This window comes from Mixophyes fleayi, chromosome 1 (genome assembly GCF_038048845.1).
Source record: "Mixophyes fleayi isolate aMixFle1 chromosome 1, aMixFle1.hap1, whole genome shotgun sequence".
Lineage (NCBI taxonomy): Eukaryota > Metazoa > Chordata > Amphibia > Anura > Limnodynastidae > Mixophyes > Mixophyes fleayi.
The window spans coordinates 120846531-120918619 of record NC_134402.1 but is presented as its reverse complement, the minus strand read 5'-3'; the positions used below and the strand labels follow the sequence as shown (position 1 = coordinate 120918619).

At 39.1% G+C, this 72089-nt stretch overlaps 1 protein-coding gene and 1 long non-coding RNA gene across 4 annotated transcripts; one reads left to right on the top strand and one right to left on the bottom strand.

Moving 5' to 3' along the window:
• Positions 1–18143: 18143 nt before the first annotated feature.
• C1H2orf78 (chromosome 1 C2orf78 homolog) lies at positions 18144–26364 on the bottom strand. The gene is made up of 2 exons (XM_075189518.1): positions 26273–26364; positions 18144–18833 (listed from the first exon to the last, which is right to left on the bottom strand). Exon 2 carries the CDS (start codon positions 18823–18825, stop codon positions 18280–18282), a length of 546 nt encoding a protein of 181 aa, XP_075045619.1. The 5' UTR covers positions 18826–18833; positions 26273–26364; the 3' UTR covers positions 18144–18279.
• Positions 26365–42188: 15824 nt separating this feature from the next.
• Positions 42189–67908, top strand: LOC142105666 (uncharacterized). Of its 3 annotated transcripts, XR_012679713.1 has the most exons (4): positions 56353–56491; positions 59563–59602; positions 67348–67586; positions 67738–67908. It is a non-coding gene; the product is annotated as an uncharacterized LOC142105666 (long non-coding RNA). The 3 variants fall into 3 exon arrangements; XR_012679714.1 differs by lacking the exons at positions 56353–56491; positions 59563–59602 and adding an exon at positions 42189–42308; XR_012679715.1 differs by lacking the exon at positions 59563–59602.
• Positions 67909–72089: the final 4181 nt, after the last annotated feature.

Here is a 72089-nt window from a genome sequence, read left to right as displayed (position 1 = left end):
TGTATTTCATCATCATCATCATCACCATTTATTTATATAGCGTCACTAATTCTGCGGCGCTATACAGAGAACTCACTTACATCAGTCCCTGCCCCATTGGGGCTTACAGTCTAAATTCCCTAACACACACACAGACTAGGATCAATTTGTTAGCAGCCAATTAACCTACCAGTATGTTTTTGAAGTGTGGGAGGAAACCAGAGCACCTGGAGGAAACCCACGCAAACACAGGGAGAACATACAAACTCCTCACAGATAAGGCCATGGTTGGGAATTGAACTCATGACCCCAGTGCTGTAAGGCAGAAGTGCTAACCACTATGCCACCGTGCTGCCCATACTATATTTGTTTTTTACCTGCAATTATATATTGTTATAAGTCAGTTTACCATGAATTGCCAGTATAATGACATACTCCACTTTGAATAGAATTATGCCTTAAAACTTTAAAATAAGTAATTGTTTTTTTTACACGGAGACTAGTATTTTGATCACCCCCATCCCAATGCACCATGGCAGGTGTTTAGGTGTAATCCTGGCTTCCCACTGCATGATGGAGACCTGAGTGTAGAGCTTGAGTTTGAAAATGAAGAGTAGAAATACTGCAAAAAAACTGCATGTTGGTTGTTATCAGGCTAACCTTATTTTTTGATTAAAGGGAACATTTACTTTTTCATTATTGATCCATTATATCACAGCTTAGTAACACTATACTTAAACTGGCTCATTTCCTTTTACACCTAATCCTACATCTAGAAGTTGTAATGTTTATTAATATTTATAGTGTCAGCATGATTCATTTTGCAATTTTTTTTGATTAACTTGTGTAAAAGGATGTTAATATGTCCTTCGTTACTGCATATTTGCATTTATTATTATATGCAGTGGTCGAAGTGGAAATTTAGAAGTGGGGTTATGGAAAATGTAAGTGAATATGTGGTGGTCGAGTACTGATGGGAAATCCTTCCCTTACCTTGTCCTCCAGACACGAGTCAGGTTCTTTTCTGTTCGGATATCCGGTGGTCAGGAGATAAATACTTCAATGAAAGGGACAAGGATTGATAAAACAACTTGGGTTTATTGAGAATGCGGTAAGGATAGTTTTGGTAAGCCACCGCTCCACTGACCCCTTCAGCTCAATAGTAATGACAAAATAATGCGTCTGGTCAGCATAGAGCACAATAGCATTTAACTTATAACATACACCTGGTGAGTATAAGGCACAATAGCGATAACATCTTCAATGCACATTGTCTAATAAGGCACACTGGTAATCACAGTTACTACTTTCAAGTTAACAATATCTGACTGGTGATGATGCAAGAACCATCAATAATAACCCATCAAGACTCTTACGGTCACTAACGCGCCCACTAGAGGGCTCCTTCTTATTCAGGTGTTTGGGGTACCGTGCTATTCCACCTGGGTTAACTTGAATCGCAGCGGTACCGCTAACGCTGAATGTCACACCTTCACTATCAATAAATCAACTCTTAGGTAAATCACATAACATTAACATCATCTAAAACATTTGCTGCACCAATATTATCCCCGGAAACGTTACCATATTTTCCACTCAGTCCTGGGCTGACCTGTGCACAGGAATTTGGTAGTGTTCCAATGTCCTGCAGAGGTTTCCAGAAGGGTTAAGTATTATAGTAGAAAGCAGGGCTGTTGCTCAGTTCAGCCACAAGATGGCGCTGTTCTCTTAACAGTCAATGAATCTCTATTAGCACATGTGCTCTGCAACAGGGGATAGTGTCCAGATATCAGCAACACATAGGATATAGCTGAAACGACAGTCTTAATTGTTCCCTGCAGCCCGTGTAAAGGTATGCTCTGGGGGAAAAGCTCTCACAAAGGGAATAGTATCCTCCTTGTACAAGAATGCAATGGCAGTTTTGGGTAGATTCTCTCAACACTCTTCCCTCTGACACTGGGGGGTGTGCAGTACACTGCAGGCTAGGGTTTTACGTTGAGAGGGTTCTGCAGTTAGTGGAGACTGTCTTTGGCACCCCACTGCGTGTTCCCAGCCGTTCTCCGTCCGCGTTTGCTGGCAATGTCACTTGTTCCGGCAGCAGCTCAGTCTCCTCTTTCTCCTACCATGCCACTCTCTCTTCCTCCTCCTTGCACATCCTCTTCCTGTTACTCCCCATCCAATCAGGGCCTTTATCCTCCTCCTGTCAATCACTCCTGGGCACAAGTCTCCAGGAGCACAATTAACCCCTTGTAGCCCTGCATTTTAAAAGCGCTTATGCACTCCTCTGTGCGGTGCAACGGGGTTTCGGGGCACCACAAATGGAGTATGATAACTTGATCCACCACCTTTTGCAGGATATCAGATCTTAATTTCCTTTCTTCTGACTGTATTAATAATTAAAAATTAGGCCCACCAAACACTAGAGACAGCACACATCATTTAAACTTATATGTTCTCAAGCTTTGAGTTCCCAACCCTGAAGCAACGGACATCTTGAAGAGTTTAACAATGGGCATGACTCCTTCAAAATGGCTTCTGAAATGTGGACACTTATATAAAGAATAGTTTCTCCATAGTGTTTTTGTTAGGGCTGAGTCCCACTGAAGATACTGATCACAGTGATTAGTGTGCTCTTTGGCAATGCACAAATAGTTGTTGGTTTACAAAATTACAGGGCAAAAAGTTAAAGCGTTCAAAGTCCTGGGTGGCCATAATTGAATCAGATAATGGGTAAATTGAGGATTCCTAGAGGGGGAAGGGGGGTTTCCAGATTTTGCAACAAAGAAAACAAAATCTTCTGACAGCAACAGGCACTTTGTTGTACTGAAATAGTTTTACTATAAAAAACAAGGTAGTGCAACATGTTATATAATAACAAAACTGAGACTAACAATGTAAACAATTCTTTCTGACCTTTCTGTCTTCTTCCCCCCTATGCAGATTGGGTCTGAATACAGGCTAATGTTAGGGCTTAGTTGTATACAGAAGGTAAAGTCTGGCTGCAGTGAGAGGTTAGGGTCGGGCTGCAGGGGGCAGGTTAGAATCTGGCTGCAGGGGGAGGTTAGGGTCTGGCTGCAGAGGAAGGTTAGGGTCTGGCTGCAGGGGAAGGTTACAGTCTTGCTGTAGTGAGAGGTTAGGGTCTGGCTGCAGTGGGAGGTTAGGACATACTTGCCAACTCTCCCTGAATGTCAGGGAGACTCCCTGAAATAGGGGTGATCTCCCTCACTCCCTGAAGAGTCTGGCATTCTCTCTGATGCTGAGCCAGTACAAGACGTGGTACAAGTTACATGATGACACAGTTCAGAAATTGTGTAATATGTCCATGTATTGATGCCTATGGAGGTGGCAATTTTCATGGAGACCAAGATTCAATAAAAGACTGACAGGTAAAACAACATGACTTCAGTAATGGAAACAGAAATGTAAAAGACACTTCAGTCTCTAGAGATTCCTTAGCTGCTTTTCTTTAACCCATAGTTGCCTACTCTCCTGGAATGTCCGGGAGACTCCCGCATTTTCTTGGAGACCTCCTGGGAGAGAAGGGTAACCTCCCAGTTCTCTCCCCCGCAAAAGATAAGAGAAGGGGCTTAATGATAAAAATATTGTGTCATTTAAGCCCTGCCCCCTGCTGTAATTGGCCAAAATTGTGACAATCATTTAGGGGGCAGGGCCAAAATGATGAGATTCGTCAAGCCCTGCCCACCTCCCCCTGGATCTTACTGAAGCCAACAAGGAAAAGTTGGCAAGTATGCGCTAACCTCTCCCCTGTAGCCAGACCCAAACCTGCCCCTTCATCCAGATCGGGAGGCTCCCACATTTCTGGGAGACCTCCCGGGCTCCCGGGAGAGCAGGGCAACCTACCGGTTCTCGCCCGTGCAATAGATAAGTGGCAAGGGGTGGGGCTTAATGATGCAAATATCTTAGTGATGCGATTCGCACGCCCTCCTCCCCCCGGGATCTCCCTGAAGCCAACGAGGAAAAGTAGGCAAGTAAGGGTTAGGATCTGGCTGCAGCGAGAGGTTAGGTTCTGGCTGCAGGGGGGAGGTTAGGGTCTGGCTGCAGTGAGAGGTTAGGGTCTGGCTGCAGAGAGAGGTTAGGATCTGGCTGCAGTGGGAGGTTAGGATCTGGCTGCAGTGGGAGGTTAGGGTCTGTCTGCAGTGGGAGGTTAGGGTCTGGCTACAGGGGGGAGGTTAGAGGGTTAGGGCCTGGCTGTAGTAAGAGGGTAGGGGCTGGCTGCAGTGAGAGGTTAGAGTTTGGCAGCAGGAGGAGGTTAGGGTCTGACTGCAGTGAGAGGTTAGGGTCTGGCTGCAGTGGGAGGTTAGGGTCTGGCTGCAGTGGGAGGTTAGGATCTGGCTGCAGTGGGAGGTTAGGGTCTGGCTACAGGGGGAAGTTTAGGGGGTTAGGGCCTGGCTGCAGTAAGAGGTTAGGGGCTAGCTGCAGTGAGAGGTTAGAGTTTGGCAGCAGGGGGAGGTTAGAGTCTGGCTACAGGGGAAGGTTAGAGTGTGGCTGCAGGGGGGAGGGTAGGGTCTGGCTTCAGGGGAAGGCTAGGGTCTGGTTGCTGCAGGCGGAGGTTAGGGTCTGGCTGTATTGATAGGTTAAAACCTGGCTGCAGGGGGGAGATTAGGGTCTGGCTGCAGGGTTAGGTTAGGGTCTGGCTGCTGCAGGCGGAGGTAAGGGTCTGGCTTCAGGGTGTGGTTAGGGTCTGGATGCAGGCGCAAGTTAGGGTTTGGCTGTAGTGATAGGTTAGTGCCCTGCTGCTGGGGGAGGTTAGTGTCTGGCTGCAATTGAGGTTAGGGTCTGGTTGCAGAGGATAGTTAGATTCTGGCTGCAGTGAGAGGTTAGGGTCTGGCTGCAGGGGGGAGGGTAGGGTCTGGCTTCAGGGAGAGGTTAGGGTCTGGCAGCTGCAGATGGAGGTTAGGGTCTGGATGCAGGGGCAGTTGAGGGTCTGGCTGTAGTGATAGGTTAGAGCCTGGCTTCAGGGGGAGGGTAGGGTCTGGCTGCAGAGGGGAAGTTAGGGTCTGTCTGCAGAGGGGAGGTTAGGGTCTGGCTGCAGGGGGAAGTTTACGGTCTGGCTGTAGGGGAAGGTTAGCGTCTGGGTTCAAGGGGAGTTTAGGATCTGGCTGCAGGATTGAGGTTAGGGTCTGGCTGCAATGAGAGGTTAGGATTTGGCTGCAGGGGTCAAGGTAGGGTCTGGCTTTAGGTGGAGGTCAGGGTCTGGATGAAGGGGCAGGTTAGGGTCTGGCTGCAGGGGACAGGTTAGCGCATACTTGCCAACTTTTCCTTGTTGGCTTCAGGGAGATCCAGGGGGAGGTGGGCGTGTGGGGGTGGTGTCTAAACTGTCAGTCTTTGATTAAATCTTGGTCTCCCTGAAAATGGCCACCTCCATAGGCATCAATATGTAGACATAGGACACAGTTTCTGAACTGTGTCATCATGCCACAGATGGCGACGCCAACTACGTCTTGTACTTGCTCAGTATCAGGGAGAATGCCAAACTCTTCAGGGAGTGAGGGAGATCACCCCTATTTCAGGGAGAGATAGCAACTATTGGTTAGAGTCTGTCTGCAGGGGGAGGTTAGATTCTGGCTGGAGCGGGGGTTAGGGTCTGGCTGCAGGGGGGAGTTTAGGGTCTTGCTGCAGTGAGAAGTTAGGGTCTGGCTGCAGGGAGGAAGATAGGGTCTAGCTTCAGGGTGTGGGTAGGGTCTGGCTGCAGGCGGAGGTTAGGGTCTGGATGCAGGGGAAAGTTACTGTCTGGCTGTAGTGATAGATTAGTGCCTGGCTGCAGGGGGAGGTTAGTGTCTGGCTGCAGTGAGAGGTTAGGGTCTGGCTGCAGGGAGAGGTTAGGATCTGGCTGCAGGAGGAGGTTATGGTCCAGTGAACTAATGTTCCACAATGAATAGCAGGAGAACAATTAACCTGCAATGGGAATTTCTATGACCGTTAACTTGGAAAGGCTGCAGATGAGTTTCAGCAATTGTTTAATCTTCTCTATTAGAAGGAGAGATTCACTTGAGAAAGGACAATTTTTAGTTCACATGGAAAAAAAAATTTGAAAGTCTTAACTCACTTTGAGAAATATCCTCTACAGCTCTGATAGCTGATGTCAGGCCTCAAGGACCCGTGTGTCCTGTGTGCTGCCTGGATACTTGTATCAGACCTCTCCTCACAGATGTGGGGAGGGGAGGAGTCACCAGACAGTGTGGAAATGCCATTCAACTGACTGCAGCCCGTTCTCTGTGCAGATCATGTGACAAAAGCGGCTCATCCACTTCTTTCTGGGCCCAGCACTTCCAACACCACCGGCTATTCCACAGCCCCCTTAACAGACAGTACTGCAACACCCTGGCACTCACACACAAAACAAATATTGGCAAATTCAGGAGAAAATTTGCGCTTGCAAATTGCTAATTTAGAAGTGCTGTTATGCCATACCGTCGTATATCTGCACATTTCGAGCACTGATCATAAGTGTGAGCTGTCATATTATTTCCACTGCCGGGGTAAAATGAAACAGCTATTAAAAAGTATGCTTTTATACTAACATATAATGGTCTCCCAATTCCTTTAGATTTTTATATATGGTGTTTCACTGAATACTTTATCCAGAACTTACATCTATATCTCTGTAACACCCCCTATTGTGTTGCTGTCAGGGTTGCCAACTCTGAAATGAAAAACAAGCAACGGCTAAGTGAAAAACAAGCCCAAACAATACTAAAAAGAGCCCAAAAAAAGCCAAAAATTAATTATTTTTTATTTATGATACAAATATCAAGATAATATTAATAGTAATGGGATCTGCAGCAGTTTCTGCAGTTATAGTAACTAAAGATGAAGACTCAGGAGTTATAGCTGCACTTTAGGGGGTTTGTTTTCTCTGTACACTACAATATATCCCTAGCTTTATACTATAATTATACACATCATGTTCTGTCTGGTCACATATATACTCTCCATATATACTGCATACAACACAGACAGGTTCCCCCAAGAGGAGCCAACGCTGAAGTTTACCTACCAACACCTGAGATCACGCCCACATAAGAGACCAGCAGCGTCCTTACACTGACTAAAGCGTTATTATATACAAGGCAATAAAGGTTTTTTTTTAAAAAATAAAATGTTGTGAAGTCCAAAAACCGCAACCCGCGGCCACCAGAAAAACCCTGCAACTCTGAAAAAATACAAGCCCAATTCTGCTTGTTATAAGCGGAATTGGCAACTATGGTTGTTGTTCACACCTCCCAGTGACTGAATGTGTGGCCGAGCACTAGGACCCTGAGTAGACCCAGCAGCAATGTTGCTTAGCAACATCAGGCTAGTATAAGGGGGTGAGAACCTGTGTGTACAGGGACAGCCAGGGACCCAGGACAGAGGGGCGGAGGTCCAGAGACCCCCTTGTAATCTGGGGAACTGGTCCATTGCCTGCTGCCACTGGGGGCCATAGTACAGCATCACTGACATAATACTACTGATATGGGACAAATTTCAGAGATAAATTACTTCAGAAAGTGACAGGATGATAGAAAAGAGATGCAGCAAACATTGAAGGGGTTGAGAGATGATACCCCCAGACAGGAGGGATGAGAGATAATACTGTGGGCAGAGGAGGGGAGAGAAATAATACCCCCGCAGAGGAGGGCTGATAGATAATACCCTCGCAGAGGAGGTGTGAGATGTAATACCCTGCAGGGATGAGGGTGAGCTAAAAAGCCACCATTTTAAATGTGATAGCCCTATTAATATTCTGTGCATGTAGTCATTAAGAACTGTGCAGGAGAAGACAGGAGATGTATATACTGTACATATTTATTTAATCACCACAACTGATTAGTAATGTGCTGGAGTGAAGAGGGAATGTAGTTTATTTTGCAATATAGAAATGATCTGGTGCCCAAATTATTGAGACATCTAATTGCATCACCTGTGTCCCAACATCTTCACAGAGACTCTGTAAACATAACCTGCATGTGCAGGGACTCTCTATTCATCTACATCCACGCCAGGAGCTAGCCAGAGCTGAGAAGGAGGTGCACTGACTAACCTGTGCACCTCAACATTACACACTGTGATGGGGTCACAAAATTGTACATCTATACCTCTAATCAAAGAAGCCTGGTACATCCCAATGTACGTACGCTGGAGGTTAAGAACATAGTATATAATAATATTGCACTGTTTTGTGCTTACCCTTTTGTTTTCTATGTATATATAAATGTATATCACACCCTAAGAGAGCCCCATCATCACCATCATCATTTATTTATTTATATAGCACCACTGATTTCGCAGCGCTGTACTCATTCACATCAGTCCCTGCCCCATTGGAGCTTACAGTCTAAATTCTCTAATATACACACACACACACACACACACACACACACACACACACAAGGGGCAATTTTGATAGCAGCCAAATAACCTACTAGTATGTTTTTGGAGTGTGGGAGGAAACTGGAGCACCCGGAGGTAACCCACGCAAACACGGGGAGAACATACAAACTCCACACAGATAAGGGCATGGTCGGGAATTGAACTCATGACCCCAGTGCTGTGAGGCAGAAGTGCTAACCACTAAGCCACCGTGCTGCCCCATAAAAATTATTATTTTGCTGTCCATATTCATTATTACATATAAGAAAAACAAGCCCATTTTATTTATGCTCATATTTTTTGTTTAAAGAATGGTTTGTTTAAGATACTGAACAATTTTACATCAGTCTTAATGATGGATTGGTTATATTATTTCATTTAATATTTAAGTTCATGATTTGAAGATATTCATTCCATTATAACGCACACTTTTAGTAAAGCATCTTTTTGAGCAAATTTTGTAACAAACAAAAAGAAAATATTCTGCTAGTTTATGTCACAGTCTAACCTTAGGATTTGCGTTTGCGGAAGAGCCCACTGACTAAAGGTGACTCTGGCTATTCACAGTCATGGTAACAATCACCAAATAGTCTCTCTTTACAGATCAGATCTAAAATACTTTTAACTTGTTTCAGAATTGTTTTAAACTGTAATTGAGAATCATCATTTTTAAATTCCTTATTAGATGTATACAAGTAAATTAATCAGAATACCCACACAGCAGTGATGAACCCTCACTGCTAATGACATCCTAATGATCTAAGTTTCAAAGTCAGAAACCATTTTATATTGATCCTGGCCCCCACATCTCTGTGTACATGGCTGCCTCTCTAAGGCAACAGGCAGCAGCGGACATCTCAGCCTACAGAGGCCAAAGCATTGAATATGGGTCTGGATTGGCCTTGATTGGGCACTGGGCAGACTATAAAACAACACAACAAATTAAATGACTTATTAACGGCAGCACAATATATTGGATGTGTGCATGCATCCATGGAGCTGATCCCTATCATAGTTATTATATGTATTTTGGACTTAAAGTTCTGGAGAAGTCCATTTCCTACAAAAGTAGCATAGCTGCATGAATTTAGTAATAATTTAGGGATGCATCCTTCTCTTAGAGGGAATATTGGATCTATAACGTTATGTGAGATTACGTACAGTGTTTTAGTTCATATCACCTAGTCTACAAAATGTTTAGCAATTTAATATTAATAATATTTCTACAGCCTTTTAGCTCTAAAAAGCAAAGTTATCAGTTTCTTTGTGCAGTGATATGGGTTCATCATTTCTAAACTATAGGTGACCATTTTTAAAAAGTATAAAAGGTGTCAAAGCTCTGCTGGATGTCTGTCAAGGTCTGATATTTTTACTGGCACTTCTAATTACATATCTCTTTCTCGCTGCTTCCAACCTCTGCTCCCATCTATCTTGTCCATTGTTTCTATCTACACTGCTCCCAGGTCTTAATTTAAAACCTCCATTGAGTTGTATCTTGCCTTACTGTAGAAAGTATAACCGACAACAATCTGTTGATCAATAATCCTCTGATTTAGGATTTGTGGCCCTCTCTTGCTGGGCTATTTAGCGGGTTCCTCCCGCTCCTTCTGCGCTTTCCTTTTTAAGGCCTCTTGTTCCTTTCTCTTCTCTGGGGAAATTGGTATAGAAACCTCCAGTTCCCGAAAAAAAGATGATTTTGAAATGCCATTGATATTTTTTAGAGCATTGGTGTTTTTCAGCCCTGCTTGGAAAGATGTTCTGGACAGCTGCATATTAGGAGTAGGCTTCTGCTGGAGGATGGGATCTGAAGTCAAGTTGGCAATTTTTTTGCTATATTCCATGTTGTTTTGAGAAGATTTAGTGTGGCTTTGGATTTGATTACTTGTAGATGTTCTTTTACTCAGTGCATGGATGTAATTAACAGACTCCTGTAGCTGAAGATGTAAGTGGCTTTTTGGAGCTATTATATCTGTGGTATTTACATCCGAACTATTCATTAAAGAGTCTGCAAAGAAAAATAATAACTTAACAATCTAATATGATAATACATACAATTGTGTTTATTATCATTTAGTAATAATCATTAATTATCATTTAGCAATAATAGTCCACATTTCACTGTTATTAACAATAATATTCATTTAAAATAGTTTTTAATTCCACAGGGTATACATCAAGATGAAAGTGGACAGAATAATCAGCAAAGAAGGGGTGACATTTTCCACACTTTTACACCAGGGAGCAGGGAACTGATGGGGTTTAGGGGATTTTGGTGTTGTCTGTTTATTTATTTTCTTTAATTTGGTTACTTTAAAAAAATTAAAATGTCTTTTTCTACTCCCTGGTCCCACATGCCGAAGTGAATTCCAGCATCAGTACTGGTTTGGATAACTACTGAGGATCTATGGTATTTATCTTGATATTACTACTTATGGACATCTTGCTGCACATCATTACCAAAGGGCATTTTATTGGATATTACTATTAATGGACATCTCACTGGGCATTACCACCACTGGGCAATTTTTCAGGGCATTACAACTATTGGACATCTTACTGAACATTGCTAGTAATTGCCTTTACAGGAAAAAAAATAGCCTCTAATGAGCATCATACTGGTGCTAACAAAAAAGTAATTATTTTTTTACACAGAAAACTAGTATTGTGATTACCCCCATCCTAATGCATCATGGCGGTGGTGTCTAGGTGTAATCCTAACTTCCCACTGCACGATGGGGACCTGAATTTAGAGCTTGAGTTTGTAAATGAAGAGTGGAAAGACTCTGCAATAAAGTGCAATGTCGGTTTTTATCAGACTAACCTCACTTTTTTAGTAAGTGGACATTTACGTTTACGTATCACAGCTTATTAACAGTATACTTATTAATTGGGTCTTTTTCTTTCATACATAATCCACATTTACAGCTAGAAGTTGTAATGTTTATTAATATTTTTCTCAGTCTGTTGGATACAGCCTTGTAGCAGGAACTCTTGGTGCGTTAGGCCGACCTGCCTAATTGGGGTAAAACCAGAAAAAAAACAAATATAGCTTTCATTTTTCCATATCTCTATGAAAGCCATCCATAAGTGAGGTTACATTTTGGATTGAGGTTTCATATTAGTAAAAATATCTCAATGTATTTATTTATTTCACACTTTAATGGATAAATGTCTCATAGTCTTTTAAAAGTAACTGATGATGTTAAGTCACAGCCTAAATCTCATCAATGAATTTGACATGCAAGACTGAGAAAATATTATAGTATATTTTATATATTGACTAACCTCACCACATGTGTTACATTTTATTAATTCAATATGTACCATGAAAAGTTTGAAAGTAGAATAGAAAATAATATACAAATCTGAATATTTGGTTGTCACTTACCGTCATAAGCTAAGTTTATGTATTGCATTTGTTTTTGACTTGACATAATTTATTTTACACTATCATGAGTCATCATGTATTAGATGACAGAAAATCTTACCTACCATGATACAGACGTAAGGTAATATGGTAACATAGTCAGGCTCTTTCAGAGGTTCATAGAGGCCAGGGAAACCCAAATTAAGAGCCCCCCCCCCACCCCTCTATTTAGAAAAAAACAAACAAGAGATTAAAAATACATTTAAAATGTAGTTTGATTTTAATGCTTAACTTTATTAAAATTTACAAATAAAATAATGAATACATATACTGATGCATTGGGTTATTAGAGATTTCAAATTAGAAGAGCTTTGCTACTTTTTTTTGGTAAATACAGCAATCAATTTGGAAAAATCCAACTTGCAGTATAATTTTGAGCATGGCCATCCCACTCAATTGCTCTTGCCCCATAGTTGAGCGATGATAATTTTTAATGTTCTTCAACCCACTGAATGTTCGTTCAATAGAAGCAATAGAGGCTGGCAAACTGAGGAAGTGCGCAAAGCAATTGTGATGCTGGGAAACACCCCAGAAAGTCCTAATTCTAGGACATCTGGAAGAAGTTCCTTTGGCTTGCTTTCTACAAATTCGCTTCAGGAAAATTAGTTTGTCATTGAAATCTTGGGAAGCATCTTTTTTGTATTGTTGCTGAATGTTTTCAGCTGTGGAGCCCAGGTCTTCATTACTCATTTTGTTGAACTCCCAAAAAAACTTAAGCAAGTTACAAATTACTTCCACTGAAGTAAAGCGATGATGAAGACCAGGCAGAAAGGAGTGAGCGACTACATAGAAAACGTTGATCCTATAGTGCTTTTTGGCATTGGATAGAGTAGGCAAGTTTTGCTACAATTTTGCACCGTATGACAATCTCATCCCGTTTATTGCGTATCTGTTCAATGTCTTTGGTAAGACATTTCATGTTGTCAAGCTCAACGTCTAATGTAGCATTGCATGCTTCAATAAGGAGGGCAGTTTGGTTGATCATTGTAAGTAGATTTATCCACAAAAATGACAAATTCAAATTTCAACGATTACTTCTTATTGAACTGAATTTCGGATCGAGTTTGTGCAGTGAGCTTGAGAATTTCAATATTTGATAAAGCTGTTCCAAAAGATCTAGTTGTGTATATATTATGAAGTGAAGCACAGAGATGCTCTTTCAGAATTTCCCATCTTTGTGGAGAGGAACATTTGTTACACAGTTTCAAAGTAATTGCCTCCTTAAAAGATTCAGCACAGTCAGCAACCACAAGTTTAGTGTGTGGCTTCCACTGCTGGAGAAAATACAGCATTGTCTATAGTATAGTTTTGCGCAAGCAGAAATGCTTGTACTCTGTGGAATTTCCCAGCCATGCTAGATTCATTGTCACAGGCATGGCCAATGTATGCTTGAAAAAACAAGTTTAATTCTACCAAATTACTCGATTAGCAATTTCTTTTCCATTTTTTGTGTGAAATTATCAAACATGACAAACTGTTCTTCAATTGAAAATTGAAAATTTTGAGCATTCTACAATCTTTATATAAAGAATCACCAGAGAGGTCTGTTCCTTGTGAGAACTTTCTGGTGTGGCAATATAAAAAGTGTGCTTTATACTATAATGGTCTCCCAATTCCTATAGGTTTTTATATATGGTATTTCATTGTATACTTTATCCAAAACGTACATCTATACCTCTAATCAGAGAAGTACATCACAATAAATGTACGCACGCTGGAGGTTAAGAGCATTTTCTAGTATATGATAATATTACACTGTTTTGTGCTCACCCTTCTGTTTTCTAGGTATATATAAATGTATGTCACACCCTCATTTTAAAAAATATTTTGGGGCGGAGAGCCCCATGAAAATTATTATCATCAACAGTGTTATTGATAGATTGGTTATATTATTAAATTTATTATTTATTTACATTGAAGACTTGAAGATATTCATTCCAGTCTATTGCACACTTTTAGTAAAGCACATTTTAAAGCAAATTTTGTAAAAAGAAAGAAGTCTACTTGTGTCACAGGCTAACCTTAACATCTCACTGGATCTATAAACGTTATGTGATATTACGTACAGTATTTTAGTTAGCAATTTAATATTATTAATGGCTCTACTGCCTTTTGGCGGTTATCAGTTTCGTTTTGCAGTAAAAAGTGTTCATCTTTTCTAAACTATATGTGACCATTTTTAAAAAGTATTAAAGGTCTCAAAGCTCTGCTGGGTATCTGTCAAGGTCTGATTTTTTTTACTGCGACTTCTAATTACATAACTCCTCACTGCTTCTTGTAACCACTGCTTCCATCTATTTTGTCCATTGTTTCTATCTACACTGCTCCCAGGTCTTCATTTAAAACCTCCATTGAGTTGTATCTTGTCTTACTGTAGAAAGTATAACCGACAACAATCTGTTGATCAATAATCCTCTGATTTAGGATTTGTGGCCCTCTCTTGCTTGGATATATAGCGGGTTCCTCCCGCTCCTTCTGTGCTTTCCTTTTCAAGGCCTCTTGTTGCTTTCTCTTCTCTGGGGGAATTTGTATAGAAACCTCCAGTTCCCGAAAAATAGATGATTTTGAAATGCCGTGGATATTAGGAGCTTTGCTGTTTTTCAGCCCTGCTTGGAAAGATGTTCTGGACAGCTGCATATTAGGAGTAGGCTTCTGCTGGACGATGGGATCTGAAGTCAAGTTGGCTATTTTTTTGCTATATTCCATGTCTTTTTGGGAAGATTTAGTCTGGGTTTGGATATGATTACTTGTAGATGTTCTTTTACTCAGTGCATGGATGCAATTAACAGACTCCTGTAGCTGAAGATGTAAGTGGCTTTTTGGAGCTATTATATCTGTGGTATTTACATCTGAACTATTCATTGAAGAGTCTGCAAAGAAAAATAATAATTTAACAATCTAATATGATAATACATACAATTGTGTTTATTATCATTTAGTAATAATCATTTATTATCATTTAGCAATAATAGTCCACATTTCACTGTTATTAACAATAATATTCACTTAAAATAGTTTTTAATTCCACAGGGTATACATCAAGCTGAAAGTGGACCGAATAATCGGCAAAGAAGGGGTGGAAATTTCCACCCTTTTACACCAGGGAGCAGGGAACTGATGGGGTTTAGGGGATTTTGGTGTTGTCTGTTTATTTATTTTCTTTAATTTGGTTACTTGCTGCACATCATTACCAAAGGGCATTTTATTGGATATTACTACTAATGTCATCCCACTGGACATTATACCCACTGGGCAATTTTTCAGGGCATTACAACTATTGGACATCTTACTGAACATTGCTAGTAATTGCCTTTACAGGAAAAAAATAGCCTCTAATGAGCATCATACTGGTGCTAACAAAAAAGTAATTATTTTTTTACACAGAAAACTAGTATTTTGATTACCCCCATCCTAATGCATCATGGCGGTGGTGTCTAGGTGTAATCCTAACTTCCCACTGCACGATGGGGACCTGAATTTAGAGCTTGAGTTTGTAAATGAAGAGTGGAAAGACTCTGCAATAATGTGCAATGTCGGTTTTTATCAGACTTACCTCACTTTTTTAGTAAGTGGACATTTACGTTTACGTATCACAGCTTATTAACAGTATACTTATTAATTGGGTCATTTTCTTTCATACATAATCCACATTTACAGCTAGAAGTTGTAATGTTTATTAATATTTTTCTCAGTCTGTTGGATACAGCCTTGTAGCAGGAACTCTTGGTGCGTTAGGCCGACCTGCCTAATCGGGGTAAAACCAGAAAAAAAACAAATATAGCTTTCATTTTTCCATATCTCTATGAAAGCCATCCATAAGTGAGGTTACATTTTGGATTGAGGTTTCATATTAGTAAAAATATCTCAATGTATTTATTTATTTCACACTTTAATGGATAAATGTCTCATAGTCTTTTAAAAGTAACTGATGATGTTAAGTCACAGCCTAAATCTCATCAATGAATTTGACATGCAAGACTGAGAAAATATTATAGTATATTTTATATATTGACTAACCTCACCACATGTGTTACATTTTATTAATTCAATATGTACCATGAAAAGTTTGAAAGTAGAATAGAAAATAATATACAAATCTGAATATTTGGTTGTCACTTACCGTCATAAGTTAAGTTTATGTATTGCATTAATTTTTGACTTGACATAATTTATTTTACATTTTTATGAGTTATTATGTATAAGATGACAGAAAATCTTACCTGCCATGATACAGAAGTAAGGTAATATGGTAACATAGTCAGGCTCTTTCAGAGGTTCATAGAGGCCAGGGAAACCCAAATTAAGAGGCCCCCCACCCCCTCTATTTAGAAAAAACAAACAAGAGATTAAAAATGCATTTAAAATGTAGTTTGATTTTAATGCTTAACTTTATTAAAATTTACAAATAAAATAATGAATACATATACTGATGCATTGGATTATTAGAGATTTCAAATTAGAAGTGCTTTGCTACTTTTTTTGGCAAATACAGCAATTAATTTGGAAAAATCCAACTTTCAGTTAATTTTGAGCATGGCCACCCTACTCAATTGCTCTTGCCCCATAGTTGAGTGATGATAATTTTTCTTCAACCCACTGAATGTTCGTTCAATAGAAGCAATAGATGCTGGCAAACTGAGGAAGTGCGCAAAGCAATTGTGATGCTGGAAAACACCCCAGAAAGTCCTAGTTCTAGGACATCTGGAAGAAGTTCCTTTGGTTTGCTTTCTACAAAATCGCTTCAGGAAAATTAGTTTGTCATTGAAATCTTGGGAAGCATCTTTTTTGTATTGTTGCTGAATGTTTTCAGCTGTGGAGCCCAGGTCTTCATTACTCATTTTGTTGAACTCCCAAAAAAACTTAAGCAAGTTACAAATTACTTCCACTGAAGTAAAGCGATGATGAAGACCAGACAGAAAGGAGTGAGCGACTACATAGAAAACGTTGATCCTATAGTGCTTTTTGGCATTGGATTGAGTAGGCAAGTGACTGCTGGAGAACCCGGTTAAAATCTCACTGTTTTTTGCTACAATTTTGCACCGTATGACAATCTCATCCCGTTTATTGCGTATCTGTTCAATGTCTTTGATAAGACATTTGATGTTTTCCAGCTCAACGTCTAATGTAGCATTGCATGCTTCAATAAGGAGGGTAGTTTGGTTGATCATTGTAAGTAGCTTTATCCACAAAAATGACAAATTCAAATTTTCAACGATTACTTCTTATTGAACTGAATTTCGGATCGAGTTTGTGCAGTGAGCTTGAGAACTTCAATATTTGATAAAGCTGTTCCAAAAGATCTAGTTGTGTATATATTATGAAGTGAAGCACAGAGATGCTCTTTCAGAATTTCCCATCTTTGTGGAGAGGAACATTTGTTACACAGTTCCAAAGTAATTGCCTCCTTACAAGATTCAGCACAGTCAGCAACCACAAATTTAGTGTGTGGCTTCCACTGCTGGAGAAAATACAGCATTGTCTATAGTATAGTTTTGCGCAAGCAGAAATGCTTGTACTCTGTGGAATTTCCCATCCATGCTAGATTCATTGACATAGGTATGGCCAATGTATGCTTGAAAAAACAAGTTTAATTCTACCAAAATACTCGATCAGCAATTTCTTTTCCATTTTTTGTGTGAAATTATCAAACATGACAAACTGTTCTTCAATTGAAAATTGAAAATTTTGAGCATTCTACAATCTTTATATAAAGAATCACCAGAGAGGTCTGTTCCTTGTGAGAACTTTCTGGTGTGGCAATATAAAAAGTGTGCTTTATACTATAATGGTCTCCCTATTCCTATAGGTTTTTATATATGGTATTTCATTGTATACTTTATCCAAAACGTACATCTATACCTCTAATCAGAGAAGTACATCACAATAAATGTACGCACGCTGGAGGTTAAGAGCATTTTCTAGTATATGATAATATTACACTGTTTTGTGCTCACCCTTCTGTTTTCTAGGTATATATAAATGTATGTCACACCCTCATTTTAAAAAATATTTTGGGGCGGAGAGCCCCATGAAAATTATTATCATCAACAGTGTTATTGATAGATTGGTTATATTATTAAATTTATTGTTTATTTACATTGAAGACTTGAAGATATTCATTCCAGTCTATTGCACACTTTTAGTAAAGCACATTTTAAAGCAAATTTTGTAAAAAGAAAGAAGTCTACTTGTGTCACAGGCTAACCTTAACATCTCACTGGATCTATAAACGTTATGTGATATTACGTACAGTATTTTAGTTAGCAATTTAATATTATTAATGGCTCTACTGCCTTTTGGCGGTTATCAGTTTAGTTTTGCAGTAAAAAGTGTTCATCTTTTCTAAACTATATGTGACCATTTTTAAAAAGTATTAAAGGTCTCAAAGCTCTGCTGGGTATCTGTCAAGGTCTGATTTTTTTTACTGCGACTTCTAATTACATAACTCCTCACTGCTTCTTGTAACCACTGCTTCCATCTATTTTGTCCATTGTTTCTATCTACACTGCTCCCAGGTCTTCATTTAAAACCTCCATTGAGTTGTATCTTGTCTTACTGTAGAAAGTATAACCGACAACAATCTGTTGATCAATAATCCTCTGATTTAGGATTTGTGGCCCTCTCTTGCTTGGATATATAGCGGGTTCCTCCCGCTCCTTCTGTGCTTTCCTTTTCAAGGCCTCTTGTTCCTTTCTCTTCTCTGGGGGAATTTGTATAGAAACCTCCAGTTCCCGAAAAATAGATGATTTTGAAATGCCGTGGATATTAGGAGCTTTGCTGTTTTTCAGCCCTGCTTGGAAAGATGTTCTGGACAGCTGCATATTAGGAGTAGGCTTCTGCTGGACGATGGGATCTGAAGTCAAGTTGGCTATTTTTTTGCTATATTCCATGTCTTTTTGGGAAGATTTAGTCTGGGTTTGGATATGATTACTTGTAGATGTTCTTTTACTCAGTGCATGGATGCAATTAACAGACTCCTGTAGCTGAAGATGTAAGTGGCTTTTTGGAGCTATTATATCTGTGGTATTTACATCTGAACTATTCATTAAAGAGTCTGCAAAGAAAAATAATAATTTAACAATCTAATACGATAATACATACAATTGTGTTTATTATCATTTAGTAATAATCATTTATTATCATTTAGCAATAATAGTCCACATTTCACTGTTATTAACAATAATATTCACTTAAAATAGTTTTTAATTCCAGAGGGTATACATCAAGCTGAAAGTGGACCGAATAATCGGCAAAGAAGGGGTGGAAATTTCCACCCTTTTACACCAGGGAGCAGGGAACTGATGGGGTTTAGGGGATTTTGGTGTTGTCTGTTTATTTATTTTCTTTAATTTGGTTACTTGCTGCACATCATTACCAAAGGGCATTTTATTGGATATTACTACTAATGTCATCCCACTGGACATTATACCCACTGGGCAATTTTTCAGGGCATTACAACTATTGGACATCTTACTGAACATTGCTAGTAATTGCCTTTACAGGAAAAAAATAGCCTCTAATGAGCATCATACTGGTGCTAACAAAAAAGTAATTTTTTTTTACACAGAAAACTAGTATTGTGATTACCCCCATCCTAATGCATCATGGCGGTGGTGTCTAGGTGTAATCCTAACTTCCCACTGCACGATGGGGACCTGAATTTAGAGCTTGAGTTTGTAAATGAAGAGTGGAAAGACTCTGCAATAAAGTGCAATGTCGGTTTTTATCAGACTAACCTCACTTTTTTAGTAAGTGGACATTTACGTTTACGTATCACAGCTTATTAACAGTATACTTATTAATTGGGTCTTTTTCTTTCATACATAATCCACATTTACAGCTAGAAGTTGTAATGTTTATTAATATTTTTCTCAGTCTGTTGGATACAGCCTTGTAGCAGGAACTCTTGGTGCGTTAGGCCGACCTGCCTAATCGGGGTAAAACCAGAAAAAAAACAAATATAGCTTTCATTTTTCCATATCTCTATGAAAGCCATCCATAAGTGAGGTTACATTTTGGATTGAGGTTTCATATTAGTAAAAATATCTCAATGTATTTATTTATTTCACACTTTAATGGATAAATGTCTCATAGTCTTTTAAAAGTAACTGATGATGTTAAGTCACAGCCTAAATCTCATCAATGAATTTGACATGCAAGACTGAGAAAATATTATAGTATATTTTATATATTGACTAACCTCACCACATGTGTTACATTTTATTAATTCAATATGTACCATGAAAAGTTTGAAAGTAGAATAGAAAATAATATACAAATCTGAATATTTGGTTGTCACTTACCGTCATAAGCTAAGTTTATGTATTGCATTTGTTTTTGACTTGACATAATTTATTTTACACTATCATGAGTCATCATGTATTAGATGACAGAAAATCTTACCTACCATGATACAGACGTAAGGTAATATGGTAACATAGTCAGGCTCTTTCAGAGGTTCATAGAGGCCAGGGAAACCCAAATTAAGAGGCCCCCCACCCCCTCTATTTAGAAAAAACAAACAAGAGATTAAAAATGCATTTAAAATGTAGTTTGATTTTAATGCTTAACTTTATTAAAATTTACAAATAAAATAATGAATTCATATACTGATGCATTGGATTATTAGAGATTTCAAATTAGAAGTGCTTTGCTACTTTTTTTGGCAAATACAGCAATTAATTTGGAAAAATCCAACTTTCAGTTAATTTTGAGCATGGCCACCCTACTCAATTGCTCTTGCCCCATAGTTGAGTGATGATAATTTTTCTTCAACCCACTGAATGTTCGTTCAATAGAAGCAATAGATGCTGGCAAACTGAGGAAGTGCGCAAAGCAATTGTGATGCTGGAAAACACCCCAGAAAGTCCTAGTTCTAGGACATCTGGAAGAAGTTCCTTTGGCTTGCTTTCTACAAAATCGCTTCAGGAAAATTAGTTTGTCATTGAAATCTTGGGAAGCATCTTTTTTGTATTGTTGCTGAATGTTTTCAGCTGTGGAGCCCAGGTCTTCATTACTCATTTTGTTGAACTCCCAAAAAAACTTAAGCAAGTTACAAATTACTTCCACTGAAGTAAAGCGATGATGAAGACCAGACAGAAAGGAGTGAGCGACTACATAGAAAACATTGATCCTATAGTGCTTTTTGTCATTGGATCGAGTAGGCAAGTGACTGCTGGAGAACCCGGTTAAAATCTCACTGTTTTTTGCTACAATTTTGCACCGTATGACAATCTCATCCCGTTTATTGCGTATCTGTTCAATGTCTTTGATAAGACATTTGATGTTTTCCAGCTCAACGTCTAATGTAGCATTGCATGCTTCAATAAGGAGGGTAGTTTGGTTGATCATTGTAAGTAGCTTTATCCACAAAAATGACAAATTCAAATTTTCAACGATTACTTCTTATTGAACTGAATTTCGGATCGAGTTTGTGCAGTGAGCTTGAGAACTTCAATATTTGATAAAGCTGTTCCAAAAGATCTAGTTGTGTATATATTATGAAGTGAAGCACAGAGATGCTCTTTCAGAATTTCCCATCTTTGTGGAGAGGAACATTTGTTACACAGTTCCAAAGTAATTGCCTCCTTACAAGATTCAGCACAGTCAGCAACCACAAGTTTAGTGTGTGGCTTCCACTGCTGGAGAAAATACAGCATTGTCTATAGTATAGTTTTGCGCAAGCAGAAATGCTTGTACTCTGTGGAATTTCCCATCCATGCTAGATTCATTGACATAGGTATGGCCAATGTATGCTTGAAAAAACAAGTTTAATTCTACCAAAATACTCGATCAGCAATTTCTTTTCCATTTTTTGTGTGAAATTATCAAACATGACAAACTGTTCTTCAATTGAAAATTGAAAATTTTGAGCATTCTACAATCTTTATATAATGAATCACCAGAGAGGTCTGTTCCTTGTGAGAACTATCTGGTGTGGCAATATAAAAAGTGTGCTTTATACTACAATGGTCTCCCAATTCCTATAGGTTTTTATATATGGTATTTCACTGAATACTTTATCCAAATTTTACATCTATACCTCTAATCAGAGAAGCCTGGTACATCACAATAAATGTACGTGCGCTGGAGGTTAAGAGCATTTTCTAGTATATGATAATATTACACTGTTTTGTGCTCACCCTTCTGTTTTCTAGGTATATATAAATGTATGTCACACCCTCATTTTAAAAAATATTTTGGGGCGGAGAGCCCCATGAAAATTATTATCATCAACAGTGTTATTGATAGATTGGTTATATTATTAAATGTATTATTTATTTACATTGAAGACTTGAAGATATTCATTCCAGTCTACTGCACACTTTTAGTAAAGCACATTTTAAAGCAAATTTTGTAAAAAGAAAGAAGTCTACTTGTGTCACAGGCCTCACACAGGACCGAATAATCAGCAAAGAAGGGGTGGAAATTTCCACACTTTTACACCAGGGAGCAGGGAACTGATGGGGAGTTAGGGGATTTTGGTGTTGTCTGTTTATTTATTTTCTTTAATTTGGTTACTTGTTGGACATCATTACCAAAGGGCATTTTATTGGATATTACTACTAATGTCATCCCACTGGACATTATACCCACTGGGCAATTTTTCAGGGCATTACAACTATTGGACACATTACTGAACATTGCTAGTAATTGCCTTTACAGGAAAAAAATAGCCTCTAATGAGCATCATACTGGTGCTAAAAAAAAGTAATTATTTTTTTACACAGAAAACTAGTATTTTGATTACCCCCATCCTAATGCATCATGGCGGTGGTGTCTAGGTGTAATCCTAACTTCCCACTGCACGATGGGGACCTGAATTTAGAGCTTGAGTTTGTAAATGAAGAGTGGAAAGACTGCAATAAAGTGCAATGTCGGTTTTTATCAGACTTACCTCACTTTTTTAGTAAGTGGACATTTACGTTTACGTATCACAGCTTATTAACAGTATACTTATTAATTGGGTCATTTTCTTTCATACATAATCCACATTTACAGCTAGAAGTTGTAATGTTTATTAATATTTTTCTCAGTCTGTTGGATACAGCCTTGTAGCAGGAACTCTTGGTGCGTTGGGCGACCTGTCTAATCGGGGTAAAACCAGAAAAAAAACAAATATAGCTTTCATTTTTCCATATCTCTATGAAAGCCATCCATAAGTGAGGTTACATTTTGGATTGAGTTTTCATATTAGTAAAAATATCTCAATGTGTTTATTTATTTCACACTTTAATGGATAAATGTCTCATAGTCTTATAAAAGTAACTGATGATGTTAAGTCACAGCCTAAATCTCATCAATGAATTTGACATGCAAGACTGATAAAATATTATAGTATATTGTATATATTGACTAACCTCACCACATGTGTTACATTTTATTAATTCAATATGTACCATGAAAAGTTTGAAAGTAGAATAGAAAATAATATACAAATCTGAATATTTGGTTGTCACTTACCGTCATAAGTTAAGTTTATGTATTGCATTTGTTTTTGACTTGACATAATTTATTTTACACTATCATGAGTCATCATGTATTAGATGACAGAAAATCTTACCTGCCAAGATACAGAAGTAAGGTAATATGGTAACATAGTCAGGCTCTTTCAGAGGTTCATAGAGGCCAGGGAAACCCAAATTAAGAGCCCCCCCCCACCCCCTCTATTTAGAAAAAACAAACAAGAGATTAAAAATGCATTTAAAATGTAGTTTGATTCTAATGCTTAACTTTATTAAAATTTACAAATAAAATAATGAATACATATACTGATGCATTGGGTTATTAGAGATTTCAAATTAGAAGTGCTGTGCTACTTTTTTTGGTAAATACAGCAATCAATTTGGAAAAATGCAACTTTCAGTTACTTTTGAGCATGGCCACCCCACTCAATTGCTCTTGCCCCATAGTTGAGTGATGATAATTTTTAATGTCCTTCAACCCACTGAATGTTCGTTCAATAGAAGCAATAGATGCTGGCAAACTGAGGAATTGCGCAATGCAATTGTGATGCTGGAAAACACCCCAGAAAGTCCTAATTCTAGGACATCTGGAAGAAGTTCCTTTGGTTTGCTTTCTACAAATTCGCTTCAGGAAAATTAGTTTGTCATTGAAATCTTGGGAAGCATCTTTTTTGTATTGTTGCTGAATGTTTTCAGCTGTGGAGCCCAGGTCTTCATTACTCATTTTGTTGAACTCCCAAAAAAAACTTAAGCAAGTTACAAATTACTTCCACTGAAGTAAAGCGATGATGAAGACCAGATAGAAAGGAGTGAGCGACTACACAGAAAACATTGATCCTATAGTGCTTTTTGGCATTGGATTGAGTAGGCAAGTGACTGGTGGAGAACCCGGTTGAAATCTCACTGTTTTTTGCTACAATTTTGCACCGTATGACAATCTCATCCCGTTTATTGCGTATCTGTTCAATGTCTTTGATAAGACATTTTTGTTGTCCAGCTCAACGTCTAATGTAGCATTGCATGCTTCAATAAGGAGGGCAGTTTGGTTGATCATTGTAAGTAGCTTTATCCACAAAAATGACAAATTCAAATTTTCAACGATTACTTCTTATTGAACTGAATTTTGGATCGAGTTTGTGCAGTTAGCTTGAGAATTTCAATATTTGATAAAGCTGTTCCAAAAGATCTAGTTGTGTATATATTATGAAGTGAAGCACAGAGATGCTCTTTCAGAATTTCCCATCTTTGTGGAGAGGAACATTTGTTACACAGTTCCAAAGTAATTGCCTCCTTACAAGATTCAGCACAGTCAGCAACCACAAGTTTAGTGTGTGGCTTCCACTGCTGGAGAAAATACAGCATTGTCTATAGTATAGTTTTGCGCAAGCAGAAATGCTTGTACTCTGTGGAATTTCCCAGCCATGCTAGATTCATTGTCATAGGTATGGCCAATGTATGCTTGAAAAAACAAGTTTAATTCTACCAAAATACTCGATCAGCAATTTCTTTTCCATTTTTTGTGTGAAATTATCAAACATGACAAACTGTTCTTCAATTGAAAATTGAACATTTTGAGCATTCTACAATCTTTATATAACGAATCACCAGAGAGGTCTGTTCCTTGTGAGAACTATCTGGTGTGGCAATATAAAAAGTGTGCTATATTGGTCTCCCAATTCCTATAGGTTTTTATATATGGTATTTCACTGAATACTTTATCCAAAACGTACATCTATACCTCTAATCAGAGAAGTACATCACAATAAATGTACGCGCGCTGGAGGTTAAGAGCATTTTCTAGTATATGATAATATTACACTGTTTTGTGCTCACCCTTCTGTTTTCTAGGTATATATACATGTATGTCACACTCTCATTTTGAAAAATATTTTGGAGCGGAGAGCCCCATGAAAATTATTATCATCAACAGTGTTATTGATAGATTGGTTATATTATTAAATTTAATATTTATTTACTTTGAAGACTTGAAGATATTCATTCCAGTCTACTGCACACTTTTAGTAAAGCCCATTTTAAAGCAAATTTTGTAAAAAGAAAGAAGTCTAATTGTGTCACAGGCTAACCTTAACATCTCACTGGATCTATAAACGTTATGTGATATTACGTACAGTATTTTAGTTAGCAATTTAATATTATTAATGGTTCTACTGCCTTTTGGCGGTTATCAGTTTCGTTTAGCAGTGAAAAGTGTTCATCTTTTCTAAACTATATGTGACCATTTTTAAAAAGTATAAAAGGTCTCAAAGCTCTGCTGGGTATTTGTCAAGGTCTGATTTTTTTACTGCCACTTCTAATTACATAACTCCTCACTGCTTCTTGTAACCACTGCTTCCATCTTTTTTGTCCATTGTTTCTATCTGCACTGCTCCCAGGTCTTAATTTAAAACCTCCATTGAGCTGTATCTTGCCATACTGCAGAGACTATAACTGAGAAATTGTCCCAGTTCTCCAAAACCCTAGATCCCTCCTTCCTACATCAACATCTCAGCCACTTGTTTACCTCCCAAAGCTGACTTGGATTTTAGATGTAGCATGTGGAGCAATTAGTATTTCAGAAAATACTACCTTGAATGTTATTACTTTATATTTGCTGGCTAATCCCAGTGTCTATCTATCTCTAACTATGTTATTGGTTATGAAGTTTATCATTGAGTCCTCCCTTACCCCAATGAACAATATTTCAATCCACAATATGCCAACCCCAAGCACCTGGGAAACGGCAAACTGTTGGGTATTTATGGTCCTTGCAACTGGTCGTCCTATATAGCCTTCTAAAAATTGAATTTCTGACAAACAGCATGTATCTGATCCTCCTTACACTTCTATTGTCATCCCTGGAAACTGCAGGTGCAGCAGGTACCACAGGTGCTGGTATCACAAAATTCTTTATCCAAATAATTGATTATTGCATCTGTAAATCTTTTTTATGCAGCATGACTAAGTTTGACTTTGTGGCATGTCATATCCATTTTTACTTGCACATTGTGCTGGTTACATACATACATACTTTCAGTATCCTTAAGTGTCCCTTGTTCATCCGCATCGTCACAGGTGTTCTTGGCAGGGGGTTCATATTCACTCGCACTGGGATCCTCAGCATGTATTTCTCACATAATGGAAGAAAAAACAAACATTAAAATCATATATGTTTTAGTAGATAACATCCAACTTTTAGCATCATATAAGTAGATTAGTTTGCTAGTAAAATCTACTACATTAGTCATTTCACATGTTTTTTTTTTAATGTGTGAATATGCGGGGTCATTTAGAGAAAAACAAGAACACCAAATGGATTGATAATAGGCATAAAGTGCAAAATTTATTTATTTGCCTTGATGGCAACTTTGCATATGCATCCATTTACCTTACCTATTCTCCAAAGGATCCTCACAGAAAATATATCACATTGCTAGATTATCCAATAGGCTGACTAGGTTGCAGTCTAGGGTGCTAGGCATCATGAGTGTGGTGTTGAAAAATCCTTTTTACAAGGCAAGTGGAAAATGATTTTTTGAAAATACCAGAACATATACTTTGTTGGTGGCGGTGTTAAGTTTTAAAGACAACATTAATATTATTTGAGTAATTAATGCATGTATTATGATTTGATATTTATCTGGAGGGGATTGTTGTGTGTTTGGGGGAGGACTCTTACCAGTGTCTATCTGTACCACACCCTGTACCAGTTTTATGTTCGATACAGGCCAATCCTGTGCACAGGGCCGCCGAGAGGGGGGGGGGGGGGCGGGTACTAATTACCCGGGCCCGGGCATGTCAGGGGGCCCGGCGCTGCTGATTTTTTATTTATTTTTTTTCCTTCTATTTTTATTTATTTTGCGAGGGGGGGGGCGGGGCTCGGTCATTGGTGGGGGGAGCAGGCTAGTTTAAAAAAAAAAAACATACTCACCTGATCGCGGCGCCGGCATCCCTCCTCTCTGCTGCTCTGTGCTCCATTCAGACTGTCTGAATGCTGGGTGTGATGTCATCCTGTCATGCCCAGCATTCAGTCAGTCTGGAGCAATGGAGCACAGAACAGCAGAGAAGACCAAGAAAGGAGAGAGAAGAAAAGGTAAGTGAAGGGAGGAAAACGAGGGGGGGTACTGTCATGTTCTACACCAAGCACTAATAGGGTTCATTGTCTTTTTTCAAAAAAATATATTCTTTATAAAAGTACAATTAAACTGGTCATGGATGGGTGACAAAATTACTATGCAAACACGTTTCCTATTGAATGACTGTACAGAAATTGCGTGCTTTTCTACAATATATTTTTATAATATTGTTTAGGGCTTTTGTGTCGCTATGTATGATGCAGACATATATTTAAATATAATATTTTTAATACAGGTAGTGGTTGCAGATAACACTGATTTAGGCACAGGTTAGATAAATTAAAAATGTGTAAAATAGATAAAATAAGACGCAAAAAGTTAATTTCATTTACCTTAGCATTAAAATGCATTTAGGTACAAAATGAAACCATAGCAATCAATTGGACATTTTTTTTCTAATTCTCTAACTTTCACTGCACAGATAAAAGTTAAATGCTGACTGGTTGCTGTGGTTTCATGCACAGTTTGTACCTAAGTGCGAAGTAAGAAAATGAGCCTTAAAGTCTCCAATGCTGCCTCAAACAACCCAAGAATACCCATTGTTATAAAAACTATGTCATAATCGAATTTATAAAACATGGCATGATAGGGGTTGTAGTGCTTCAAGGGCCACCAACCAAGCAGCATGACACAGAGGGGTTACAAAATGGGGGGGGCAGCATGGCACAGAGGGGTTAAAAAAAATGAGGAAATTTTTTGCCATACTCAACTATGAGGGGGGCCCCATGAATTTGTTGTACCGGGGCCCTGAATTCCTCTTGGCAGCCCTGCCTGTGCACTCCAGAGGGCTGAGGCCCAAGGACTACATGGCACATCCTGTCTCCCAGGATGTTTGAAGTTGTCTCTCAGTTTGTCCTCAGGCTGCGCTTAAAGTCCTGTCACCTGTGTGATATATCCGAAGTTAAGAATGTTGCAATGTATACTGGCAAATATTGACTAAACACCGGAGTAGAAATTCATATAGATAGATATAAATGTAATTTTTTGGAGCCTAAAGCTCACACAATAAATGCTGACTGTTACACACCCTAAAACAATGTTTTAAAAATTAAAGAGGTCACCGTAATTAAAAAGATTTCATATTTTGTAAATATTTTGTGTTTCTTATTCCCTGCCTTGCACAACATTTGAGTGTTTGACAATATTGAAAGAAGGTTGTCATTTTGCTGTTGTTTTCTAAGCATAATACAATTGAAAAACATTTGCTGTCATTTATCTCTTTTTGACCTCAGTGTCAGATTTCCGAACAATCGTGATAGCATTGTCCTGTTTAGTAATATCTTCCCAAATGCGGTTCTTCACAGGGTCGGATAGTTGGTGATTAGTATGGTGCAGCCCCTCTATTACGTGCTTCACCCTCACTTTAACCTCTTGACAGGTGTCACTTCCTCATATTCGGACATTGTACAAAATCACTAGAACGTATAATTTCAAAATGCAGCCTGAATCACAAAATGGCAAAGCACAATCCTTGCCTCTCCAGCTTTAGATAGTGTCAGCAGAGGTGTATTCTCCTGACATTTGTTGTGTGTGAACGCCCAGGCACTGGAACGCCCCTAATTGCATTGGTATGGCCCAATATTTTGACTGAATGAGATATGACAGGTACTCCATTAAATACAAGTGAAAGGAAATGTTTCTGCCTTTTTAGATATGGTCTTGAAGGGAACCACAACAAATATACCTATGCACACACATGTCCTGTGAGCCAATCAGTGAGGAGAATGCTGAATATCCTCATTCACTTGTAATCATGAGGTCTGCTAGTTTCTCCAGGATGGAGCTGAGGGCTCTGACCTAAGTGATGGGCCACTTCTTGGCTTCAGCCCCACAATACGTCCGCAATGTGGACAAGAAGGCATACGGTCTGTTGGTCAACTTCAATGTCGTTGGAGTGACCTCCACAGCAGACAACTGCAGCTTCTTGCGGACATTAGGTGCAGGTTCACAGCTACAAAATAAATACATATTATTATAGTTTATCTGGCCCTTGTAGTTATATCCCAGTGTAGAAGAGAAACTATTGTTGAAATAGCACTGTGGCTTAGTGGTTAGCACTTCTGCAAAGCTTGAAAAATATTGAACCACCCATAGAGCGAAAATATTTTTAGAACAGGTAATAATGTTATGTAATTTAATAATGTTTAAATGTGGTATTTTAATTTTATTTTCAGGTGCAGACCCAACACCACTCCTACACATTTTGCTTAACAAAATAGAAAAAAATAAGTGGCTTTGAGTTTCAATTTTAAAAAATATTTATAATTTTGTTATTCAACTTGTTACGGGCTTATTTTTGTGTCATAAAAATGTCTGAAGTAAAAAAAATCCTCTGAGTTTTATTTTTCAAGGTAAATGGCAGTAATGAGAAATAGGTTAGTAGAGAATTTTATAAAGGGGTTATTCTCATCATGGAATAGTGCATGTTGATGAGGGTTAATATTATGCAATTATCAGGAAAGATCAATGTTTAGGAGAAATAAGGTCAATTACGGGAATTAAGAAAATGCATGCATGTCTGTTCTGATGTAAAGTAGGAGTAAATACTAATGTAGTGAAAAATAGGTGCACTTAGAAGAGCAAAAAAATGCATTTATGCTTATGTGTGATTTACGTAACGTAAGTGAGTTACTGCGGTATTCACATCAGAACGTATTCCTCAGATATGCTTGGATTTGAATATGGGCGTATGTACGCACAAGTTACAAGCACTTTTATAAACGCAACTTTCGTTCAACATTAATCAGGCCTAGTGTGAGGCACTGTAAGGGGAACAGAGAAGGGGAGGAGCAGGCACAAAGTACCAGGACTCAGGCCTGCCTATGTAGCGGGAGGAGCCACCCATCTGATATGGTCAAGCCCCCTTCGGCGGCTATGGAAGGGGTCAATCACCATGCACTGTGAATAAATAAAACAGAGAAAAATGAGACCACAGGTACTCTGACTCTCATTCTAATATCCTAACAATCTAAACAGTGTAAAATATGTTATACCTTCTGAAAGCAAAAATACCTGAAACAGTATGTATATGCAATTTATTGGCTATTGTGTTGTGGAACAAAAAGTAAGAAGAAAGGGTGTGAAATGAAGACAACATAAAGATATTAACAGTCACCAAGGAGCTCAGTGACCAGTGCTCAAAAGTGGACATTTAGAAGTGATGGTATGAAAAATATAATGCGAATGTAAGTGAATGGAATTTGATTGTTTTACAATGAAGGCAGCAGGCAGTGGCGGTCTGGCACAGCACCATATACACTCCCACTTCGACCACTGTCAGTCACCATATAATCTCAGATGACTTCTAATATCTTTTTTTTATCTTCCAGCCTGGGGGTACATTCATTATTATGGTAAACAAATTTCATTTTGAAAAAAAAGAAACAAACTGCTGTCATCAAGTAATCTTCATATCCATGTGTAATTTACCTTCATTAACAATTACTGTAAATTTTCCATCATGAAATACTTAAAAAATAAGTTATATGACAGAAGTGCCATCACTGATCTCCACAATATATAAAGGTATATTTTATGAGTGGCATCACTGTTAGGATCTTTTAAACAGTTATATCACGTGTATTTGTATGTATGCAGGGGCAAATGCAGGATTTGTAGAGAGGGGTTTCCACGCCACGCTGCCATTGGTCATGGCCAGTATGTATGGGGGTGTAGCTGTAATTTTAGACAGTGCTCTCCAACTCCTCCGATCCCCATCATATACATGGGCAGTGCTGTTAGGAACATGCAGCTGTCCGTTTTTGAGCAGCGCCATGTGAAGCCGGACATACCTCCCAACTGTCCCTACATTTGAGACAAAGTCCTAACTGGGTTTGTTAGTCCCCAAAATTGGGAATGTCTCACCAGAATCAAGACAGTTGGCAGACAGTCCTGCTTGCTCCTACCTGTTCTTGCTGCTTTCACTACTTGTTGCTGTTGCTCGTGTCCTAAGCTCAGTTGCTGCTTGTCTGGATCCTGGAATGGTGGGTCCCTGTTTGGAAAAAAATGACAGGTACATGCAATGTACAGGTGCAATGAGTGAACACAATAGGCCTTCCTCCCCCCAAAGCAGCCCGATATTAAATCAAAAGCACCCATGTTTAATAATTAGGCCTCCCAACAACAAACCTGGACAGTAAATTAATGTGATTCACCTTTAATAAAAAGACCCATTTCCACCCAAACAAACCCAACATTAAATTAATAGTATATACATAAACCTATTTCCTCCCAAACATTAAAAAATAATTGACATTCTCTTTTAAGAAATAGCAATCATTCTCCCCAAACTAGGCCACACATTAAATTAATAGTATCCCAAACCTTCACCCCACCAATAAATTAAAAGCTCCCGTTCTCAACCTATTGTGAAATTAATATTTCACACCCCACCCACATGACATAAAATACCCTCATACACTTACATTAAAATCCAGTCCCCCTCCCCCACACTTATATTAAAAGCCCCTCCAAGCCTATGTTTTAAATGGAACTATTCTACTTATACATTAAATCCTCCACTTATGCTAAAAGCACACTTACATGAGAACCCCCCCACACACACATTCACACTTACACTTACATTCTTCATCCAGTGCTGTCTTGTGTCCTGCTGCTGCACACATGAGACATGCTGGCTGTGGGAGAGAAACGGGATGTACACACACAGCAGGGGCGAGAAGGGCAGGGACACACAGCAGGGGAGAGAGCTGTGATTAGTGCAGACAGAAAAGATCAGAAACAATCTGTACACAAGCTGTAAAGTGGTTGGTCCCAAGGGCAGGGTCCAGTCACCTCAAGCATGCATTGCCCCAGGCTTGGAGAGGGGGGTGTCCAGGCATTAGGAACACCCCCCATGAGCAGGGCCATATTTCTGACTGGACACGATGGGCAGGTGTCTGGGGGCCCAAGGCAATGGAAATAAAAAAAATCCTGCAGAAAAAAACAAAACAAAAACTGACCTTTTGCGGTCACCTCCCCTGGTCCCCTCTTCCATGCTGTGCTCACAGTGAATGTCGGGCATGATGATGTCATCACGCCCGACATTCACTGCGAGCACAGCATGGAGGAGCGCAGCACGGAGGACTAAACAAAAAAGAAGAGAAGGGGATCGGACTATTGAAAAGTAAGTTAAAGGGGCCCATATATATATTTATATATATATATATATATATATATATATATATGTATATATAAATATATAGAGTGTATATATATATATATATGTATATATATATATATATATATACACTTCTTTTTTAAATATATATATATATATATATATATATATATATATATATATATATATATATATAAAAGTAAAGTGCATTTTATTTTATTAAATGGTGCAATAGTTTTCACAAAAGATATATGAACAAGACAGTGGGCAAATTCAGAAAGTGTTTTTTTGAAGAGTTGTAAATGCCGAGTGCTAACACTATTTACATCATACAAACTATATCTTCATTGTTGAATTAAATTTCTAAGATTAATTTTGCAAACAAAATATTTTAAAAATCAATGTCAATCAATTTCTAACAATGTCAAAATCCTATATTTCAGCTAATATTTTTCTTTCATGCATTCATAAACATACAACCACTAAATAAATGAACAGAAAAAAATATAGTAACTAAATGTGAACACAGAGACTAACAAAAAAAAATGCAATTTGAGCTTCACACTAAATGTATGCATTAATTGAATGCATAATTTATCTACACTACTTGATGATAATGGTGAGCCTTTTACACAGGTAGCTTTGGTAAATTACCAAATACACAATATGCCACATTTGAAGATATTAAATACAGATATGTGGATAAAATGTAAATGTACTTATTTCGGTCCATTATTTAGCATTACTTTTGCATTTTAGTAAGATGACTATTGTAAACATAAAGTAATAAGGGATAAGTGTTCCGAAAAAATATTTAAAAAAGAACTAGCCTTGCTCTTATACAAGGATTATTCTGTCTGCAACATGGTAATTGGCAATAATATCTGTGCTTAAATCGTACCTGTCATTCAGTCTTGGCCTTTTCATTGCTGGTGAAGTGGAAATAAAGCTTCAATGTGGTTCTTGTTTTACAAAAGAGATGGGCAGCTGGGCTGATACAATAAAACTAACCAATGCATTTAGGTTTAATGATCAGAATGCAAATCATTTTGCAGATTTTGATTTTACAATTATTTTATTTCAATGAAGTGTTCCAAAACCATTCAGACATTTGCTTTCATTGTTGTATTCACTAAATTCACCAAAAGCTTATTGTTGACTGGTTGCTTTGATTTGCTACACAAATGCATTTTGTTAGAACATAACACTCAGTTTATATTATGTTGTAATTTTTCAGGTATATGTTTTTACATCTATAAAGGGATTCACGCATTATAGAATAAGTAATGATCCATGACAGTAGAACTTTGTTGTGGCTAATGTTTAAAAAAATGGGTATAACCTAGAAAAATATTGGTTTTATGAGTACTGTAATCAAATTGTGTTCCAATTGTGGCTCCAGTCACCACTCAATGCACTTGTATTTATTTTTCTGTACATACTTCATTCTTGTAGATTTGATAACGTTCTGTGCACTCAGGGGCACTGTATAAATAAACATAAATATGAACATAACTGGATTTGAATTTTATGTAATGAAAATGGCTTTGTATATCAAACATGTTACTTATATAGTTTGTTATTAATGCACATTTCTGCTAAATTTCAGCCTACTTTGCAGGAAGGACACTTTATTTATGTCCAAATATCCCGACAGAAGGATAAGTTGAAGTTTCTTCTTACAAAATTGAATTAGCATTCTAATACATGTTTACCTGTTTTAATACATTTTGTTTATTGTTAATTATATCACACCACTATAGAACCAGAGCAGTAGAAGTGTAACCCTGTCATATACATGTCAATATTATATTGGCTATTACAGTTTTCATTGCATTTGATAGGTTTTTCATCATGAGTTCCATTGCAAAAATATTATTATATTATATTGTAATAATGTATTTTTTCGCTCCATATTTTACACTTTTAGGGGCATATTCAATTACGTTTCTGGTCCGCGGGATCACGCCGGAACGGACCGCACCCCACAGGCTTGCGTACGAAAATCCGCCTTATTGCGGTACCGCATTACCGGTAATACTGTGCACTATCGGACCGGAATCCTAATTGAATAAGCATGAATGTAAAATACATATTCTGAGTTAGCTCAACATTCCACTGCAGCTGTAAAATATTACAGTTTTACCGTCCCACCCCACTACAGACAGCTACAACATCTCCCAAATGTTTAGGACAGTATCCAGATGGGATCTTATACAGGTCAGAAAGCTGAAACTCTGGTACTGCCCATTTCTATGAATCAACCAATTCATTTCTGAATGTAAGTCTACCTAGCCAGTGTCGGACTGGGGCATGAAGGGCCCACCGGGGGAATTCAGTGATAGGGGCCCACTATATTGGGGTGTGGCCAACTTTAGGAGTGGGTGTGGCCAGTAAAGGGGGTGTGGTCAGGCTATGGAGGACAACTTATAGCACTATTTTAAATGTGCACCTTTTGCATTAGACCCTGCCCATTCTACTGGTAGGGAACTACATGGGACCCATTAATAAAACACTTGTGGTTTGGAAGAAACTCCAGTACCAGCTCCTGTCGTCTCCTAATGCACCAAGACAGTTACTTATGATAAGTGCATCATTTGGTTACCTCCAACCCTCGCCTCATATGTTGTTATTGCCCATCATGTATTGAGCTTATTAAAAGCCATTACAAGGGCTACACAAACCAAATAATAACATCATCAATTAGAAGACATAAACTGCACAATTAATTTTTTAGTACAATGGTTACCAACCTGTTGTTGCTGTGACATGTCCTGGAATAAAAGTCAATTCATAAAAAAACAAGTGATTGTAATTCTCAACTAATCTCAGTGAAATCCATCTAATTTCATTTTAAATACGGTTGATATATGCCTATAATACTTTCACTATATCACCCCTAAATTCTAAACAGGACAACCATCAAAAAGAATGCACAATAGGCAAAAGGAAAAATATATAAATATAATTATGTTCTCCTATGCATGTGCCTTTCTACACTAACATACAATATAGACCAACATATTATACAACCCTGAATGATTATATTTTCAACTGGATGCAATTGGAATACTAGACTACATGAAAAGCACCCTTCATTTGCCAGATCTTGTATACACAGTCTGATTATTAAAATGACTCTTTGTTATAATTATTTTTTAAGGACTCTTACAGAATATGCCACTCGTCAAAGACCATACACACAGCATCAGTGCTACTACGGTTGCGTACTTCACCAATGAATGCTTGTTGAGAAGGGAAATTTTAAAAAACAAAAAAATGAACAGAATACAGCCCATCCAAAGCCTGTCACATTTATTCCATATATGCTGGTATGCTGCCAGTGTTGTATGAAAGAGAATATAAATATCAAAGGACGGGCGCAAATGGGGGAAGGGTAAAGAAACACAAGGATTGGGTCAATGAATAAGTCAAGGGGAAAACGGTCCCAAAGTCATTAAAGGATGTTGGTCTTCTAGTTCCACCTATACCGATGTCCCAGATGGTAAACTTACATCAATGTGACCTTTTCTATTCCATACAGTATTTGAATAATGTGTCCTCTTGCTTCAAAAAGCACCACCACGATGTACTTTTACTCCCCTCTAAACCTGTTTCTTCTCCTCACCAGAGTGCACATATGGGAGACCAGGGAGAGAACAGAGAAAGATCTCATGGTGTTTTACGTTCTCTATTTATTAAGTTAAAACATGGGGTTAAAAACACTCACATTTTGTATGTTAAAAAGGTATCTTTCAGTCCATATGTTTCCTCGATCAAACGGCAGTATCCAGCTTCTGTATCCCAGCCACGATCAAACTGGCTGGGCTTCAGATAACCCGGGGAAACTCTGCAGCGTCAGAGGGGGCGTGGTCTATTGCGTCCAGTGTTGCATGAACCTATGATGACCAAACTGACCTTGGATCAGTATGTTGATATCAGGACGTCCTCCTCCCCTGCTCAAACTGCTGAAAAACACACTACCGCGCCTGGGCTCTCTGCATCTGCGCGGTAGTGTGGTTACAGGAGATGTGACCGCCGCCGCCATCTAAACAAAGTTCAACATCAAGCTCCGCCGTAACAACGGAGGGGGCGGAGCTTCAACCCCGCTGGGCCTACCGGTGGATTGACCGGCTGTCCGGCGGGCCAGTCCGAGGCTGTACCTAGCTGCCAGTCACTGTCCTCTTTAGTTGGAGTAACACCTCTCCCCTAAATTGGCAACCTGCTGCAGACGATTTAACAAGCATGGTGGACAAATAAAGTTGAAACTATCCAGTTATTTAAGGTTTATAATTCAGCTTGGTAAAACACAGCCTTTGATATATATTTACATGAAATAGTGGCTTTACTCCTTACTTCTCCATTAGGTTTTTAATTATGTCTAAAATACAAACATTCTAGTAAAATAAGAAACCAATGTCTCTATGAAACGATTTGTATTATATTTGCCAATTTTTCCTGGGGACAAAAATAACCATATTCGTTGGCATTCATGCTTGTCTGGTTATGTCCATTCATCCCGAACAATTACTGTCCACAATAAAGTAGCAATGATTTAGCAAAACATTTCTTAGGGAGGGTTGGAAATTGAATATATCATTATTCCCATGTTAATATAAATATGCCCAGCAGACTCCGGCAGAGAATATATAATAGATGAAAAATACTGTTCTTCAAATTTTAATTTAAAACTTCAATCGTTGCGTTTAACATGAATGTGTAATTCAAGTTCAGCATAGATAAACTGTTAGCAAACTAAAAATCATAAACTTTATACTGCAGATTAATTTCATTTTTTCATTCAGTTTTATCATAATTTCATTCAGTTTTATTCATTTGATTATATAAAATTGGTGGCAGCGAAAGCAAAATCTGAGTCAGCTAACACAAATAGCAAACCCCAACAATGTATGGTCACAGCCACTACCACTGGTGCCAGGACATAGTCCCTTACGATTGGCCGGTGCTAACTCTGGAGTCATTGTGACCACTCCCCCTCTGAGCTTACAATGACGTGCCCACACAGAGCAGGTCAAGGGGTCCCCCACACAAAGGGACCGAGAGCCAACTTGCATTCGAAGAGTGCAGTGATATTCGGCCAATCAGCGATAGCAGTGTATAAATTAGTCACTGACTGCAAGAGCTCTCCTACCGAATTGTGCCTCCTCTGGAACTGAGAAAAGAAAAAATTAAATAAAATTGGTTACCATGTAAATACTAATGTAGGGCGGGTGGGAGGGGATTTGTGAGGCAGAAGACGTCCAGCAGCCTTAGCAGGGGGAATATATGGACAAGAAACTGGCAACTCCCACCGGTAACCGACAAATTGTCTGAAGAGATTCACAACTTAACCATTAATAGGTAAGTGCCTAACTCCTGAACATGCAAATGAATTTAAGGTTGTTTGGCTTTATATGCCCCACTCTTCATTGTACCAAATGAGACCATACATATTTGCATTTTTATGTGCGTGCAACTGACATTGCAGTGTGCGGATTTGAACATTTCGTGTTCCATTGCTGTGCATTTTACACACTTCAGTGCAGTTCCAAACTTACATTCACCTCAAACAGATCCCGTGGTAAACACCATACGATGCGGTAAATATTTCCTCATGCATTTAGCTTTAAAAAGACAACTTCCTATCTTGATGCAAGCTTAAAAAACACAGATTAAATGTACTTGTGGATATATGTAAAATATATCAAACATATAGGGCATGGATCATTAAGAAGAGCAAAGCAAAAAAAGGAGTAAATTTGATCCTGGTAAATGTCCTCTGGGACAAACCATGTTACAATGCAAGGTGAGCAAATAAGTTTATTGTTTTGACCATAAGGAAAAAAATTGGCTGCTTTTTCATGTAGCACACAAATACTTGATAGCTTTCTTTTTACACTGAAAAATAAAGTTGATTTTGGGTCATGCTGAATCAGAACTATAAATCTGTCCCCAAATTTTAAATTTACCCCCCCCCCCCCCCCCCCCTCCAATGCAACATGTTTTTGCCAAGGTGCAAATTTTCTCCTTTTTCTTTGCTTTGCTCTCCTATAATGACTCAGACCCATACATACTTTATTTTAATACATTTTAATACATGCTTTTTAACATGTTTTAAAACATGAATAAGTGTGTATGTAACCTAAAAGTGTTGATATAATAATTAAAAGCAGTTGAACATGGTATCAGTCCAGAGCTTTCTTCTTCACTGTTACACTCAGCTCTGGAATGTTTTATTTGTAGTCTTGATTACAAAAAGATGAGCACAATATAATCTGCATTATTCTCATGGTTTTGTATGTTTTCCCATGGATCAGATAGTCATCTGGATTCATTCACAAGCTTGCGTTCCTGTTCTAGGTTGTATTGAGATGAAGGGACATTAACAATCTGTGTTCTGCAGCATTTAATTACTTTGTTCTGCATAATAACAGATGAAAACATTCCCTTCAAATCATCTCCTTGGATGTAATGTACTGATGGATACAAATGTTTTGCAAATCAAGAGGCATCTACTAGCACAGTAAATGTTTAATGTCAGACTACTTAAAAGCAGATATATGTTGTGTGAAAAAGTGCAGCTATAGCTGAAAATAACCCCTATTATAATTGCATTTACATGGAAAATGATTTCACAATGACAATTGTGATAGCAGTTATTTAAATGATAAAAGAACAAGACATATGTTACTATTGCTAATGCTGGTTGAATGGTAGAATATTCATCCAGTATGAATCCTGCTATCATCTTAATTTTCTTACATATCCAAGAACTCTACATGAGAACATGTTCTCTGCTATCTAGTGATAATGACACAGGGCCTGATTCATTAAGGATCTTAACTGGAGAAACTTCTTATTTCAGTCTCCTGGACAAAACCATGTTACAATGCAAGGGGTGCAAATTAGCATTCTGTTTTGCACATAAGTTAAATACTGACTGTTTTGTCATGTAGCACACAAATACTTGATAGCTTATTTGTACACTGAAATTTAAAGTTGATATTTGTGTGCTACATGAAAAAACAGTCAGTATTTAACTTATGTGCAAAACAGAATGCTAATTTGGACCCCTTGCATTGTAACATGGTTTTGTCCAGGAGACTGAAATAAGAATTTTCTCAAGTTAAGATCCTTAATGAATCAGGCCCATAACCCTTCACTGTAAAACTTAAATAGAAGGAACATTTATGTGTATGTGTATCGATTCAAAATTTATTTACAGGATATGTCCCACATAAAGTGACCAAGAACTTATAGTCTAATATATTGTATCAAATTGAAAGTCTATCCTTCTCACTAATTGCTGATTACTTTCTCTTCAGAATATATTTAGATTATTAACACGTTTAACAAAACATATTTAAAAATAGAAAAGTAACTAAAAAGATTGTAAGTTCAGAAAAAGAGCAATAATTGACAGCATGGAGTTGGAAAGTCGGTAGATCGAGAATGCGCCATAATTGGCCACTTATTTGATACAAGTTAACCCGTGCATGATACTCATGCATTCTAGTCAAATCAAGCTACTTAAGGTCTTAAAAAGGTTCTTGTCATGCATTTGGACCTAGCCCAGGCCTCCTCAGGGGAAGAGCGTTAGTTCCCGATGCAAGCAACATTTTTAATGTGTGTTCATGAGGTAAAATTACCTCACGAAAATGAGTTTGACCCCTCAACTCGTAAATTTAGCCTTTACTACCCCTCCCACAGGGGGAAGGGGGGATGATGGAAGTTAACTGACTTGACTATTCTAATTTTTTTGTCAAATAATGTCAGTATACCAAATTTCAGGTCAATTGGATAAGCCCTTTCTGAGAAAATAGTTTTTTCCACACTAACGCACGCCTCTACACATGTGTGTTCATGAGGTAAAATTACCTCACGAAAATGAGTTTGAGTCCTACCAAATTTCAGCCCTTTTTGAATTTTTTTTCCCACACACACTAAGAATTTAGTAGGTCAGTGTATAACTCTGCCCAGCAGGTGGCGCTGCAACTTGTTTTTTTTTTTTTACACAAACAGACGCCACTAAGCATTTATATATTAGATGTTTTGTCTAGTTTTTGTCTAATATTATGGGGAGTGCAAATAAGTCAACCCATGCAAATGTAACATTCTTTTATAGAGACCCATGGCTATTTATAAAGGTATGAAAATCCCTGCTTTTCAACTCATTGCTGATTTATTTATTTATTGTTAGTAAATAAAAGTAAAAAATGCCTAATTTTCCACTAATGCACCACTTTCGTGAGACTGCTGTGCATTCTTGTATTTGGTTGGCAAGAAAACAATGGTATTTTCTGTAAAGTGTTCTGAAACAAAGTACAATTTGTGCGGACACTGCACAGAAATATTAATGACATTGAAGTCGGAATGTGATGAGCCCAAAAGTGACAAAATAGCCTTAGCACAGGGGTGAGAAAAATGTCCTAGCAGCAAAGGGGTTAAACTAATAAACTGATTCTGTAAATGGCACATGTTAAACTGCCTAACATAGAATATATCTAGCTCTGGCACCTGCATGTTGCACACAGCTGTATAATGAATAGCTCCGGAGATTATTTGTTTTTTTATTAATGAAATATTTCTCACAAGTATCACTTGTGCCTTTCTTTTTCTTTAAAGCTTCATTTTGACGGCATCTTGAATCTTGAGGCAGGGAGATAACCGCAAAGGACAAATCTCTTGGGGTCTACCTGGATAAAAGACTTCTGGTTATATTATTTCTACAAACATTAGGAACTGCTGTGTAAATGAAATGAAGTTCAGCAATATACTTGCACACATATATCTGGAGCTTTGGTTAACACCTATGAATGTTATTTTTGTAAAATGTCCTACATGAAATATATTTTGTTTCAGCTGTTAAGCTTCATATGTTAAATTGCTTGAAAAAATGTTTTCAGCCAAATATATATATATATATATATATATATATATATATATATAAAAATAAATTTAGGGGGTGATCTACTAAATGGCAATATTTCAGTCGTTTTTAAATTGATCAAAATCGAGAAAGTTTGATTTCTTTTTCACAAATAATGAAATATAAATAAACCTTTGAAAAATCATTCAGTTTTTCCTACTGATTTCAGGCTTATTCGTGTAAAAAGGGGTTTCTTGCGAGCGTTCTACTATGTAGAATGTTGAAATGAATGGGTCCATTGAAATGAATGGGACACTGAAATTTCTGATCAAACAGGTTAGATTTGGAATAATCTGACTTTTGGACAGCCTTTGGAGTTGTCAGGGGTATTGCAAATGATCGTGCATTCTTGTGTGTATGTTTCCATGTCTCTGGAACTCCAGCAGCATTCATGTTTCTACCACATCAATAGAGTTTTGGTAGTCTTTAATTAAGTGGTTAATTCATTTTTACTCACTGTGATTATGCTGAATATTGAAAGTACTTACAACTATAGTAGTGACTTACAACTTTGCAGAGAAAGTAAGTTCAAACTGGAAGTTTTCAGATGTACAGATGTCACCCCTTCATGGGCACACTTAGGGAGGGATTTCTGTTGTTCTTAACCTCCCTACCGGGTGCAGGCCTCCCCAGCCTCTTGTAGAAGACATCTTTTTTTCACTGCCCATAGTGTTATGTGAATGGGGAGGAGCTGCAGTTGAATAACAAAGGTCATCTGTGACTCCGCCCATAAGCTTTCTCTACTCTCCCCACATAAGAAAAAGCTGTCTGAGTTTCCTGTCTGCTCCCTGAGGCTTCTGTTAGAATGAGCTGATTGTAAAATTCTTTGTTGGTGTGCATCCTAGGGGACTGTCCTGAACACCATCCTTACACTACACTACAGGTAATATACTTCTCTGCTTTCAGGATTAAAACATGAAAGGAACAAGCTGGCATTCAATTGGTTATTTAGTGTATTTGCAGTACTGTATTGTAGTGATGTATGTGACAGTATCATGTGGGTATATTGGAGTGCGCGCAGCATGTGCTGGTAGTATGCGTAGCGTGTCATTGTTGTTAGTGTGTTGAAGTTGTATGTGGTGGTGTTACTATGTGTAGAATTAGTATAGTGTAGTGATGGTATTTCTAGTATAGTTGGTAGCAGCAGTTATTAGTGGTGTTAGTGTGTGTGATGTGCATACAATAATATTAGTGTCTGCCTGTAGTGCATAATCAGCAACATTCAAACCCCCTTCAATAAGATACAATAATCTACCATTCAAAAAAAATATAAGCCCAACCTCAGCAAATTTCCCCTGCTCAGTGTATATAGGATTCCAAGGCCCCAGTAAATCACTACTTTATATGTACTATGGGAATCTCATTATGAAACATATGGTGGCATGTTAATATTACGCTGCTCACCCTCACAAAATACTTTCCTAAATTGGAAGCTCCATATGATCAGTGATACCATGTGGAGGCTTCCATTCTTTATGCTGGGGAGGAGGTTTCATGCACACAGGATTTTGCACATGTCAATTACACATGATCTGTGCAGGTTGAGGGCATGGAGGTATACCCATCAGTTGTATTACTTATATTATGTTAAAGGCATAGATAAGCTCATTGGAAATATATATCTAGATGTATATACATATGGGCAGATGATTGGTACATAAGAAGTCCATTCCTAAAGTGAGCATGTGCAAGAAGGGAAAGGGGTAGAAGCAGGGGTGGATCTAGAATTTTATTTTACGGAGGGCGACTTAGTCCCTGCCCCTTTATTGACAGCTAAGGCTGCCTGCGGCTGCATACTATGTGCAGGTCCGTTCGGCAGAGACAGACAGGAAGAGTGTGCTGCCCGGCCGCTCTGATTCACGCAGAGTAAATGTGATAATCAACAGAAAGCTACATATGATCACAACACTGACAGTCTCACACCCCTTTATGCTATGCTCATTGAACACCATTCTTTAGCCTCAATTGCTCTCAGAGAGGAAGTGTAAAAGCGAGTGTGTGTACGTCCACGAAGTCACATCAAATTGATGCCCAGAAAGAAATCCTAGCTCATTTTTCCTTGCTCCAAATAGAGGTGCACAAAAAATGAGTGAATATTCCTAACCATAATAGGCGGCAATATGTGGAACCGGACATCTCGCTGAAGTGAATCTGCCCCATAGTATTACATGTTACGTTTTCTTTGAAAACATATGTATGGAAATCCCCATCTACAAATTCTGTATTTGCCCCTTGAATTCAATGTTGGCTTCAGAGCCTCTTGTAGACCACACAGGTCCTTTTCTTGCAACGCTAAATAATGCTAGTAAACCACATGCAATAAACAGCAGTGGGTATTAGCTAGAGATGCTCACTGACCCCCGTGTTTTGGTTTTGGTTTTGGATCTGGATTACCGTCATGTTTTGGTTTTGGTTTTGCCAAACCGTCATTGCGTGTTTTGGTTTTGGTTTTGTTTGGTTTTGTCATTTTTGAAAAAAATGAAAAAAAATTTGGTCTAAAATAACCTACTTTAGTGCTCCACTAGTATCTTGGATAAGTGAGGTAATTCTAAAGCTAATAAATTATGAAAAAACAAGTTTAATCCCTGGTAGGCCGTCCTTAATGCGAAAACTTGCCTGCAAATTATACAGACAAACTTGGTTGTCTACCTCCTCCATCTTTGATTATTGGCAATGTAGCCATCGTCTTTCGGTGTATATTACACCCTACACTTGTAGTTGAATAGTAAAAAAGCAGCCTGCATAGACTGTGGAATTAGAAAGTAAAAATAAATGGACCACGGTAGTTTGGTGGCTATCTATGCCCCCAGCGCCCTCCACTTGTAGTTGAGTAGAAAAAAAGCAGCCTGCATAGACTGTGGAATTAGAAAGTAAAAATAAATGGACCAAGGTAGTTTGGTATCTGTCTGCATCAGACCCCCTCTCCACTAGGAATAAAATTGAAAACTATTCAGCCGTTATAGAGTCTAGAATATAAATAGAAATTGAGAAAGACAATTTGGTATCTGTCTGCATCATAATCATCAACATCATCATTAGTGCCCTCGTCGCCTACACAAATCTCCCCCTCATCCTCTTCTAATTCAAGAGTGGCATCCTCAATTGGTGTATCACCGGCTACACTCGGGCTGTTAAGGCACACATCAGCAGAACTGCTGAAAGGAACCTTCTTTATGGGCACACTGTCACTAACAGAATGCTCACGATTAGACATACCACTGGTGGATGGACTCTCCACAGGGATTGGTGTCATTTCTGATTCAGAGCATACATTATTCTCTAATGCCTTACTGTTTTCTTGCAGCTCGGCTTTCACGCATAACAGTACTTGTGCACCACTTTTAGACTCCAAATTACTTGGTTTTGCTTTGTCACGAGTGTTCGTACAAGAAGAAGGCTCAGTAACATTTTTTGACCTGCCACTAATAGAGAAAAGCGAAGGCCTCATTCTTTCTTTGCCACTGCGTGTGTAGAATGGCATGTTGGCATTTTTTTTTTATCGGCAGTTAACTTTTTCTCAGTTACACTTCTTTTTCCCTTCAGCACGGTAAAAATTTTTTGGTGTGTGTTTTTTTGACTGATTTCAAAAGACTGTGTAGTTTGACATTGCCTTTCCCAAATGACGTACTGGGAACACTAACATCAGGACTGGTGACAGAACCTGTTGCTCATTCTGCTCATATGTGGACTGCTTTGAATCCATTAGGAGCCCAAAGCACTAGTAGTGCTACAAATTGTTTTAGATACTGCTGACAAATAGGACTTTTGACAGCCAGAAATGTTGATGCAAAAGAATGGGGGACACCCCAAAAGCACTTGGGAGTGCTGAATATTATTTTTGGAGATTGCTGACAAATAGGACTTTTGACAGCCAGAAATATTAATGCAAAAGAATGGTGGACACACCAAAAGCACTTGGAGTGCTAAATATTATTTTTTTAGACTGCTGAAAAATAGTACTTTTGACAGCCAGAAATATTAATGCAAAAGAATGGGGGGGACACCAAAGCACTTGTAGTGCCAAATATTGAATTGAATTGAAGACTCCTCTATCCTCCTCTCTTCTCTATCAATTGTTATCAGAATTGTATTCTCTGTCCCTGCTCTAATTAGCCTGTGACTACACCCTGCTCTCTCCCTCTGTCAAATGGCGATGGATTGCTGTGGAGGCGTGTATTTATAATTTTCAAATATTGCGATAACCGAGCCCCGAGATCCGACGACGTCACAGTGACGTTCGGCCTCGATTTGGAATCCAAGCGGGTGGGAGAGTACCGAGCCTGCTCGGCTCGGTACTCGGATAGGCAAAGTTCCCCGAGAACCGAACCCGCCCATCTCTAGTATTAGCAATTTCCAAACTTGATCTGCCATGGTTTCCAAGAACTAATTGTGCTATACATCGCACCCAGCATTACACATTAAATTTTGTATTCCTTCAAGAGACAGCAGAAATATAATTAGCAATCATTTGCGAATCATCTGCTTATGAATTGGCTAGACTTCTTCAATACTATGAGAGCATTGCTAGTGTCCCCAAAACAAATGTTCATATGCAGTTTTACAGCTACCGATAATTTAAATCAATTGCGGAGCCACTATGCATTTGGAGTATATGAATATCATATGCAAGTATAGAATATTACACTCTCCAATGTAACACGACAACTGGACATATTCTTAATACTGTTATATTTTAAAAGCTCACCCCCCCCCCCCCCGAAGTCATATCTTATACATCTACAAAATCAGAAAGATATAGGTGACTCATTAAAAAGGTAACAGTGCATTTGACCAGACATGCAGCATAAACAAACATATGGAATAAGAATAGATCATAAAAATTTCTTCTAGAGTACAAAACATTGCCATTGAATTCAATTGTTATGTTATCATTTAAAGGAGCTATTACCTAAGAAATTCTACTTAAGGTCAACTATCACAAAATTGGAAAACTATTAATAGATTTAATACAGAAAACCATTATTATCATGGAAATAGTATGTTAATTAGAATCTATAAACTATTATGCTAAACATGCAGCTTTCCTGGTTTTAATTCTGAATAGGCAATTGCTGGTGTCAGATTTTCTAATAAAAATAATATGCTTAAAACATTTTTTATTTTGTAATTATACATTAGTGTTTTAATTTTGTGATAGTTTACCTATATTTGTGTCTAGTGCAAGATAATAAACATGGGAACATGTTGCAGTTTTCTACTGTCCCTCTCTCACAGGTAATGTCATAGGCTGTGGGTTTTATGTAGAGATGAGCGCACTCGGATTTATGAAATCCGAGCCCACCCGAACGTTGCCGATCCGAGACAGATCCGGGTATTGGCGCCAAATTCAAATCTGAAACTGAGGCTCTGACTCATAATCCCGTTGTCGGATCTCGCGATACTCGGATCCTATAAATTCCCCGCTAGTCGCCGCCATCTTCACTCGGGCATTGATCAGGGTAGAGGGAGGGTGTGTTAGGTGGTTCTCTGTCCTGCTATATCTCGTGCTGTTCAGTTCAGTGCTGTGCTGTGCTGTGCTGTGCTCAGTCCAGTGGTGCTGTGTCCTGTGCTCTGTCCTTCTGAGGTCAGTGGTGCTGCTGGGTCCTGTGCTGTGTCCTGTTCAGTCCAGTGGTGCTGTGTCCTGTGCTCTGTGCTTCTAAGGGCATAGTTATTTCCCCAATATTCCCCTGTGTTTAAAAAAATACCAAAAACTAATTTAATTTTTTTTTAATTACCACAAAATTTGCACAACCAATCCTGCAGTATAAGCCCATTGGTACTGTAATATTACCAAGTTCACACATTCAGCAGTAAAAGTCCAGTGGTACTGCAATATTACAAAGTTCACACATTTTGCAGTATCAGTCCAGTGGTGCTGTGTCCTGTGCTCTGTCCTGCTGAGTTCCGTAGTGCTGCTGGGTCCTGTGCTGTGTCCTGTTCAGTCCAGTGGTGCTGTGTCCTGTGCTCTGTGCTTCTAAGGGCATAGTTATTTCCCCATTATTCCCAAGTTTTTAAAAAATTAAAAAAAAGTTATAATAAAAATAAAAAATGTTAAAAAAAAATATAATTATAACCAAATTTACAAAACCAATCCAGCAGTATAAGCCCATTGGTACTGCAATATTACCAAGTTCACACATTCAGCAGTAAAAGTCCAGTGGTACTGCAATATTACAAAGTTCACACATTCTGCAGTATCAGTCCAGTGGTGCTGTGTCCTGTGCTCTGTCCTGCTGAGTTCCATAGTGCTGCTGGGTCCTGTGCTGTGTCCTGTTCAGTCCAGTGGTGCTGTGTCCTGTGCTCTGTGCTTCTAAGGGCATAGTTATTTCCCCATTATTCCCAAGTTTTTAAAAAATAAAAAAAAGTTATAAAAAATATTAAAATAAAAAATTAAAAAAAAAAAGTAATTATAACCAAATTTGCAAAACCAATCCAGCAGTATAAGTCCATTGGTACTGCAATATTACCAAGTTCACACATTCTGCAGTATCTTGTGCTACATATAATGGAGACCAAAAATTTGGAGGATAAAGTAGGGAAAGATCAAGACCCACTTCCTCCTAATGCTGAAGCTGCTGCCACTAGTCATGACATAGACGATGAAATGCCATCAACGTCATCTTCCAAGCCCGATGCCCAATCTCGTAGTACCGGGCATGTAAAATCCAAAAAGCCCAAGTTAAGAAAAAGTAGCAAAAAGAGAAACTTAAAATCATCTGAGGAGAAACGTAAAGTTGCCAATATGCCATTTACGACACGGAGTGGCAAGGAATGGCTTAGGCCCTGGCCCGTGTTCATGACTAGTGGTTCAGCTTCACCCAAGGATCTTATCCCTCCTCCTCCTCCCCCCCCTACAAAAAATTGAAGAGAGTTATGCTGTCAGCAACAAAACAGCAAACAACTCTGACTTCTAAAGAGAAATTATCACAAATCCTCAAGGCGAGTCCAAGGGTGTTGGTGGTTGTCAAGCCTGACCTTCCCATCACTGTACGGGAAGAGGTGGCTCGGGAGGAGCCTATTGATGATGTAGCTGGCGCTGTGGAGGAACTTGATGATGAGGATGGTGATGTGGTTATTGTAAATGAGGCACCAGGGGGGGAAACAGCTGATGTCCATGGGATGAAAAAGCCCATCGTCATGCCTGGTCAGAAGACCAAAAAATGCACCTCTTCGGTCTGGAGTTATTTTTATCCAAATCCAGACAACCAATGTATGGCCATATGTAGCTTATGTAAAGCTTAAATAAGCAGGGGTAAGGATCTTGCCCACCTAGGAACATCCTCCCTTATACGTCACCTGAATAACCTTCATAGTTTAGTGGTTAGTTCAGGAACTGGGGCTAGGACCCTCATCGCTACAGGGACACCTAAATCCCGTGGTCCAGTTGGATACACACCAGCAACAGCCTCCTCGTCAACTTCCTCCACAATCTCCATCAGATTCAGTCCTGCAGCCCAAGTCAGCAGCCAGACTGAGTCCTCCTCAATACGGGATTCATCCGAGGAATCCTGCAGCGGTACGCCTACTACTGCCACTGCTGCTGTTGCTGCTGTTAGTCGGTCATCTTCCCAGAGGGGAAGTCGTAAGACCGCTAAGTCTTTCACAAAACAATTGACCGTCCAACAGTCGTTTGCCATGACCACAAAATACGATAGTAGTCACCCTATTGCAAAGCGTATAACTGCGGCTGTAACTGCAATGTTGGTGTTAGACGTGCGCCCGGTGTCCGCCATCAGTGGAGTGGGATTTAGAGGGTTGATGGAGGTATTGTGTCCCCGGTACCAAATCCCATCAAGATTCCACTTCACTAGGCAGGCGATACCAAAAATGTACAGAGAAGTACGATCAAGTGTCCTCAGTGCTCTAAAAAATGCGGTTGTACCCACTGTCCACTTAACCACGGACATGTGGACAAGTGGTTCTGGGCAAACGAAGGACTATATGACTGTGACAGCCCACTGGGTAGATGCATCCCCTTCCGCAGCAACAGCTGCATCAGTAGCAGCATCTACAAAATGGCTGCTCGTGCAAAGGCAGGCAACATTGTGTATTACAGGCTTTGATAAGAGGCACAACGCTGATAACATATTAGAGAAACTGAGGGAAATTATCTCCCAGTGGCTTACTCCACTTAGACTCTCATGGGGATTTGTGGTGTCAGACAATGCCAGTAACATTGTGCGGGCATTAAATATGGGCAATTTCCAGCACGTCCCATGTTTTGCCCACACCATTAATTTGGTGGTGCAGCATTACCTCAAGAGTGATAGGGGTGTGCAGGAGATGCTTGCGGTGGCGCTCAAAATTGCTGGACACTTTCGGCATTCAGCCAGTGCCTACCGCAGACTAGAGGCACATCAAAAAAGCATGAACCTGCCCTGCCATCACCTCAAACAAGAGGTTGTGACGCGCTGGAACTCCACCCTCTATATGCTGCAGAGGATGGAGGAGCAGCAAAAGGCCATTCAGGCCTACACAGCCACCTACGACATAGGCAAAGGAGTGGAGATGCGCCTCAGTCAAGCGCAGTGGAGACTGATTTCCGTGTTGTGCAAGGTTCTGCAGCCATTTGAACTTGCCACACGAGAAGTCAGTTCCGACACTGCCAGCTTGAGTCAGGTCATTCCCCTGATCAGGCTGTTGCAGAAGCAGCTGGAGAAAGTGAGGGAGGAGCTGGTAAGCCATTGCGATTACACCAAGCATGTAGCTCTTGTGGATGTAGCCCTTCGTACGCTTTACCAGGATCAGAGGGAGGAATACATTCTGGCCACCGTGCTCGATCCTCGGTTTAAAGCGTATGTTGTGTCTCTGTTTCCGGCGGACACAAGTCTACAGCGGTGCAAAGACCTGCTGGTCAGGAGATTGTCCTCTGAAGAGGACCGTGACATGCCAACAGCTCCACCCTCATTTTCTTCCACATCTATGGCTGCGAGGAAAAAGCTCATTTTCCCAAAAGAGGCGCTGGCGGGGATGCTGATAACATCTGGTCCGGACTGAAGGACCTGCCAACCATTGCAGACATGTCTACTCTCGCAGCATTGGATGCTGTCACAATAGAAAAAATTGTGGATGATTACTTTGCTGACACCATCCAAGTAGACATGTCAGACAGTCCATATTGTTACTGGCAGGAAAAAAAGGCAGTTTGGAAGCCCCTGTACAAACTGGCTCTATTTTACCTGAGTTGTCCCCCCTCCAGTGTGTACTCGGAAAGAGTTTTTAGTGCAGCGGGGAACCTGGTCAGTGAGCGGCAAAGGAGGTTGCTTCCTCATAATGTTGAAAAAATGATGTTTATAAAAATGAATAATCAATTCTTCAATGAAGTACAGCACTGCCCTCCAGATAGTACAGAGGGACCTGTGGTTGTGGTGTCCAGCGGGGACGAATTGATAATGTGTGATGAGGAGGAAGTACACACTGTAGGGGGAGAGGAATCAGAGGTTGAGGATGAGGACCACATCTTGCCTCAGTAGAGCTTGTTTAGTCTGTACAGGGAGAGATGAATAGCTTTTTTGGTGTGGGGGCCCAAACAAACCAATCATTTCAGCCAAAGTTGTTTGGTAGGCCCTGTCGCTGAAATGTTTGGTTTGTTAAAGTGTGCATGTCCTATTTCAACAACATAAGGGTGGGTGTGAGGGCCCAAGGACAATTCCATCTTGGAACTTTTTTTTTTGCATTATATGACCAATCAACAGTCGTTTGCCATGTTCAAAAAGTAAAACCAAATTTAAACAAATTCAAGAAATTAAACCAAAAGTAAAATGCCCTGTCATAATTTAAAACAAGAGGTATTGACATGCTCTAAAACTACTGTATTGTTGTTTATATTTTATAAACACTACACTTGAAAGCTTGAGTCTTTCAATGAAAAAGTAACTGTCCATTACACGAATATTTGCAACAGGGACAATTTTAGGGTTAAGAAAGTCAACTAATAACACTTCGACGCTGTCTGTCTTTATAAACACTACACTTGGAAGTTGGAGGCGGAATTGTGGCCCCGGCACCAAATTTACTACCGGGGCCACTCCACTGTGCAGTCCATATTTAGGTGTATCAGATATTAAACAACGGTGACAGTTGATGCCCAATTTTTTAATTATATTGTTGGCGCTGTAAAAAATTGTGTTCCGGGCACACCACACTACGCAGTCCATACCCTTTTTTGGTGGAATTCTGACCCGTGGAAGGTTTTTTAATTATATTCTGGCCTCGGTACCAAATTGTGTACCGGGGCCACCACACTACGCAGTCAAGATAAATAGATGCGTATCATAGATAAAGTACATTCAGTGGTGTGGGGCAAATTGAAAAATATTCAAAATGCACTGACATTATCAAAAACAAGAGGTTTTCACATGCTGAAACTCCAACATGTATATGATGGAGAGGATGGAGGAGCAGCCGTATGTGCAGTGTAATGCAGACCTGTTGAAGGTTTTTTTATATATTTTATTGTGGTGCTCAGTGCCCACTACTCTACGCAGGCCAGATACTATTTTTGGGTGTAATTCTGACCTGTTGAAGGTTTTCTATATATTATATTGTGGTGGCCAGTGGCCAGTCCTCTACGCAGGCCAGATACTATTTTTGGGTGTAATTCAGACCTGTTGAAGGTTTTCTATATATTTTTTATTGTGGTGCCCAGTGCCCACTACTCTACGCAGTCCAGATACTATTTTTGGGTGTAATTCAGACCTGTTGAAGGTTTTCTATATATTATATTGTGGTGGCCAGTGGCCAGTCCTCTACGCAGTCCAGATACTATTTTTGGGTGTAATTCAGACCAGTTGATGGGTTTTTAATTGTATTGTGGGGAACACTCCTCTACGCAGTCCAGAAAGATACCTCGTTGCAACGTTTTGTACTAAAAAAAAAAAATTATTGTGAGGTGTTAGGTGTTCAGAATAGCCTTTAAATTAGTGGAAATTATTGTTATTGAATTTTATTGAGGTTAATAATAGCGTAGGAGTGAAAATAAGCCCAAAAACTTGATTTTTACACTTTTTAGTTTTTTTTCAAAAAAAATCCGAATCCAAAACCTTAAATCCGAACCAAAACCTTGCGGCAGGTGTTTTGCAAAACAAATCCGAACCCAAAACATCGAGAAAATCCAGATCCAAAACACAAAACACGAGACCTCAAAAGTCGCCGGTGCACTTCCCTAGTTTTATGACTGTGGGTTTGGCTTTCTGAAGTGCGGTGTATAATGAATGTACTGTCTTCACACCAGGGACAACCACAAGTAGATGATGGAATCTGCATACCATCCAATAGTCCCAAATTTGGCAGGACATTCTGATTTCCAGGCTGCAAAAAGGATGAGGCTTAAAAACGGGTGGACTTGTACATTAAATTATCATATTTGTTGTTGGAGTTTGGCAGAGCGGGGGTGGGGCTTATTTTTACACGATTTCATGATTCTAAATGTTGGAAGGCATCAATTTGTAGTGAGGAGTGGCAAAAATAACAATGAAGAAAAGAAGAGGGTTCAGCTGTTAGAGACAGTTGAGAGAGGACAATACAGGCAGCACCAGTTTAATGTCTGAGAATGTGTAGGTCACAGGCATGCAAACAGGGTCATTAATAGGTGATTAGACAAGCAATACTGATAAAGCACTGTACCTAACCAAATATGTTGAGGAAGCTTCATAACCTGATGACATCAGCAGCCACACTAAAATAGTAAGAAGGAAGCATCAGCATGGGTCTCAGAATGATGGCAATGCATCCAAAGCCACAAACAGAAAGAGAATTCCAAGAGTTATCAATGAGCCTGGCATGTGATATTAATCCCCTCTAGGCATCTTCTGCACAGCTTCATTTTTATGTATCAGTTAGAGAATATATAGTTTAACTATATCAATGAAGCAGTTCCTGGAGTGCTGGATTTCTTCTTCTATTTGCAATCCTGAAGTGGCCATAAACCCAGTGATGTTAGACCTGCCCATTTACGAATAACCCACACACCCATGATAATGTACTCTCAGTGGCACACGCAGGGGGGGTTTCTGAGTCTCTAGAAACCCCCCCTGCGCTAACTAAGTGGCCACTGTCCTATACAGCAGCCGCGGCGCTGTCAAAGTAGCGTCCGCGGCGGTGCTGTATTGTATACAGCACCGCCGCAGACGCTTCTTAGACAGCGCCGCGGCTGCTCTATAGGACAGCGCTGGCGAAACGGAGCTGGGTCGGGTTGGGTCGGGTCGGCGGGGGGAAACCCCCTTCCCCGACAATCCTCCGTGCGCCGCTGACTCTATTGTGAGAAGATTATCACATTCATAGTGAGATTGTCAAACGGGAACCATAATGAGATAATGGGATTATCGGAGGTGATATCATAAATGTAATTCCAATTTGCTTGTGTCACTTCTGAAGATTAATATGAAGTAATACTGTCATTTAATACTTTCCTTCTGTTCAGGCTATGTGCAGACTTATAGGTAATGTCTGCTTCACCTTTGCTAGATGGCTGGTATATTCAGGGTTGCCAACTCATCCCTTTAATTGCTGACACATGTTCATTATACAGGTTTCTCGCATTTGGTTTGTATTAACCGAATAACCTGTATAATTTTTATGTGTCAGTATGTAATTAAATGGAAGAATTGGCAACACAGCTCTTGTTAAACCTGACCTGACCTGACCAAAACCCAATGGTGTCAGAACTACCTACTTATGATAAGTGCACACCCTCTAGGTGATGTATTGGGAGAAGATAATTGCACAAAAAGATAGACAAGTGGACTTCAGAATGGAATAAGGGGATTATGGGATAGTCAGACCCATTGACCCAGTGCTTGCATAGTTTAGTGTGCATAGTGTAATATCTTTGTAGAAGATGGTTAAAGAGGTGCACCAAGGATACAATTATACATTCATCTCTTAGTATTTAAATTAAGTAAAAGGGGCACACAAATAAGGCTAGCATGCCTTAAAGTAACGTGATATAAACTAAAATGTTAACATTTAAAATGTTATATAAAGTTTATACAAAATGGTGCAAAATACCCAAATGAGCTATAACTCATTATAAGCAATACAATTTTGAATCTGATCAGACTGGCACAATGTAGACTAACGGAAACTATGTCTGACTGCTTTTGAGGCTGGTACCAGAGCTGGATTAAGGCTTTGGGGGGCCTGGGGCACTTAAAACAGGGGGGCCCCTAAGATCTGAAATTAAGAGCAAAGTGTCATCATGCACGAGAGAGCATTACAAGTAGGTGGTGAATATTAAAAAGACAATCTGACCAATTCTATCATAAAAGGAATATTTATTTAACATGTATCCAAACATAATAGTGAAAATCTATACATACACACACATATATACAACAACACAAATACATATGTACATATACATATGTTACAACTACCTCTACTTCTTCCGGCTAGGTCCACAAAGATGTGAAGGTATGATGGCTAGATATATATATATATATATATATATATATATATATATATATATATATATTTATTAATATTAGTACACGCACTTGTAAATTGTACAGGCACCTCAATATAAGACGCATGTAATATAACGCCATTGGGTATAAGGCTATTAGCATTGACACATCCTGCATTATGACACCTACAGCCCAAAATATGACATAGCTCATCCAGAGGGCTCACCTAGGTTGTCTGCACATGAAAAATCATTGCTTCCACAAGCTAAAATACTGTACATTAAAACAATCATAAAAACCCCACATTAAAATGGGTATTGACACCACACATTAAAACTAGCATTGAAACCGCACATTAAAACTAGCAATGATACTGCAAATTAAAAATACAATTGATAGCGCACACTAGCTATGTATGTATGTATGTATGTATGTATGTATGTGTATAATATATATATATATATATATATATATATATATATATATATATATATATATATATATATATATATAAAATCACGCAGCAACTATGGTATAGGATCCTCTATTTAATCAATCATCATTAAAGTAATTGTCGAAGCCTGCCACTTATATTAAAACTTTAAATATATATATATATATATATATATATATATATATATATATATATATATATAAAATCTCATTCAAGCTTTAATATAAGTGTCTGACCTTAGTAATGATTAATAAAATAGTATCTGCCACTCTGGCATTAGCTCTTCCAGTCTAACATTAATGTTCAGTGTATATTTATTGAAACTAACTGATGAATAAAGTAATCATATGTATATACATACATAAGAAGACCCTTCACAGAATGATTATTACTTGATTGCTTGATTAAATATGTCAAATGTATCCACCTATACTAACAATATCTCTCTCTCTCTCTCTCTCTCTCTCTCTCTCTCTCTCTCTCTATACATATATATATATATATATCATACTTGCCAACTCTCCCGGAATGTCCGGGAGACTCCCGCATTTTGTGAGAGTCTCCCGGACTCCCGGGCGAGTGTGGCAATCTCCCGAATTCTGCCCACTTCACTAGGAAGTGCCCCACTTCCTAGTGAAGTGGGCAGAATTAGATCCCAAACGCAGCGATTCCCGGTGAATCGCGGCGTTTGGCCCCGCCCCCGCTGTCAAATGACGCAATTTGCGTCATGACGTCACAGGGGGCGGGGCCGAAATGACGCGATTTCGGCCACCCCGCCCCTTCACGCCCCCCTCCACTGGCTGGCTCCCGGAAGGGAGCTGAAGAAAGTAGGTAAGTATGATATATATATATATATATATATATATATATATATATATATATAAAATAAAGCAATAAACATGCTATGAGGGGTCTTCTTGATATATTTATTTATATATGATTTATTTTATTACTAACAGTATAAATATGTGCCTAGTGAAACGACTCACCTGCTCACTTGATGTCTTGGAGAAGCTGCTGAGCATGTGCAGCTTCTCCATTTCGGCCATTTTAGACAGTACAGCAGCTCCTCCAGCAGGTGCTGCTGTACTACTGGCACAGATTTAGAGATCGTTACGATCTATATGTGCACACAGAGCGATGCACACATGGAGTGTGTGCATGCGTCAAGGGACCCCCGCAGCCGCATCTGACAGCAACTAAAAGGTGAGATGATGGGGAGAGGTGCCCCCTGTGCCCCCCCCCCCCCCCTTAATCCGGCCATGACTGGTACGTTACAGCATTGGTACTTATTTAACTGGATTCCTAAAGGAATGTATTGCCTATATGACAATCAGTGAACTCTAAAAAACAGGTTCTGGGACCTTGGAGCCCAGACCAAGAGGTTACATAAAACAGATAGTCTCATTGTTATGGCTTACAGTATGTATTCCTACAACCTTAGCTTTAATATTTGCAAATATAGGTATAGTAGGGTTAATAGAATTAAAACAGGTCCCCAGGATGCAGAAATAAAGAACAGTAGTAACTACATACCAGACTAGCTTAGTCAGTGGTCAAATTTACAGATTTAACACATAACAAATAAATATGTTGGGAGCTACACTGTATATATAAAGCTCCCATTCTCAGCACTAGATGAAACCAATACAGCTTCTCAATTACTGTCAAAAGTGTGTTCTTTTTTAATTTTTTCAGGTCAAGAATTCCTCACCTTGAAATATTGCCTCTCAGCTGAATTTCTATCCAGCTGTCAGACTAAACACAATTAGTGCCAATATAAACATATTTTGTGTACATTCCTCTAAGGCTTGGGGTTTGAATCTGCAGGATGGGAAATTCTTCTCCAGAGCTGTATAGAATATTGTGAGTATTACAATGGGATAGTTCTTCTGACTAAACTTCTGTAACGGATGGACAGAAAATGCGTGGTACCTTTAAAGTTTAATGGGGTTTTTTTTCTCCTCCCTTTTTTTCCTTGTGATTAGAACCATTAGATAAACACATAATAGTCTAACCTATGCTTCCATCTGATAATCTTGCAATGTGGGATATAGAGTAAAATGTCATGGTGAATGTGCTGATTAAAGTATATTCATATCTATTCAACAGGTAAATTGACATGTCACATTCTTTACTGCTATGCAGAAAATGGATTTATTTTAATTACCACCTGCTTTTTTATCTAAATGAAAACATGATTTTGTTACTGTGACAGGATGAACCACCTATGCCACCCTGTCTGTTGTTGCTGGGAAATGGCTGGGCTTACTTTGCCACCGTTCCCTTTCGTTATCCCAAATGAGCTCTCTTGCCGCAGTAGGAGGGGCTTACAAAGGATGCCACCACTGGACTCCTTACCCGGCATCCAGAACCGGGTTTCTTCTGGGTATCTTAAGCTGCTAGCGTATCTCGTTGCTGGTGTACCTGGGCTGGTACTCCTGCCCTCTTACTATGGATCAGGGAAGCTGTGGATTGATCCCCCCTGGCCTAGCACATTGACCAAGGCTACATGAGTAGCAGGCAGAGAGGTGGTACTGGAAAGCTTGGGTCCAAACCTCAGAGACAGCCGGAGAACTGATTAGATTTAGGGTCTAATCTGCAGGTCACAGGAATACAACAATACTGAATATGATTTCAAACAGGTCTTTTAAGCAAGATGTTTATTTGCTCTCACACTGGCTGAAGGTACCAGTGATCAGGTCAGATGAAAATCAAAAGAACAATACATTTCAGTGTACAGTAGAGTGCTTTTTATACAGATTTGGACACAGGCTATTTTTAGAATCAGGATGTACCCTGGTTACCAAAACATAGATTTCCATGCGTTGCAAAGCCAATTATATTTACACTTAGCTATGAAATTGTTATAAACCTTGCTGTGATATATTACAAATTCATTGATGTCCTGCATCTTGCTTTTAGACACAGGAAATCTAGTAGCAAAATCTTAATTAACCCTTCCTGTCTTCAAATCACCTCACACATCAAAAGGCCTGATTAGCAAGAGACCGTTTGTTCCAACAGTTGCAGAATACATATTCCCAAAGAAAGGTATAAACCTCTCACAAGTCATTTCCTCACATCACAATACACAGCAGACTTTCTAAACAAAGGCTCATTGTATCATATATATACATCAGAAATAAGGTATTTCCTTTAGCAACGGTAAAACAGAAAAAGCTAATTTTCTACCCTGGTCTCAGAAATAGTGATTTCCTATCTCAAAATATGCACAATATCAAAAATAAGTGCATTGGCAATTATATAAATAAGCGCCCTGCGCTATTTCCTTTAAATAAATTTACCATAAGTTACTTATACGTGATCCAATCACAGTTACATGCATAATATTAGAATATGATTTTTTAAATGATTATTTTTCTAAAGCAACTAACATATACAAACATGCAGGAATACCAGATAACCTAAGGGAAATCGGCAATCTCAAACAGAATGAAACATAGTACAAATTACTGTATACATTTTGAGAGATATCACTCCACAAATCTGTTCATACACAGGCTGATCCTGCAGCTCAGTGTAAGGGCTTCACATTTTATTAATAAACAGCTGGATTACTTCTGTCATCAATGGGAACTGTTCCAGTAGGAAGAAGGCCGGACTAACAGGCCAATAGGTGCCGACTATACAGAGCCAGAATAAGGGTGAGGGGCAGGAGGCATGCGCCCTGTGCCCCCCTGTCTCATCAGGCCCCCTGGGTGAAGCAGCAGCGTCTGTCCAGCAACATTTACCAGGGCTGTTAATATTATTAATTTAGATCATCAAGGGGATACAAAAATTAATTATGATCATCAAGGGAACATTATTGCTAATTTAGATCAACAAGAGGACACCGTTCTTCATTTGGATCATCGGGGGACCTAATAGTGTCATATATTAAGAACTATGTGACTCAAAACTGAATAGATAAGTATCCGTGAAAGATGATAATATGCTCTTACTTTTAGACCATAGGGCCCCCCTTATCTTAAGTGCCCCGGGCCCCCCAAAGCCTTAATCCAGCTTTGTATCTATGGTAATCTTCTCACCACATTAAAGAATATAGTATATGAAAACACTGCTGCCCTTGGTTGAAGAGAATTTTATATTTTAATTCTCCAGTGCAATGCTAAATAGTGCCCGGGTGCATGGATCGTCAGGCCCAGGGGCGGATTGGTCATAGGCCTTACTGGGAATTTTGCCGATAGTCTGGTGACCTAATGAGCCACCTGACGGTCTGTTTTTTTTCTTTGCATTTTTTTTTTTTAAACAAGGCCAAGAGAAGAAAGAAGCTCGGCTGGAAGTAGCTGAAAAGTAAGTATGAGTGCGGCATTGGGGGCTGATGGCAGTGTGTGTGAGCTCTGTGGCGGTGGGGCAGATGGCAATGTGTGTGTTTGAAAGCAGCAGGGGGGCTTATGGCAATGTGTGTGTGTGAAGGCAGCAGGGGGGGATGATGGCAATGTGTATGTGTGAAGGCAGCAGGAGGGGACTGATGGCAGTGTGTGTGCGGGCATCTGGGGAGTGATGTGAGGGCAGCTGGGGGGGCTTATGGTATTGTTTTGTATGTAAGTGCAACGGGGGAGCTTATGGCAATGTTTTGTGTGTGAGGGCAGTGGAGGGGGCTGATGGCAGTGTATGTGAGCACAGCGGATGGGGGGCTAATGCTAATGGCAATGTGTGTGCGAGAGCAGAGGGGGGCTGATGGCAGTGTGTGAGTGCACAATGGAGGGGGTCTTATGACAATGTATGTGTGTGAGGGCAGCAGAATTGGGCTTATGGCAATGTTTTGTGAGTGAGTGTAACGCGGGGGGGCTGATGGCAATATTTTGTGTGTGAGGGCAGCGGGGGGGGGGAAGCTGATGGCAGTGTGTGTGTGAGCGCAGCGGAGGGGGGATTGATGGCAATGTGTGTGTGTGTGTGTGTGTGTGTGTGTGTGTGTGTGAAGACAGCTGGGGGAGGGGCTGATGGCAATGTGTGTGTGTGATGGCAGCAGGGGGGCTGATGGCAATGTGTGTGTGAGGGCATCAGGGAAGGCTGATGGCAATGTGTGAGGACAGCAGAGGGGGACTTATGGCAAAGTTTTGTGTGTAAGTTCAACGGGGGGCTTATGGCAATGTTTTGTGTGTGAGGGCAGCGAAGGGCGGGCTGATGGCAGTGTGTGTGAGGACAGCAGGGGGCTGTTGGCAATGTTGTGTGTGTGTGTGTGAGGGCAGCGAAGGGGGCTGATGGCAATGGTGTGTGTTGGCAAAGGTGACTTGTGGAAATGGTGTGTGTTGGCAAAGGGGGCTTGTGGCAATGTAGTGTTTGTGTTGGCAAAGGGGGCTTGTGGCAATGTTGTGTTTGTATTGGCAAAGGGGACTTGTGGCAATGCAATATGGGTGTGAGGTAGGTGGTGGCTAATTAATGAATGACGTTTTTGTTGTGGGGTGATGGTAGGGCAATTTCATTTAATAGCAGGGCCTATTAATTTAAAATGGGGTGGTTTGGGGGCTATTAATTCATTGTGGGGGTAAGTTTGGGAATAACGAGGACTATTTATTAAATGTGAATATGAATTATTTAATGGCAGTGACAGTTGAAGGAAATAGATATATTTATTAAATGTAAATGCTATTAATTTATTGCTGGGGCTGTGGATGTTCTCTACTTTAATTTGGGTGAGAGACAGGCTATTCATTTAATGGTAGACTGCAGGTTGGAGCTAATTATTTAATGGTGGGTGCTATTAATTTATTGGTGGGGTTATGGTGGTGCTATTTAATTTAATAGTGGGGACTATTGATTTAAGGTGAGGTGACAGGACCTGTAATTTAATGGTGGGGTGGTTTGGGGCTATTAATTGAATGTGGGGCTGAGTTTGGGAAGAGGGCTATTTATTAAATATGAATTATTTAATGCTGGCATGGTCGTGGGAAATGGTTACATTTATTAAATGTAAATTTATTGCTGGGGCTGTTTGGAGGGAGGGAAATATGTTTATTTGTTAAATGTGAATACTAGTATTTTAATGTTGGGGCTGGAGGAAACCTATTTATTAATTAAAAGTGAATACTAGCATTTTAATGTTGGGCTGGAGAGAAGCCTATGTATTAAACGTGGGTGCTTTTGATTTAACACCGGAACTCGTTGGAGTTTTCTGAATTTCATGTACTCATTTCTTTTCCAAATAGGGCTCCCAGCATTCCAGGATCCAGTCAAGCGGCAAATGATCAAGAGACACTAGCGAACACAAGTAGGGAAAGCAACAAGAACAGATAGGAGAGAGCAGGAGAGTCTGCTAACTGTATTTATCTATATTGGCAGTTCCTCTGTACCATGTTATTAAATAAACATGAATATGTATATTTTCTGTTACTGGGTTGATACTGCTAAATTTAGTTGCTTATTTTGTCCTACTTTCTGTATTAGTGTACACATCACTCGTACACAAAGGAGGCAGCCATTATGTGGGTGAACCAATAAACATACTACCCAACTATGTCCCAATTTCAGTGGGACAGTCCTGATTTAGGGCTCTGTCCCATGAGTGGGAATGTTGGTAGGACGGTTATATGTAATGGGCAGTTGAGCAATATTCAGCCTTCTGATTGCATAGTCAACTTTGTACTAATCCCACCTCTTTTTGTGTTTATCTTGCCTATACTTGATTTGGTCCCGCCCACATGAGGCCACTTACAGATTTTTTTCCAGGGCCACTTCATGTTTCCAATCCGCCCATGGTCAGACCCCTCTTTATAGGCAAAGACACCTTTAGTCCTTGACCCCCATAACTATAACGCCCCATTGAGGTCAAGTGTCTTCAGGTCTACATGGGATCACACTGCAGCTAAACTACAATGTGTGAACATGCACTTAGGGCTCATGTGACGTCTTTAGAATTTTCATCACTGGAATCTTATTTCTAGGGATTATTAAAATTACTACATACAATCCTATATGCTATGCTACCTTTTGCTGTATTGATTTTCAATATCACTATTATTAGTTTATATTTTAATAGAAGAGACAACAAAAACCAAATTTGTTTCTTTTGTAAAACAATTTAAATGTATGAACTCATCATTAGTTGATACTTATCCACCTCAGCGGAGGTTGCTGCCATCTTTTAAATGTCAACACTTTTCTCCTAAACCCCATGATTTCATCTCCGGTTTAGTGAATGAGAAGCAGCCAAGAGTATCAGTAACGTTTTGGCAGCTTTGGGAAAGGAATGGGCAGGTACAGAATTTCAGCTTTTGTTTGTACAGAAAATAACTTTACTGTAGATTACCAAGAACATGTATTGTGCTTGCTTTCTCACTGATATAATAATAAACTCTCAGCACATCCTGTTTCAGCCTTTTTGTTCTTTTCTATAGTGTTTCCAAAAATGAAGGAAAAAAACTTTTTTTTTACTTTTTAAATGTTTTGTCATTAATGAGCATGGGCCTGATTCATTAAGGAAAGTTAAGCAAAAAATTGAGTACGTTTTCTTACTTAAATTTTCTAGACAAAACCATGTTACAATGCAAAGGTGCAAATTAGTTTATTATTTTGCACATAAGGAAAATACTGTCTGTTTTTCCATATAGCACATAAATACTTGATAGCTTACTTGTACACTGAAATTTAAAGTTGATCTAGGACATGTCCTATCCCAGCTATAAATCTGTCATCACATTTTAAATTTGCTTCCCCCTTCAATGCAACAAGGTTTTGCCTTACTTGCTTACTTTTGCTTAACTTTCCATAATGAATCAGGCCCGATATTAAAGGTGTCATTGGTTGATTTTTTGTGTGCATTCTGTTATGTTCTATGAATGTATTGGATGTACACAGTAGTGCATTGTCTGTTATAGCAGAGCGCACCTAGACTTGTATTCAACAACAGATGTATCTTCCAATCCGCATCTAGTTGAATATGGACGTCTGTATACCCGATTTACGGCAGTTTTTAAAAATACTATTTACGTTCAGTTTGCGTGCCTTAAAGATTCAGGCCTACTGTGCCTATAGTGTCTTAGCATGGTAACAGCATTGTTATCACTACCTCTACATGTATGATATTGTGCTTGGCCTGTCACCCTGTCCAGGCTGCTACTGTAGGTAGCAGACACACTGACTGTAGTTACTGACCTGTTTGTCAGTCTCAACTCAGTTGTTGATGGCTCTTCATCCTCACAACCCCCTGAAACACCTGCTGAAGTGCTCCAGATCACCAACCTCCCTATGGCATGGTGCTCATTCACAGTGATGACCTGCTTTCAGTGCTGCTCCTGGCCTTCTCATCCGTCTTATTTCCTGATGGGCCTACTGCTCATCCTGCAGCTGCCCTCTGCCCTCTGCTTCAAACAACAATGAATTCACTGGAAATATTGTACACAAAACAAAGGTAAGAGAAGCAGCTTGGCAGGCAGTTGCCAGAAAGTGGTGAGTGTTGGTGGGGGTGAATGGGAAAGCATGGGAAGAAAAGCTTGGCACTGGGGATCTGGTAGATGAAATTTGGGTTAGTGACCAGGGTTAGTAGTTGTTGAGATAGGGAGAGGATTTGGCCAATAGTGAAGAGGAGGATAAAAAATGATGAGGAAATGTATGATGAGTGGTATTAATAATGAGGATGGGTGTCATGAGAGTGTTAATAAATATAAGGGGTTAATGATTATCAGCATTGGGTAATAATTATGATGAGGGTTAATTATGATTATACAGATGGTGATCAGAGAGTTAGGTATAAAATCTATTATTATTTTCAATCGGTTTAGCAGTGTTTTATTTTAGTATGTGTTCATTTATTTTATTTATGATTGTGATACTTGTGGGTACAATTAGAGATGGTCACTGACACCCGTGTTTTGGTTTTGGTTTTGAAACTGGATTACGTTCGTGTTTTGGTTTTGGCAAAACCGCCCTTGCGTGTTTTGGTTTTGGTTTTGTTTGGTTTTGTTTTGCAATTTTGTTTAAAAATCAATTTTTTGGGCTTAAATTAACCTAATTTAGTGCTCCACCTGTTTCTTGGATAAGTAAGGTAATTCTAAAGCTATTAAATTAGGAAAAAAAACTGTTTAATCCCTGGTAGGCCGTCCTTAATTCTGCACACAAACCTGATTGTCTTCCTCTCCATCTTAGCCTATTGGCAATGCAGCCATTTGGGTGTATATTACACCCTACACTTATAGTTAAATATATAAAGAAATGGACAAAGGCAGTTTGGTTTCTGTCTGCATCAGCTTCCCCCTCCACTTGTAGTAAAATAGAAAAAAAACAGCCGGTATAGACTGTACAATAAAAATAGAAATGGACAAAAGCAGTTTGGTGTCTGTCTGTAAAGCCCCCCTTCCACTTGTAGTTAAATAGAAAAAAACCAGCCAGCATAGACTGTACTATATAAAATGAAATGGACAAAGACAATTTGGTGGCAGTCTGTATCAGACCCCCTCTCCACTAGGAATAAAATAGAAAATTATTCAGCCGTTATAGACTGTAGAATATAAATAGAAATTGAGAAAGGCAGTTTGGTATCTGTCTGCATCATCCTTATTAACATCCTCATTAGCGCCCTCGTCGCCTACACAAATCTCCCCCTCATCCTCTTCTAATTCCAAAGTGGCATCCTCAATTGGTGTATCACTGGCTACACTCAGGCTGTTCAGGCACATATCAGCAGAACTGCTGAAAGGGCCCTTCTTTATGAGTACACTAACAGAATGCTCACGCTTACACATACCACTGGTGGATGTACTCTCCACAGGGATTGGTGTCATTTCTGATTCTGAGCATACATTATCCTCTAATGCCTTACTGTTTTCTTGCAGCTCGGCTTTTACGCGTAACAGTAGTTGTGCACCACTTTTAAACTCCAAATTACTTGGTCTTGCTTGGTCACGAGTGTCCGTACAAGAAGAAGGCTTAGTAACATTTCTTGATCTGCCACTAATAGAGAAAGGGGAAGGCCTCATTCTTTCTTTGCCACTGCGTGTGTAGAATGGCATGTTGGCAATTTTTTTTTTTTATCGGCAGCTAACTTTTCCTCAGTTACACTTCTTTTTTGCTTCAACACTGTAAAAAATGTTTTTGTGTGTGTTTTTTTCCCTGATTTAAAAAGACTATGTACTTTTACATAGGCTTTACCAGATGACGTACTGGGAACACTACCATCAGGACTGGTGCCAGCACCTGCTTGCTGATCCTGCTCATATGTGGACTGCTTTGAATCCATTTTAATGAGGTCAAAGCACTTGTATTGCAAAATATTCAATAGATAGTGCTGCTATATATGGCTTTTTGCAGCCAGAAAAATTATTGTTTCACAGTGGGGAATATGAGACACTCCAAAGCACTTGACGTGCAAAATATTCAATAGATACTGCTACTAGATATGACTTTTTGCAGCCAGAAAAATTATTGTTTCATACTGGGGAATATGGGACATCCCCAAAGCACTTGTAGTGCAAAATAGTCAATAGATAGTGCTGCTAGATATGACTTTTTGTAGCCAGAAAAATTATTGTTTCACACTGGGGAATATGGGACACCCCAAAGCACTTGTAGTGCAAAATATTAAAAAAAAATGCCTCCTCTATCCTCCTCTCTTCCTGCTCTAACAATTGCTGGAAGAATTGCTAGCAGAATTTCAATAATAATTGAAAGAATAAGGTATACAATAATTGCTCTGTCCCTACTCTACTACAACCTCTGACCTAACCCTGCTCTCTCCCTCTGTCAAATGGTGATGGATTGCTGTTGAGGCGGGTATTTATGCATTTTAAATATCACGAGAACCGAGCTCTGAGATCCGACGACGTCACAATGACATTTTGCCTCGATTTCGAATTCGAATGGGTGGGAGAGTACCGAGCCTGCTTGGCTCGGGACTCGGATAGGCAAAGATCGGACGGGTTCGGATCTCGGGGAACCGAGCCCGCCCATCTCTAGGTACAATATACTCAATATAGCATTAAAAGCATACTCTTTTTTCTAGTATGCCATTTGCATAGTTCAATGTTGTGTAAATGTATAATATTATTTTGAAAAAGTTAGCATTATTCAAGCATACAAAAGAAAAATCAAATATATTCCATGGGCACTTATGGGACAATTTTCATCCAGACGGAAAAAATAGAAATGACTGTTTAGGGACAATTTTTTGGGGACAAATTATTCAGGGTATTTATAAAATCCACAAAACAGCAATTAGGATTTAATCTGGTAAATCATAATTTCCATGGCTGCATGACTTCTGGGATAACAATTGTTTTCAAAATAACATTGGAATTGATCTGACAATATTCAGGTGTACCTGGATAGGCTAAGAGTAACAGGGCGATGCTGACATTATCTTTCTATTTTTATCATTGCTTTTGTGTATGATATAAAGAAATATATTTGGATTGGTCTTTCCAACAGCAGTAAAGCAAGGCTGAGAATTGTAAAGAATTGCCTAATAGTCTAATTTTTATTCTAATTATTTTCAATTGAATAATTTATTAAACAGCTCAACAAGTAGTCTATTTACCCATCCTTATTTTACCACCCATAGATACTGTGCTCAATAAATAAGTCACCACATTTATACTGGGATTTTCCTGTGGAACACAACTGTCAGCAAATTCAGCTCTGCCAAGCTAATAAATCAAGGGAGCCTTACATTACATGTCTTAACTCTATTTGCTCACTGTATGCAATGACTGATTATCATGATATATTGCAGTTGATCATTTCAAGTTGGTCAATTGTATTTATGGAGAATGCCAACATAACTAAAGTGTAATATTTCTTGGATGTGTATTGGTAGTAATGCATTTCCCCCTTTATGGTAACTTAACTTTAACAGAACTGACATTGTACTTGTGAATCTGCAGCTCTGTTGGTTTTCATAATGGCTAGTTTTACTAAGGTGTTCGTATTACAATCCTGAATATTCTTAGCTTTTTGTAAGTTATAGTTAGGTAATTGTATTAAGGTATTGTTACATTTTTCTTAGATAGTTGCAAAAAAGAACCTTCTGGGACCTTGAAATTCAAATAGATCACTGTTTTGCCTCTTTTTAAAGCATATATTTCCATTGCCCAATTATCTTTCAGAATGCAGCTCTCCAAACACTACCAACACCATTCCAGTTAACATGTGTCAGCGGATTAGAACAGCAGAACTGGTAGGACATAGGTATAGGACGTCAGTCAGTAGATCCTCCTTTATTGCACAGCTGATTGACTTACCATCCCTGCACAATGTGGGATACAATGTAAGGATACAGATGCAGTACAGTAATCTTGACAGATCCCTGAGGTTGGCGAGGGAGAAGTCAGGACCAGACAGGAATGTAAGTCACCTGCATAAATATATATATATGTATATATAGATAGATATATATATATATATATATATATATATACATATATATATATATATATATATATATATATATAAAATTAAGTCACAAGTAAACTACGTCTAGTTATCTTAAACTACAGGTCCGAGATCCCCTGCCACAGGGCAGCAGGAAATTCTGGAACTTCTTGTTCTACAGCATCTGGAGAGAGACATGTTGCCTGCCTCTGCTGTACACCAAAGTCTTTTTGGAAAGGTTGTGAAATACGTTCATAATAAAGTAATATACACATAATAAAGTCACAGTACGCTTATGTTATGTGTAGTGGTATTAGTCTTGTGCTTGATCATATACAAACTGGTAAAATGGCGGTCATTTGTCTCCACTAGAGATGTTTAAATTTCAGAGATTCAAAGATTAGTCAATAGACCCTGTTCAAAACTGTAGGATCAAAATGTGCAGCACATGATTGTCATTCACAGTTGTTTCAGGTTTTTGTTCACATTACAATGAACAGAAGGAGGATAAAACAATCAGAAAGTACAGCATGATAATATAGTCCCCAGGGTATTCAAGTCATTGTTTATTCAATCCAATAGGAGTTGTTGATGGCAGGAAGATTTCCACATAAAAGTTTATAACTTTTAACATCATGCTGTACATCATGAGTGTTTTATTCTCCTTCTGGTAGGAAGATTTGACACATATATTGTTGGATTTTTGTTTTTATTCTATGGGAGGGAGTGTGTTGTATTTATTAAAAAGCAATATCACACTAGATTTGCTTTTCCTTCTACGTCTACAAACACTCATCTTATGAGGAACTGTGTTAAGAAATGGAAGACATACTTTAGGGAAAACATCTACTCCTAAAGAACATACTTAAGACTCATCTAAAGAACACTTCTAATAAGTGTATTCCCACCAGGGGACAAAACCATTTTGGGAAGACAGCTTTTTCGATGTGTGGAATGGTGGAATATTTATCTCACAAGATTTGGATGTTGTTTTTATTGTAATTTTATCTATTTTATTTAGTTTTTTTCACTTAATTTTGGCACTTAATTATTTGTGGAGATACCTATCACACTATTTTTTAAAACTTTTTTGTTCCACATAACTACCCTGATTTTATATAAGAAGAATAAAAGAATTAAGAATAAAGAAGGGAGAGAAAATTAAGAGGATGGCACTTATGAAGTATTTTTTTATATATTTTTTTTTTTTATTGTTATCTAAATGGGAACACCAATAGCGCCGGGATAACTTTATTCATCATTTATTAGTAGTTGTTCAGGATACTTACTAACATCAATAAAAAACACCTATGGCTTCACACATGGAGACTCAAGGGGACACAAGTGACTTCAGAATCTAAATACTTGAGCGGGCGGTGGGCTAAGCAGTCTAACTACTCCAGTGGAAACCCAACAATGCACTGAGAAACCAATAACTTCAAGACTCCACTGCTGGAAATCAGAGGGGACAGGAGTGGACACCATGCTTTGGCAGAAAGACCCAGACCACACCAGGCCTATTGTCCACATATTAGGGGACTAGTTCTCACATTACTGGATCAGCGGTGACTTTTCATATAACCTCTGGTTACCTAGGGAGGAAAAGTGCATGGGGACTGCAGTGTGGTATACCCAATGAATTGTAGTGACAGTGGCTTCCACTACTATCTACATTGCCTTTCTTCAAGCCCCTTCTCCCCCCCACACAGTAAAGAAACAAGTACAGCTGTATCACTGTCCTCTGCTCCTTCTGTTTTGTCCCCCCACACATAATGTTCATCCCCCTCCATTCCACCCCTTATTCTTGTGTAGCTACCTCTTACCCCTTGTTTTTTTCCTTTCTATTTCAGACACAGTGATTGTTAATCAATTGTTAACTGATACACATTATAGAGAGTATTGACTGCTGTAACCTTACTAATCTTATTCTATCATCTTAGTTTATATAATTCATATCACCACCCACATACAGCATATAGCCGTTTGAAAGCCTCATGTGGTAGAAGGTAGGATATAATATTGATATTACCTAGCCTTTGCAACAACATACTATAATAATAATACATAATCACCCTTCAATCAAAAATGTTGTATCATCCTCCACAGAATGAGCAGAGTGAAAGCCGAATAAAACTCACAAGATCATCGTGCCAATGATAGATAATAACTGGAGGATCTTTAAACCACTTTTGATGCAGCTTTAGCTCAGATCGTCTTAAACACCTCCAGTATTTTTAAGTTATAACAATGATCCAGTGAGACTGAAGAGATATCCCTTCAAAACATGGTGGAATCACAGGCTAAAACACTTGATGATCTTGAAAATAGACACAGGAGAAACAACGTGTAGTCCATCGGAATATCGGAATTAGTTAAGGGGCATCAACTCACAGACTATCTTTGTGCTAAGTGAACCAGAGCCCAGGGCAACCATTCTGAAATAGTTTGAAGAGCTCATTGTTTAGGCCTGGAAAGACAGGGGGAGAGGAACAAAGCAAAGATCAGGCTTTGATGTAATAGTCTTGCAGGAGACACATTGGAGGACTGGGCCTGACTCCATGTCACGAAAGTCAGATAATGGGAATGATCTTGACCTCTGTTCGAGTGACAGCTTACCCTCAGGGAGGTGCGGAGTCTAACGGAGAAGAGGTATTCACCAGGTGTTTACTTATAAGCGGTTTGCTGCACAGGTAATGCTGGGAAGCGATGAGCTGCATCGGTAATGCTGGGAAGCGATGAGTTGCACAGGTAATGCTGGGAAGCGATGAGCTGCACAGGTAATGCTGGGAACCGATGAGCTGCACAGGTGTTTGCTGAGAAGCAGTGAGCTGCACCATCCACAATGTCAGGAACCACAGGAGTAATTGAACAGTAGTCAGAGGAGATGCTTCCTATTAGGTAGAAACACCTGATGATCTGACACCCATTAAACAGAGAAGGGCCCTTATAAAGGGAACTGGCTGCAGATGATCCAATCACCGCTGAGCAGAGGTTTGAAGGTTCCCGGGGTAGCGCATGCGCAAACCACTAGGCAAGATGGCGTCTGATGAGTGAGGAACGCCAGGCTGAACAGCAGATAAACCAAGGAAAACCAATGAACCACACGGAACAAAACTGGTGCAATGCGTGATACCCCACTTTAAGGGATGGTTGGATTAAAAAATGTATATCGCCTGTCTACCTCTCTAAATCTATTGGCTTAGAAGTCCTATTGGGACTGAACCTGCAATACACAGTTCTGGATAAGTTCTTGTATCTAAAAGGACGTTTTACCCTCTTGGACATTATCCTACACACAATATACACTTTTCTTGAATGTCTATGCCCCCAACATCTCTATCATATCCACCCTTTGACAGATCATACACCTACCACTCTTTGGTCCACAGATATATCTCAAGTATAGATTATATTGTGTGACTGATACCCTGATCTTGCAAGAACACGTATATAGAAAATATTTAGATATATCACCATGCCCTTGTATACACTTCATTGCATTAACAATCCTCAGTGTTATTTACCTGCCTTTGGTGTTTCCTCTCATATCTCTCAAATTCTGATAAATTCCGTCCTTTTCTTAATGAGAAAATGTATGGAATACTTTGAGGATAATATAGACCACTGGGACAACTCAGTTTTATTCTGTGAGTCATGGAAGGTAATGATGTGAGTCATATCATTAACTAGATGGCAATGAAAACACAGAAGGTAAATGCTTGCTACTGCTTCCTCCAGGAGTCAGACTCTTAAAAGCTTATGTGAACCAGCCAACTCCCTTAATATCTACAAACAGGCCCTTTAGCTATATTAAACATTTCTGATGTCCCAGACAATAAACAAATTGGTTTATTCGAAAAATCAATATTTTCACTGGGGCAATAAAACAGGCAAACTTCTGGCCAAAATGTCCAAAGCCTGAAAAAAGAGGTGTTATACATTTCTAATTAAGGACCAATACTCAGAAATCATACTCACACATCCAAAGGAAATCCTAACAAAATTGCAAATTTATTACAAAAAGCTTTACCAAGTGCCTCCAACTCTACCCTCAAGAACAAATTCATAAAGTAAACAAGCCTCTACAGGCATACACAAGCTCAAACAAGGCCTGATTAAGGGTGCAAGTCACCCTAGGCTAATTTGGCTTTAGCAAGTCCTTGCCTTCCAAGCCAGGCTAATACGCGATAAGTAAAAACAAACTTGTTTTTAATTTAACTTCCTTCACCCCACCCACAAATGTTTATATTCCCATATTTTTGAAACTCAGCTCCACCTGTCTTTTTAAAAGGGTCACAATAATCTTTGTCACTCATTTAGTTTTCATTAAAATCAGAACTGTATAGCAGAATGGTGGCATGAACGAGCGCTATTGAGGGTGAAAATGTGACGGGTGAGGGAATGTCAGCCTGCATCCATCCTTGTCTTTCCTACTCACATATTCTCAAGCGCTCACCCCAAGGATGACTTATGGGGG

Coding starts and splice junctions, on each gene's coding strand:
- C1H2orf78 (XM_075189518.1), bottom strand. CDS start 18,825: ATGAATAGTTCAGATGTAAATACCACAGATATAATAGCTCCAAAAAGC.